General features: G+C 55.6%; 1 protein-coding gene across 3 annotated transcripts; it reads left to right on the top strand.

Annotated features, from left to right (window-relative positions):
• The first annotated feature begins 20,201 nt into the window (after window positions 1-20,201).
• LIMK1 (LIM domain kinase 1) lies at window positions 20,202-49,857 on the top strand. 3 transcript variants are annotated; one of them, XM_038376216.2, is made up of 16 exons: window positions 20,202-20,362; window positions 23,331-23,427; window positions 34,807-34,945; window positions 38,055-38,164; window positions 39,626-39,832; window positions 40,543-40,648; window positions 40,736-40,920; window positions 41,071-41,254; window positions 41,674-41,760; window positions 43,390-43,521; window positions 44,087-44,146; window positions 46,226-46,291; window positions 46,492-46,648; window positions 46,845-46,900; window positions 47,100-47,257; window positions 47,707-49,857. In XM_038376216.2, exons 1-16 carry the CDS (start codon window positions 20,305-20,307, stop codon window positions 47,867-47,869), a joined length of 1,965 nt encoding a protein of 654 aa, XP_038232144.1. In that variant the 5' UTR covers window positions 20,202-20,304; the 3' UTR covers window positions 47,870-49,857. The 3 variants fall into 3 exon arrangements, with proteins under 3 accessions (XP_038232144.1, XP_043355372.1, XP_038232145.2); XM_043499437.1 differs by lacking the exons at window positions 20,202-20,362; window positions 23,331-23,427 and adding an exon at window positions 32,996-33,355; XM_038376217.2 differs by lacking the exons at window positions 20,202-20,362; window positions 23,331-23,427; window positions 34,807-34,945 and adding an exon at window positions 35,361-35,492.
• The last annotated feature ends 20,170 nt before the right edge of the window (window positions 49,858-70,027 follow it).

Consider the following 70,027-nt stretch of genomic DNA (forward strand, 5'->3'; position numbering starts at 1 on the left):
GGGTCATCATCTGAGACCGCTATAACATGAAATATATGGCAGAATGTGGGTAAAACAGAGCAGGGGACATACCATTCAGTCATAAATTTAATTAACACGTTATTTTTTTAATGAGCATCATCAGCATGCAAGCATATCCTCTGGAATGGGGCTGAAGCATGAAGAGGCATATGAATGTTTAGCATAACTGGTACACAAATACCTTGCAATGACAGCTATAAAAGTGCAATGTGAACGCCTGTTCTCACTTTCAGGTGACATTGTAAACAAGAAGTGGGCAACATAAGCTCCTGCAAATGTAAACAAACTTGTTTGTCTTTGCGATTGGCTGAATGAGAAGTAGGACTGAGTGGACTTGTAGGCTCTAAAGTTTTACATTGTTTTGTTTTTGAATGCAGTTAGGTAACAAAAAAAATCTACTTTTCTAAATTGCACTTACACAAGAAAGTACTTGTATGAAGTGAACTGAAAAATACTGTTTCTCTTATTTGTCATTTTACAGTGCAAATATTTGTAATAAAAATAATAATATAAAGTGAGCACTGTACTCTTTGTATACTGTGTTGTAATTGAAATCAACATATTTGAAAAAGTAGAAAAAAATCCAAACATACTTAATAAATTGCAATTGATATGCTATTGTTTAACAGTGCAATTAAAACTGTGATTAATCACAATTAATTTTTTTTAGTTAATCACGTGAGTTAATTGACAGGCCTAATGACTACACAACTGTAGGGCCTTTCCATTTCCTAACAACAACTTCATAGTATTAGCCAGAATTCGTAAATTGTATGGACAGACCCTCCAAATTGCCACAGGGATATGTGCTCTTCCCAGGTAGAGGCCAACACCACATGGCTCGTCCTCAGAGGCTCTGCACCAGCACAACTCTCTGGAGCAGGCAGCTCCCTGCCTGGCCTGCACTCAGCAACTCTCTGCCACAGGGAGCTGGGCTGACCCAGGTCTTCTCAACTCTGCAGGGAACTTTGTCTTGCTGCAGGAGGTCTGGGCTCCCTTCTTCAACCTCCCCCCCTGGCTTTCAGCTGTTTTGCCTCTTCTCACTACTGGATTTACAATGGCACCTGGCCCACACTCAGAAGGGGCCCCGGTGCCCAGACTGTGGCCCTGCCCCCTGGCTCCATCTGCACTCTGCCTAATGCCCTGTCCTCACTCAGCCTGTTCCCCCCAAGACCCCACGCACTGCTTGCTCCTTTCCACCCCCACCCTCAAACTGGGCATCTCCCACTACCTCCCGGGGTGGGGAAGGGTTAAGTTTGCTTTGGGCCGGCACAGAAGACGTGCAGTGTGGGGGTCTCCTCACAGTCTGGGGCGCAATGGATGGGCCGCTAAGGAGCTGGCTGGAACCTGCCGGAAAGCGACTCCGTATCAGCATCCCAGAACATTCACACCCAGCAATCAGCCACCAGGAGGAAAGAGGTTTCCCTGCCAGTCACCTCTCAGCAGGGAAGCTGCACAGAGACTCCAGCAAGAGTGGGCGTCTGGAGAGGCTGGCTGCTCTGACTGCGAGTGTCAGAGAGGGACAGAGCTTAAGATGGAGTCACTCCTGCTTGGCTGTGGCCTGCTCTGGCTCGGCCAGCTGGAGGATGCTTTAAGCGTCATTTCTCCAGGCTAAGCTTGGGACTCTCTGCATGAGGTTCCAGCTGCCCGTTGAACCCAACTGCTTTGCAAACACTACCTGGCATGAGGGTTCCTGCGAACACTTGCTGCAGTGCGTTAATCCCTGCAGAGCATGGCAGTCTCTGACCAGGAGTCTATGGCCGTGGGACTCGCTGGGCAGAGCTCCCGGCATGAAGCGGGGGGGCTGGAGCCCAAAGGCTCAATCTAAATGAGACTATGGGGCCTGCCCTTTAGGAACAGTGGGACCATGTAAGGGGCTGGCACACTGACGGACTCCTCCAAGGAACTGTTTGACAACCCAGACACCGGGGATGTTTTACTCATCAATGGGCAGAACTTGAGTGATTTTGGTGAAAACTGGAAAAGCAGAAAAGCCTTTAACTGCTGCTCCCTGTTCTCCCTGCTGAGTTCTGCTTGACAGCAGTGGGGCAGAGGCTCAGCTGGGAGGTGTGGGGAGGACAGTGGGAGAAGAGAGCAAAGGAGGTTTCATTCCTCCCTCCCTCCTAGTGCGCTGTCTCCCCAGAGCTTGCGCCTTGGGGGAGTGAGAGATAGAGGGGGTCCCAGCCATAGGTTCCCCCTTCTCAGCAGGGGTGGGGTAAGCAAGGTACTGTGGAGGAGGGAGAAAAAGGGGAGCCACAGGAGCCACTGGTAAGCAGGGCAATGGGGCAGCCATTGCACAGATGGGGGCACAGAGGCCTGGTATGGGGGAGTTACAGGGGGTCCCTGAAATAGAGCTGATGGCAGAGGAGTCCCAGGGAGCCTGACAAGGGGTGGAGGGATGCAAGGTGCACCTGATACAGGCAATGAGCTTGGCCAACAGATGCAATGAAGCTTGTGATTCCCCTAGTTCAGCATTTTTCTGGTGGGGGCAGGTGTTTCTTGTGGCCACAGCCTCCTGGGTGGTGATTGGTGGGGAGGGGGGCAAAGCAGCGGCCCCTTCCCCAGGGCTGACAGCTCAGGTCCAGGCTCTGGCTGTGGGGCTTCAGGCTCCATCTCTGGGCTCCATCCCTGGGCCCCATCCCCAGGCATGGAGTCTTCGGCTCCGTCCCCCAACCATGCAGTGGTGGGCTCTGGCCCCGGGCTCACCCCCCTGCTATCACTTCTGGCCCCAGGCTTTGGCTGAGTGTGATAGCTGCAGGGCTTTGAGCTCAGGCCACAGGTTCCAGCTGCAAGGCTTCGGGCTAAGGCCCTGGAATGCAACAGTGATGCTTTGGGCTCGGGCCGTCCCCAGCCTCTGTCCTCCTATTGCTCCTGGCCTCCGCTGTCTCCCTACCCAGCTCCCCATCAAGGGTTTAATTTGTCCCTGAGCTTGCTGAGACTGAGGAAGTCTCCTGCTGTGAAAAGTGATACTCGTATGTTAATATCACTTGTCATTGCAAACTTACTAGCCAGCATGTCTAAAAAAAAAATTGTTAATGAGAGTAGAAAGCAGCTCCCTTTACCCTCTCTGGGCCATGGGGATAAGATCCAGTTCCCTGTTCCATCGCTGGACCAGCTCTCTCCAGCACACTGAGATGCCTTATACTGAGCCAAACTATCCTGAACTCTATCTACCTCCAATTTGCATCCGATGAAGTGAGCTGTAGCTCACGAAAGCTTATGCTCTAATAAATTTGTTAGTCTCTAAGGTGCCACGGGTACTCCTTTTCTTTTTGCGAATACAGACTAACACGGCTGCTACTCTGATACCTCCAATTTGTAACCCTCCAAATGTGTATCCTGCAGTACTACCAAGCTAGAAAGATTAGTGACAGCTTTCCATAATGCCCAACCAGCGGCTGCTTTTATAGCCTTTTTCTTTGGTTTTGGCTTCATGCACTTACAGAATGCTTCAAACACCTTAAAAGCAGAGTCAAGGGCATCCCTCCCCTGGAAGGAATCTTGTTCCCATGGGCATGGACCCCATTGTGCTAGCAAGGAGTGTGGGTTCCTCAACTAACCCCTACCCCTCCTGGTTCCTTTTCTTTATTCTCTCCTGAAGCTTCAGAGTGTTCATTCTGTCAAGCAGGTAGCAACCCTTTCTGCTGTTCTTACCTTTGTACGACTATTCACTATGTGAGGCGCAATTAATTCAGTCCAAACAATCTTAGGCTGCCCACATTCTCCACCAATTTGTTACCTGCACAAATTAGGGCACCCCACCTTTCCCCAGTGTGTAGGGCTCCAGGTGTAACCCAGTTAATTTAGGCACCTGCACCTTTTCCCAATTCGTAGGGCTCAGCGCCACCTGTACCCAATTCGTAGGGCTCAGGGTGTAACTAACGTGATCAATTTAAGCACCCACACCCTTTCCCAATACATAAGGCTCTGAGTGTATACTACTTCTGCAGGAGTGCAGGACCTTTTAACAGTGAAAGAGCCTTACACAGTAATATCCTGATCTTATTTATTAACAATGACCAAGCAGAATACACATTAAGCATACAATGCTCACGAATCCTGATCATGCAGGCGGACTTTCCCTGTTGGCCAGGCAAGATTGGTCTCGTCTGGGTCCAGTTGCTTCACGTCATGGTCATGCAGAGGATTCTTAACAGCTCTGATCTCAGGCTGAGTCTTGGGGGTGAGTTCTTCTTCCAGGTCTTTCTTTCTTCTTATTCTTCTATTTCCAGCAGGTCTCCTTCTCAGACCCCAGTTTATATAGTGAAACTTGAGTCCTGCTTAGCTATACCTTAACGAATCATTTTACTGAAATCTATCTAACCAATCCTAACATATTGTAACATAATTCTCTGACCAATTATATCCCACTACCCTAATTAACTTACACCTAGCAAAATTAATTATACAGCAGACAGAAACAATTAAAGAACCAGACAATGACCATACAGATAAACAATGGGGAAGTGGGGACCATAATGAAAGGAATGAGGATTTCACAACCACCACTATTGATAAGTGTTTTCTTGACAGACAGAATGTTATCAAACTAAGTTTTCTTTAACCATCTTAAGATCTGTTTCTTTATCTGGTGATAGTGGGGGCCATTAGGACAGGGTCTCCTTCTTAACATTGCTTTAATGCTTTAATTGCTTTAATGTAATTTAGATGGAATGTGCGGATGTGACTTCCTGCTTCTCAGCTGATGGCTGCTGCTTGGCTGCTCTTTTAATCTGGCTTCAGACAAAGGACTTGCCCTTACAGACCGGCTGGGCAGGACTAATGGGGCAGAATCCAGCTCTCTCTCCCATCACTGGGCCAGTCGGGCAGGGCTAGTGGGCAGAATGCAGCTCCCTCTCCCATCACTAGGTCAGCTGGGCAGGGCTCATGGGGGTAGAATCCAGCTCCCTCTGCCATTGCTGGGCTGGCCGGGTAGGGCTAATGGGATTGAAACCAGCTCCCTCTCTTGTTTATGGACCAGCTGGGGAGGGCTCATGGGGGTAATATCCATTTTCCTTGCCCAGTTGTGTACGGTTCACAGGCACAAACATAGTGTTAGGGTGGCCAGGTGCCCGGTTTTCAACCAGAAAGTCCGGTTGAAAAGGGGACTTGACAATGTCTGGTCACATCTTCTGACCAGAGACCGAATGTCTGGTTACTGTTGGGGAGGGAGGTGGGGTGGCATTGGATCATCACCAGCGCCAGCCCCTATTCAGCTGGGTATGCTACCAGCTCCGCTGGCAAGTCCCTCCCAACCCAGGCAGAGGGGTGCGGAGAGGAGGGCGACAGGAAGAGCAGCGAGCGATGCAGTGGGTAACTGGAGAAAACGTGGGGAAGAGGGGGGTTGGGGAAGGATCTCGGGGGGGAAAGAAGGCTCAAGGGGGGTTCCGCACTCCTGCTGGAGCGTCTGGTTTTTCAGTGTTACGAAGTTGGCAGCCCAACATCATGGCAATGTATTGGGGTCTCTAAGCCAAGGCCCTGTGGCTGTGACTAGAGTTCCTTGGGGAATCTGACTGCATAGAAATCGCACTGCTTCCCTAATTCATAGAATCATAGAATATCAGGGTTGGAAGGGACCTCAGGAGGTCATCTAGTCCAACCCCCTGCTCAAAGCAGGACCAACCCCAACTAAATCATCCCAGCCAGGGCTTTGTCAAGCCTGACCTTAAAAACTTCTAAGGAAGGAGATTCCACCACCTCCCTAGGTAACCCATTCCAGTGCTTCACCACTCTCCTAGTGAAATAGTGTTTCCTAATATCTAGCCTAAACCTCCCCCACTGCAACTTGAGACCATTACTCCTTGTTCTGTCATCTGCTACCACTGAGAACAGTCTAGATCCATCCTCTTTGGAACCCCCTTTCAGGTAGTTGAAAGCAGCTATCAAATCCCCCCTCATTCTTCTCTTCTGCAGACTAAACAATCCCAGTTCCCTCAGCCTCTCCTCATAAGTCATGTGCTCCAGCCCCTAATCATTTTGTTGCCCTCCGCTGGGTGCTTTCCAATTTTTCCACATCTTTCTTGTAGTGTGGGGCCCAAAACTGGATACAGTACTCCAGATGAGGCCTCACCAATGTCTAATAGAGGGGAATGATCACATCCCTCGATCTGCTGGCAATGCCCCTACTTATACAGCCCAAAATGCCGTTAGCCTTCTTGGCAACAAGGGCACACTGTTGACTCATATCCAGCGTCTCGTCCACTGTAACCCTTAGGTCCTTTTCTGCAGAACTTCTGCCTAGCTGTTCGGTCCCTAATCCGTAGCAGTGCATGGGATTCATCCATCCTAAGTGCAGGACTCTGCACTTGTCCTTGTTGAGCCTCATCAGATTTCTTTTGGCCCAATCCTCTAATTTGTCTAGGGTCCTCTGTATCCTATCCCTACCCTCCAGTGTATGTACAACTCCTGCCAGTTTAGTGTCATCTGCAAACTTGCTGAGGGTGCAATCCACACCATCCTCCAGATCATTAATGAAGATATTGAACAAAATCGGCCCCAGGCCCAACCCTTTGGGCACTCCACTTGATATCAGCTGCCAACTAGACATGGAGCCATTGATCACTACCAGTTGAGCCCGATGATCTAGCCAGCTTTCTATCCACCTATCTGGGATTGACTCCTCTGGATGGGATGGGGGCTGAGTCCAGAGCACCGTGTTGTTCTGGACACTCGTGCTGGAAGGTCAGGCACCGGATCCAGCAGGTCCCCATGCCGCACCACAGTCACTTGCACTAGGGAAGAAATCTCCTCTCTCACAAGGCTCCTTCACTAAGTGACTCTGCAGGGCCTTTGAGCTGTGTGCTGCTCATACTTGAGCTCTCTGACTGTGGTGGAGCTCCCAGAGAAGCCCCCAATGAACCTCACTGGGAGAGTCAGGTGGGGCAGGCAGGAGGCCTGGAGCTTGGGGGACCAGGGAATGGATTCCCAGTTCTCCCAGAACAGCGTACCCATGAGTCTTTTGCATGTGGAGGCCTGTGCTGTGCCTGCAGCGTCTGGACATGCTGTGTGACACCAAACCCCTCAATACAGCAGCTGGTGGTACACTGCCTACATAAATAGTGCCTAGGGCAGCTCTTTCATTTCCAGAGACAGCCAGAGCATTTGGGGCACTGTGCCACCTATGCCACCAAGACATGTTACCCACACCTGGGCCTGGTGCTCACTCCTCCATACACACAGTTGGCCTCTGCCTTCTGGGGGGCTCAGGAGGCTTATTCTGTGGGGCAACCCATCCTTCTCTGACTCATAAAGCAAGGCCTGGCATCTGTGGGGTTCTTGCCACAGCAGGGAGCCCAGCTGCTTATGCTGAGACCAGGCATCATTCCTGGCAGTGTTTCCAAGGGACAACGGCCCAGATCAGTCAGAGGGGGGCAGGCCTCAGAGCAGGTGCATGCACTTTCCATGCATCTGCTATTCAGTCACCACACCCCCTTTGTCTGATGATGTGCATGGGGCCCTGGGGGGAGTTGCTGGCAAAGATGGATTTAGAACAAAAGAAATGCCCAGAGCATGGGCCCTCCCTCACCCACTACGCTACCCAACCTGCTATGTGCAAGGTGTCCCTCCTTGCAGTGAGAGGCCAGTTTGGCAGCTCAGCAGAGGAGCTGGTTCAGCTGCAGGCAGCCCTGCCCTCCCCATCCCCACTCTCCCCCCTTTATTTATTAATATCATGTTGTCCTGTACCAGATACAGACAAGTCACAGACCCTGCTTATAACCACCAGCTGTGTTCATCACAAAATCCTTTAATGCTCCACCAAGCATGGCTGAGGTTAGCTTAAATAAGATATTTTACAGACAGTGCCTCCTAGACTAAGCAATATATTATAGTGCAGCATTACATGTCCCCCTCCAAGTTCTACATTCCTACCGTTTACACTATCACACTGTCTTTGAAGTTCAGTACTGATCAGTCTGTTAAGTGTCTCTGAATCATGCTAGTTTTCTAATTACATGACATGAACACATAACCACTTAGTCATCTGGCTGCTCATTGGCTGCAAAGACTGGCTGTAGCTGGTTCAGAAGTCTTGGATCTTCATCTTCTTGTTCTGCATCTTCCAGCTGAAGCGTTTGCTCTGCTCATTGTTCTTTCTGAGGAACCCGCTACCAATGTTGATGGTTTCAGTTGAACTCTTCACTGTTGGTCTCAATCACATATGATCTAAGGTCTGAATTCTTTTTCTTTATGACAGCTGGAGTTGTCCTTCCTTTGTCTCCATCTAATTTGATATGAACACAGCCACCAGGTTCTAGACCTGGCAATTCTCTAACTGATTGACGTCTGTTGTAAAAGTGTTCATAAGTTCTTTTAGCGCTCATCCTATCTGGCTACTCTCTTCACCTCTGGCTACTTTGGAGATACGTTTTTTTTTCAGAGTTGGAACCGTAGTTCTGTGTTGTCTTTTCACTAGAAGCTGTGTTGGACTATATCCATTAGCTGTTATTGTTATCTGTAACTCAAAGGAGCAAGGAATGGATCTTCCTGCTTGGCTGTCTGCACAGCTCTCTCAGCCTTTCCATTCACTTGTGGGTAATGTGAGCTGCTAGTAATATGATCAAAGTCATATTTCATTTGGAATTACTTAAATTCTGCTGCAGTGAACTGTGGCTTGTTGTCCATCACTAGTTGTTCTGGAATACAAAAGTGAACAAAAGTGCATTTCAATTTCTCAATAACATGTTATATATTTCAAGTACACTATTTCTATATACCTGGAAATATAGTCCACAATGACCTGGTAATGATGTCCTCTGAATCTGCATAAATCTGCAGCTAGTCTCTTCTAAGGCCTCTCTGATAAGGGTGTTTGTACACTGTAAGGTTTAGCATTGTCTCTTAAGTTGATCTGTACTAGAACTCCTTTAAAAAGTCCAATATCATCAAATCCTCCATCAAGTTCTTCCACTTTTCTCACTAGGCCCATCATGGCTGCCACGCTGTGACTGAGAAGGTTGTGGGTCTTCTGTCCTTTGATCACATAGACTCTGACTGCATAGCTTTTGTCTTTGTAAGTTTTTTCTGTGGTGAACTGGCCCATGCAGTTCAGAATATCTCCAGGACTAGTCAGTGCTGTGTCACATGACTTCAGCTCGGGGAGAGGTTGAAGTTAAGTCCCTTCTGAGATGCGTGTGACATCAGTTCCTGAGTCAATTTTAAAGCCATTAGTCTTTCCATGAATATTCAATCTCACTCTCCAGGCAGGCACTATGTCATCTCCAGTGATAGATCCCAGAAATAATGGCTCTTGACCATGTGTAACATAAATGACCTCCCTGATTGCTTTGGTGCAGCAAACAGCTGAAAAATGTCTATATTTCATGCATTTATTACACCATATGCCTCTGGCTGGGCATGCATCATCCCCTGGGATATGACTTTTTCCACACCTAGTGCATATAGGCTGGAATTTGTCCCTCTTAGCCTGGGAGTTCTCTCTCCTTGCCTCAGGGGTTTTATGTTAATGACTTTTAAAGCTCAAGTATCTGTTTATAATTTCTGAGCTGGTTTCAAGTTGTTCAAGTCTGTAAAGTTGCTCTAGATGATGATGTTTCACCAGTTCAGAAAGTTTTACTCTCTGTATCACTGTGGCTAGGTTTAAATATCTCTTCAATTGTAGCTATTGTGAAAGGTTTTTATCTCTTAATCCAATAACCAGCTTGCCTCTGATCTTTTCATGTTTTTGCATTCCCAAAATCACAGTTTTCAGCCAATGCATGCAGAGGTCTTATAAAATATTTAACATTTTCCCCTGGTCCTTGAATTCTCTGGTGAAAACATGCTCTTTCATAAACTACATTTCTCTGAGATATAAAGTCTGAATCAAACATAGCCAAAACCCCTTCACACTCATCTTTATTACCATCTTCCGTAAAGTCAAAGGGTTTAGAGGTATGCTCTGCCTGATCCCCATAGCATTCATTAAGGAAGATACCTGTATATCTCCAGTTTCTTTATAGAGCTTGGTAGCAATGCACAATCGTGCAAAATAGTGTTTCCAGACTGTCCATTCTGAAGATTTGTTGAAGCTAAAGTTCCTTCTGTCTGCCATTTTGTTGCTGTTTTTCTTCTGTTTCCGTTTTTATTTACTCCTGACACCATGTCATGTTGCCCTACCTGATATGGACTGGACACAGGTGTGTTCATTGTAAGATCCTTTAATGCTCTGCCAGGTATGGCTGAGGTTAGTTTAAATAAGGTATGTTCCATACAGGGCCCAGCTAGTTGCTGACCAGTATAATACAGTTACAGTATAATACAGTTCCATTACAGCCAGCTGCTGTGTGAGCCCCCAAACATAGAGCCAGCCATGCTCATGGTTCCCATGTACCCCAAAAGCATTGGCCTATGTGCATTCTGTGCCATATGCTCCCCCTGCAGCTGGAGAAGAAGGGAAGGGAGAGGAAAGTTTGGAAACCTGTCAGGGGCAAGGACCATTCCACATAGACACACGCATGGACCAGTTACAGGGGTGGTAAAGCTGAAGAGAAGGACAATGAATTTGGGAACTCTGTGAAAGGTGGCTGGGAGATTGCTGCTTCAAAAGGGTTAAAACAAACAGCCAAATAAAGAATAATACAATTAAATTATAAGATTAACATAATTCATCCAAATCACTGGAAAAAATATGTTGCTCCAGGAGTAAATCATTGAGCATGGTGAGGAGGGAATTGGTCAAACTTCTCACCATAGGAGAAATGACGCCTTCATACTGAATGCCAATGCACTCACGTGACGTCTGGTGGTATAATTAAACCTATGCTGAATAAAGTAACGTGCAGACAGTCAGAAGAGTGGGGGCATGGTATGTGATAATGCCAACCTATCTGTTCCTGAAACAACTCCTGTAGGAGCCTGCTGAGGAACTGAAAATGCTGTTCCACCCCATCAGAGTAGGATAAAAGCATCTGTAATCCTTGGACAGCTGTAACTTTATGGTGAATACAGAGGCAGTAAAGACTAAAGAAATCAACTCAGCTCTGGAAGGAAATATTATCCTTCTGCCAGGCTTTGGGTAGGGCTGGAAGATTTCTGTACCCAACCCAAGAATTTGTGCTTAAGGCACTATCCCGGGACCCACAGATCTAGAGTCAAGTCTTGAGTCTGCTACAGGCTGCTTGGATGACCTTTCACAAGCCACCTAGGCCAGATTCACTGATTTTGGGTGCCCAGCTTGATACACGAAGCTGCTGGGCAGCTAATATTTGAGACACACAAAAATTAATGGCCATGTTGGAAAATTTGTGGCCAAATTGTCCGTACCCATAGAATCATAAAATATTAGGGTTGGAAGAGACTTCAGGAGGTCATCTAGTCCAACCCCCTGCTCAAAGCAGAACCAACACCAACTAAATCATCCCAGCCAAGGCTTTGTCAAGCTGGGCCCAAAAACCTCTAAGAATGGAGATTCCATCAATTCCCTAGGTAACCCATTCCAGTGCTTCACCACCCTTCTAGTGAAATAGTGTTTCCGAATATCCAACCTAAACCTACCCCACTGCAACCTTGAGACCATTGCTTCTTGTACTGTCATCTGCTACCACTGAGAACAGCCGAGCTCCATCCTCTTTGGAACTCCCCTTCAGGTAGCTGACTGCTGCTATCAAATCCCCCCTCATTCTTCTCTTCTGCAGACTAAATAACCCCAGTTCCATCAGCCTCTCCTTGTAAGTCATCTCTCTGTGCTTCAGTTCCCCATCTGCAGAATGGGGATAATATTCCTTCCAACTTCACCAGGGTTCTGGGAGGAGAAAGTCATGAATGTGTGAAGGGCACTCAGATGGGGGCCATACAAGATAGAGGAGAGTCAGGGATACACTGGCAAGGGTGTTACCAGATTTGCCCGTTACTTTGGGGTATGCTCATTTATTAGGGTTACTCTTCTGTGGGGTTGGTTCTGTAATTCTATGAATGTACTGCTTGTGCCACTTGTGTTCTCATACGGAGCTCTACTTCTGCAAGAAGGATGTGGATAAATTGGAAAGAGTACAGCGAAGGGCAACAAAAATGATTAGGGGTCTAGAGCACATGACTTATGAGGAGAGGCTGAGGGAGCTGGGATTGTTTAGTCTGCAGAAGAGAAGAATGAGGGGGGATTTGATAGCTGCTTTCAACTACCTGAAAGGGGGTTTCAAAGAGGATGGCTCTAGACTGTTCTCAATGGTAGCAGATGACAGAACGAGGAGTAATGGTCTCAAGTTGCAATGGGGGAGGTTTAGATTGGATATTAGGAAAAACTTTTTCACTAAGAGGGTGGTGAAACACTGGAATGCGTTACCTAGGGAGGTGGTAGAATCTCCTTCCTTAGAGGTTTTTAAGGTCAGGCTTGACAAAGCCCTGGCTAGGATGATTTAACTGGGACTTGGTCCTGCTTTGAGCAGGGGGTTGGACTAGATGACCTTCTGGGGTCCCTTCCAACCCTGATATTCTATGATTCTATGATTCTAAGTTCCCTCCCAGTGGAGCTATCCTGCCAGGACCTAGGTTCCCCAGGGTGGGGTTCTTCCAGCCCCAGAATCAAATTAACACACACATTAACAGAGCATGTCTGAGAGGACTGGGTGTGACACAGCAGGGAGGGGGGAGCGTTGACCTGGGAATGTGGCAGGGGAATTTCACTCCCTGTGGATGGGATACCTGAGAGCCTGTTACCTGACCCAGGAGGGGGAGGGGGAGGAAACACCTCTTCCCTGGGAATGTGGACAAAAGACTGCAGGAGAGAGCCTGCTGGCGGGGGGGGGGGGGGAGGGAGGGTTAGTTTCAGTTTGGTGCTGGGTGGTGGAACGCAGGAAACCCCAGGGCTGGGGTCTAAGCTCCCTGCTCCACCAGAAGGACTTGACTGAGGGGTCCTGGTTGTACCCACAAGCTCTGTTTTAGACTGTGTTCCTATTGTCCAATAAACCTTCCATTTTACTGGCTGGCTGAGAGTCACAGGGAATCCCAGGAAGAGGGGTGCAGGCCCCGGACTCCCCCACACTCCGTGACAACTGGTGTCAGCGATGGGATCTACTGCACCCCGTGAATGGCGCTTCCTGCGGTAAGTGACTGGGGAACAGTAAAACGAAGGGGGATTGACGTGGAACAGGCATGCTGAAGATTCAGAGAGAGATGGTTTCAGGGGATGGTTAACCCCTGGGAGTGTGTGACCAGAGAGAAGGACTTTTGCAGTAACAGGGTCCTCCGGGCGATTGCAGCGAGTGGTCCCAGGGGCAGAGGAGTCTGCAGCTCGACCCTGAAAAAGAGGTGGTGACCTCAAGAAGGACTGGCACCCTAGGGGTTCTTCCTGGAAACCGTGGAAAGCTGCACAGGCCTGCGAGTGGCCAGCAGGGAGATGTTTGCTAAACGCCTTAAGAGCGACCTGGTGGAGCTGTGCAGGCAGAGGGGGCTGCGCACTGGGAGGTCCACCAAGGAACAGCTGATTGCCCAGTTGGAGGAGAGGGATCGCTTAGATGACCCGATCCCTGTCCCTGCGGGAAGCTGCTCGGTGGATGCAGCGTGGACCCTGGGGCCTGACCAGGCTGGGAGGGGTCAGAGTGCTGCTGAGGACATCCCGAGACCCTGCCTACCTATGCCTGGGGGAGGGGTTGGGGGAAACTTCCAGTGAATACCGAGGGCACCCTGACCCCGGCAGCCAGCAGGGGATCCTCCCAGCGGAACTCCCCATCCCTGGAGTGGAGGCGGCTGGAATGGGAGAGGGAGAGGGAGAAAATGAGGGAGCTGGAGGATCATGAAAAGCAGCATCAGCATGAGTGGGAGGAGAAGGAGAAACAGAGGCAGCATGAAGAGAAGCAGAGACAGCAAGAACTTGAACTGGCCAGGCTGAGGAGCAGTGGGGTCCCGGCTGCGGTGAGTGAGAGAGGACCCAAGACTGCAAGGAGAATTGATAAGTGCTTCCTGGCCCAGCGTAAGGAGGGGGAGGACATAGATAGCTTCCTGATGGCCTTTGAGAATGCCTGCGAGATGCACAGGGTTGACCCTCCAGACAGGCATCAGTTTCTCACCCGCTTACTGGACCCCAAAGCCGTGGAGGTGTACAGCCGAATGAAAGGGGCGGAGGCAGGGGACTACAAACTGTTCAAAAAGGCCCTGCTCTGTGAGTTTGGGCTGACCCCCGAGATGTACTGGAAAAGGTTCCGGAGTCAGCGTAAAACGCCTGAGGTCACATACCTACAACTGGTCAACCGAATGCAGGGATATGCCTGCAAGTGGACAGCTGGGGCCCAAGCTAAAGAGGACCTAATTGTACTGGAGCAACTGTATGAACAGTGCCCTTCCGACCGGAGGCTATGGTTGGTGGACAAAAAGCTAGAGACCCCACAGCATGCAGGGCAGCTGGCCAACGAGTTTGTGAACAGTCCATCAGGGGATAGCAGGGAGGAGTCCCAAAAGAACAGGTCCCCCATGATGCAGAGAGAGAGTCATCATGGGACCTCCCAGTGGGGAAATATGGAGAACCCCCTCCCAAGGGGAACGCCTGGTGTTGGGACCCTCCGACCAGCTAGAGGGGACCAACGTGACCTGAGCTGCTATCACCGTGGCCAGAGAGGCCACGTACGGACCTGGTGCCCCAGGCTCAGGGACAGACTGAGCAGACCCAACCTACCCAGGGTTAACTGGGTAGGGACCCAGCTAGACGAGGGGCAGATGACCCAGGCAAGGGGGGCTGCCAGCTTACCACCTGCTCAGGAGGGAAGAATACCCCCAGCCAGCTGCGCCAGAGGGCTGGTGGCTCTGGACTATGGGTTCTCGGTTTACAGGGTGGGCGCGGGGCTGTCCCTCCGGAACGAGTGCCTTGTTCCCCTGGAGGTGGATGAGAGGATGGATACTGGGATATGGGCGCGGAGGTGACGCTGGCCCAGCCCGAGGTGGTGGCCCCAGATCGGGTAGTGCCCAACACCTACCTGACCCTGATGGGGATGGGTGGGACCCCATTCAAGGTGCCCGTGGCAAGGGTACACCTGAAATGGGAGGCCAAGGAGGGCCCCAAGGACATGGGGGTGCACCACCATTTGCCCGCTGAGGTTTTGATGGGGGGGGACCTAGAGGACTGGCCAAGCAACCCTTAGACCGCCCTGGTTGTGACCCATAGTCAGAGCTGGTGAGGGGCAATGCGCCCTGACCTTGGGGAGGGTACCACACCGGAGGCACAGGACCCTACCCTCGTGGGGAGGGAGTGCCTAGAGGCACGGCTCAGAGAGGCTGTGGCCTCAGACTTGGCCAATGAGAGGGAACCGGTCCCCATCCCTTCCCCAGCTGCTGAGTTCCAGGCCGAGTTGCAGAAAGATCCCTCCTTGCGGAAGCTCAGGGACCTGGCCGACCACAGTTTGGTACGGACCATGAGGAGAGGTTGCCAGGAGAGGTTTCTGTGGGAGAATGGGTTCCTGTACCCAGAATGGGCTCCCCCAGAGGAAGTGGAGTCCTGTGGGGTCAGGAGGCAGCTGGTGGTCCCCCAGAAGGATCGCCGCAAGCTCCTGTACCTGGCCCATGACATCCCCCTCTCAGGGCACCAGGGAATCCGGCGCACCCGGCCGAGGCTGCTACAGAACTTTTACTGGTCTGGGGTCTTTACCACTGTCCGGCAGTATTGCTGATCCTGTGACCCCTGTCTGAGGGTGGGAAAGGCCCGGGACAAGGGGAAAGTGGCTTTGAGACCTTTGCCCATCATAGAGGAGCCATTCCAGAAGGTGGCAATGGACATAGTGGGACCTCTCAGCAAGACGACCGGGTCGGGGAAGAAATACATTCTGGTGGTGGTAGATTTTGCCACCCGCTACCCGGAGGCAGTGCTCTTAGCTTCCATTGAAGCAGACACCGTGGCAGATGTGCTCCTGACCATTTTCAGCCGAGTGGGGTTCCCCAAGGAAGTCTTGACAGACCAAGGATCCAACTTCATGTTGACCCTGCTCTAGTGCTTGTGGGAGAAATGTGGCGTCCGGCACAACTGGGCCTCAGCTTATCACCCCCAGTCCAATGGGCTGGTGGAGAGGTTCAATGGGACGCTAAAGATGATGCTGAAAACCTTTATGAACCAGCACCCGCAGGACTGGGACAAGTACTTACCTCACCTGCTGTCCGCGTACAGGGAGGTACCCCAGGAGTCTACCGGATTTTCACCTTTCGAACTGTTATGTGGAAGGAAGGTGAGGGGCCCCCAGGACCTGATGAGAGACGAATGGGAGGGGAAGGCCACTCCCAATGGAGAGTCAGTGGTGGAGTATGTCCTGATCTTCCGAGAGAGACTTGCTGAACTCATGGGCCTGGCCAGGGAGAATCTGGCCAGAGCCCAGAAAAAGCAGAAGGTCTGGTATGACCGCACGGCGCGGGCCCGCGCCTACGCCACCGGGGATCCGGTGATGGTTCTCATCCCCGTGAGAAAGAACAAACTACAGGCCGCCTGGGAGGGCCTGTTCAAGGTTGTCAAAAGCTAAATGAGGTAAACTATGTGGTGGAGCTGTCGAACCGGGCGCACCACCGCCGAGTGTACCTTGTGAATATGATGAAGCCATATTATGCCAGGGGGAATGCGGTGTTGGCCGTGTCTGGACATTGGAAGGTGCAGGGAGATGGCCCTTTAGTAGATCTATTCCCTGGGACCAGAGCTGGTTCACCCCTGGAAACAATTCCCCTCTCGGATCAGCTAACCCCTGCCCAGCAACCTGAGATCAGAGGGGTGCTGCATCCGTACCGACAGCTGTTTTCCAACCAGCCTGGGCACAGTAATCTGACTGTTCACCGGGTGCAGACAGAGTCGCACCCGCCGATAAGATGCTCCCCCTTCCGAGTCACAGGGAAAACTGCTCAGGACCTGGAAAGAGAGGTCCGGGACATGCTGCCTTTGCGGGTGATCCAGCCATCTGCCAGCCCTTGGGCCTCACCAGTGGTGCTGGTCCCCAAAAAGGATGGGTCGATCTGGTTCTGTATGGACTATCGGAAGCTCAGTGCCATCACTGTATTTGATGCCTACCCCATGCCCAGGCCTGATGAGCTCCTAGACAAATTGGGAGGAGCTCGATACCTTACCACCATGGAGCTTACAAAGGGCTACTGGCAAGTGCCGCTGCATGCAGATGCCCAGCTGAAATCGGCCTTTATCAGCCCTCTGAGGCTCTATAAATTCCTGACCCTGCCATTCAGCCTCAAGGGAGCGCCGGCCACCTTCCAGCGCCTGGTGGATCAGCTGCTGAGGGGGATGGAGAGTTTTGCGGTGGCATATATTGATGACATCTGTGTCTTTAGCCAGACCTGGGAGGATCATGTGTCCCAGGTTAGACAAGTGCTGGACCGACTCCAGGAGGTTGGGCTAACTGTAAAAGCGGAGAAGTGCAAGGTGGAGATGGCTGAAGGATCTTACCTGGGCCATTGGGTGGGGAGCGGCCACCTAAAGCCGGAACCAGCTAAGGTGGAAGTGATCAGAGACTGGCCCGCTTCCCCACACCAAAAAGCAGGTCCAAGCCTTTATTGGATTGGCAGGATACTATTGAAGGTTTGTGCCCTGCTTTAGTGCCATAGCCACCCCCATCACCGAGCTATGCAAGAAGGGGAAGCCAGACAAGGTGGTCTGGACTGAGCAGTGCCAGGAGGCTTTCCGGGTGCTGAAGGAGGCTCTGGCCAGTGACCCAGTTCTGGCAAACCCAGACTTTGACAAGCCCTTTATGGTGTTCACCAACGCCTCAGACACGGGACTGGGGGCAGTGTTAATGCAGGAGGATGAAAAGGGGGAGAGACACGCCATCGTGTACCTGAGCAAGAAGCTGCTACCCTGGGAGAAACACTACGTGGCCATCGAGAAGGAGTGCCTGGCCATGGTGTGGGCCCTCAAGAAACTAGAGCCATATCTCTTTGGGCGACACTTCACCGTGCACACCGACCACTGTCCCCTGACCTGGCTGCACCAGATGAAAGGAGCCAACGCCAAACTCCTGAGGTGGAGCCTGCTCCGGCAGGATTATGACATGGACGTGATCCATGTGAAGGGAAGTGCCAACATGATAGCGGATGCGTTGTCCCAGAGAGGGGGCCCTGAACTTCCCCAGGTCACTGGTCAGAGTGATCCCGCTCAGTTCAGTCTCGAAGGGGAGAGAGATGTGACGCAGCAGGGAGGGGGGAGCGTTGACCTGGGAATGTGGCAGGGGAGTTTCACTCCCTATGGATGGGATACCTGAGAGCCTGTAATCTGAGCCATGAGGGGGAGGTAACACCTCTGCCCTGGGAATGTGGACAAAAGGCTGCAGGAGAGAGCCTGCTGGGGCGGGGTCTGTTCTTTTGGGACTCCTCCCTGCTACCCCCGACCGACTGTTCACAAACTCATCGGCCAGCTGCCCTGCATGCTGTGGGTTCTCTAGCCTGCCTTTTGTCCCCCTCCCTCTCCCCTTCCCCCTCCTGGGTCAGGTTACAGGCTCTCAGGTATCCCATCCGCAATAATTGCCCTGTTGTGTCCATTCCCTCAGAAGCACCTGACATTAGCCACTGTTGGAAAACAGAAAAGGAGTACTTGTGGCACCTTAGAGACTAACAAATTTATTAGAGTATAAGCTTTCGTGAGCTACAGCTCACTTCATCGGATGCACGAAAGCTTATGCTCTAATAAATTGGTTAGTCTCTAAGGTGCCACAAGTACTCCTTTTCTTTTTGCGAATACAGACTAACACGGCTGCTACTCTGAAAAGAGAGGAAGGGTGGTCCATCGACCAAGGCCTGATCAGCAACCTGTGATCAATTCCCTACTCTGCTACCAACTCCCTGTGTTATCCTAGGCCATCGCTTAATCTTTCTGTCCCCAGCTCCCCATGAGATTGCAAGTTTGCTTGATGAAGGTAATAGTGTTGACATAATAGACTTCAGGCATTTCACTTGGTAAAACATGACATGTGAATAAAAATCTAGAACCATATAAAATTAACATGGCACACATTAAATGGATTAAAAACTGTTTCAAAATATAACTGTAATTGGGGAACTGTGATTGAGCGGGTGTGATTGCAGTGTGGTTCCATGGGAATCAGTTGTTGGCCCTATACTATTTAACATTTTTATCAATGACCTGGAAGAGAACATAAAATCATCACTGATAAAGTCTGCAGATGACACAAAATTTGGGGGAGTTGTAAATAACAAAGAGGAATGGTCAGTGATACAGAGCGATCTCGATCACATGGTAAGCTGGGCGCAAGAAAACAATGTGCTTTTTAATACTGCTAAATGTAAATGTACTATATCTCTATGAACAAAGAATGTCAGCCATACTTACAGGGTGGGGGGCTCCATCCTGGAAAGCAGGGACTCTGAAAAGGACTTGGGGGTCATGGTGGATAATCTGCTGAACATGAGCCCCCAGTGCTATGCCGTGGCCAAAAGAGCTAATGCAATCTTTGGATGTACAAACAGGGGAATCAGAAGTAGGAGCAGAGAGGTGATTTCACCTCTGTATTTGACACCGGTGTGACCACTGCTGGAATCCAGTGTCCAGTGCTGGTGTCCACAGGCCAAAAAAGAATGTTGATAAATGGAGGGGTTCAGAGATGAGCCATGAGAATGAGTAAAAGATTGGAAAACCTGCCTTACAGTGAGAGACTCAAGCAGCTTGATCTGTTTAACATAAGCTGCGACTTGATTGCAGTCTGTGAGCACCTACCTGGGGAACAAATATTTAATAATGAGCTCTTCAATAGAGCAGAGAAAGATGTAACACGATCCAAATTCAGACTGGAAATAAGGTGTAAATGTGTACCAGTGAGGGTAACCGACCAGTGCAACAACACACCAACGGTCACGCAGTCGGCGACAATGAGGGGAACCAGCCCCACGCTAGTCGGCCCTGCCCCGGTCTGCAGTGCTGGTGTAGCTGGTGGGTCCCGGGGTGTTGGAGATGAGGGAATATCTCTTACTGGACCAACCTCCGACCAGCTTTGCAGCCGCACAGGGCTCCTTCTCGGGTGCGAGTCCCTGCTCAGTATCACTGCGGCTGGGAGTGCCAGGAGCTGGGACTGGGCTGTCTAAGGCAGCTGCTCTGGGAGTCACAGGACTCTGCCCCGCCTGGCTCCCTGCTGCCCCCGCTCCTGCCCCACCTCCCCCGCCTGTAGGGCTGGGGCAGCGGCGGCGGCCCTCGCTCCCTGCCTCGCTCCTGCTTTCCCAGGGACGCTGTGCGGTCGGCCAACCCCGCTCTCCTGCGGAGCATCCATCGCAGCCCTGCCCCTTTCGCCGCCTGCGAGCCGGGCGCGCCCCGAGCCGGAGCAGGCGGCGGAGCCTGGCGCCGCGGGTCGTGCCCAGGGCCCGCCGGCGGCGTGGATGAGGTTGATGCTCCTCTGCTGCACCTGGAGGGACGAGCCTATGGGAGAGGACGAAGGTTCGTACCCCGGGCCGGGCTGGGGCCACTGCGCTGCAGATGCGGGAGCCCCGCCGGCCGGGAGCCTCTTCTCATCCCGCCGCCCGGGCTCCTCTCCCAGCCGCTGCCGCGCCCCCTGCGTGCCCTGCCCGGCCGGGGGCTGCAGGAGCCCCCAGCGCACCCCGCAGGGAGGAACCCCGGGCCCGCGCCTGGCGCAGGGGCTCCCGGGAGCCCGAACTCCTGGGTTCCGTTCGCAGCCCGCGGGGACTCGCTGTGACCTTGAGCAAATCGTTTCCCCGGCTGCAGGGGGTTTGGACGGGCTTGCAGCTCAGGGCTCGGACACATTGCTGGGCAGGTGTGGAGGGGGCTCCCTCGGGTACCGGGCCCCCGCTCCTGGCCAGGCGGGCCCTTTGTGCTACAGAGGAGGCCTCCGCCGCCTGGCCCACTGCAGGCAGGCAGCCCTCGGGGGGCAGTTGGTGGCCAGCTCTTAGCCCTGGGCTAGAGGTTGAAGAGCCCTTGGCCTCCTGCTGAGCCAGGAGGTGCCCCTCACCCTACCTCAGTCCTGCTCCCTTCAGGCCAGGGTCCCCAGAAGCTGCCCCCTCAGTCCTCCTGCAGCGAGGCACTTCCCCGTGATCTCTCCCTGGCTTGGGGTTCCCATCCCACTGCCTACATTTCTCCAGCACAGGGGATAGTAACCCTGGCACCTGAGCCCTCCTCCTTGCAAGGAGGCGCATGCTGGGCAGGAGCTTTCTACATCCCTGCTTCTATTCCCAGGGACATCAGCGGCCTTTTCTCTGGCCCTCTGGGGATCACCTAAATCCTCCCATCAAAGGTCCCCTGCTCCCAACTCCCCCAGCCACCACTCCCACTCTAGGCTGACCAGACAGCAAGTGTGAAAAATCAGGATGGGGTTGGGGAGTAATAGGCACCTATATAAGACAAAGCCCCAAATATCAGGACTGTCCCTATAAAATCAGGACATCTGGTCACCCTACTCCCAGCCCCTTGCAATGCCGTTTGCCAGCTGTTCCCTGGCCCTGCAGCCCGGCCCTGGCTGCTGGGGGTTCATCATTTCAGGGCGTGGCCCATCACAGCCCCTTGGCTCCTTTCCTACTGTGAACTGGGGGCCTGGCTCCCAAAGCAGAAGGGAGCAGACCTTAGCCTGGCCTAGATGATCCTGGTGGTTAACAGCTCCCTCTTGTCCTGGCCGCCCTGCCTCCCACACCAGCGTATGGCCCCTCTCCATGCCCACCTATCACCTTACTGCCGCCAGCAGCTCCGCTTTCAAGCCATTCTGTTTCCATCCCCCGCGGAGCCGGGCTCCGTGACTCAGTACTTGGGGCCTCCACTGCCCCCACGCCAAGGCCCTCTCTCCTGACAGCTGGGGAGCGGTTCCTGGCTTGTCTTGGGCAGAGGGGACCCCCTGCACCTGCTGACACCCTGCACACTTAGCCTGCTGAGGGGCCCTGACCTTCTTGCCACCCCACATCTCCTCCCCCATGCCTCATCCTATCCTCCCCTCACACTCCTCATCCCTGCACACCTCCCCCTTTCTTCCCCCTCATGCACTTTGTTCTTCCCCTCCACAGCGAGTCACCTGCCTGACAGCATCTTCCTCACAACCTTCCCTCACCCATTCATGCACCCCTCAGGGCCAGCAGGGCTCCCCACCCCTGCCTTTCCCAAACCAGCAGCCTCCACTGCTCTCTCCCCTGAGCTCTGGATTGGCCCCGGGGCCCTTGGGCTGAGTCTGCCCCGTACTCTCCCTATACCCCACTCCACTTTGTGCTTTCTGCCCCCACACCTGCCAGTCAGAGGAGACAGAGCGGCAGTCGTGGGCACTCAGGGCAGTGCTGGCACTGCCAGGGAGCCCCACTGCTCTCCAGGGCCCCAAGCTGGCCCAGGCCACACTCCTGACCCCTGCCAGACACCACACGCCCAGTGCCTGTCACCCTGCCCCTGCCTGAGCCCTGCCCGATATGACTCTGTCCCAGTCCTGCTCTGCCAGCATAGGTCACAGGCACTGGAGGGGGCAGCTCTGGCTGCGGCTGGGGGGGCCCCTGCCCCTGTTATAGAAACCAGCAGGGGATCAGTAAATATAGGCAAGGTGAGTGGGGAGTGCAAAGCAGCTACTGGGAGAGCACGGCTATGCCTGGTTTGTGCTGCGCCTCCCCTGGGCCAGAGGCCAGGCTTGGTCAAGGCCCAGAGATGGGGGGTCAGGGTCAGCATGGGTCCCAGTGGGGGATGGGGGGGTCAAGGCCAGTGTGGGTCTAGAGGACGGGGGTCAGGGTCAGTGCAGTTCCAGTGTGGGAGGGTGTCAGGGTTTGTAGGTGTTGCAGTGACAGGATGGTGGGGTGTGTGTGGTGGGGGTGAGTGTCAGTGCGCGTCCATGTGATGGGGGGATGAGGCTTAGAGTTATTGTGAATCCTGGTGATGGGCAGATGGGGGTGGGGGAGGGTCAGTGCAGGCCCTGTGGGGAAGGGGATGGGTCTTGGCGGCGGGCGGGCTGCGGGCTCTCAGGTGTGAGGGGGGATGTGCCCGGCCTAGTTGTTCTTGCTCTGTAGCGGTTTCGGTGCTCCTCGCACAGGGGTCTGTGGGACTAATCAAGTGCCCGTTTCTGGCGCCATCCCACCAAGGCTCGCCGTACCCTGCACACCTGCCAGAGCATGCTGCTGCATAGCCTGCCAGGCAGTCGCTACATCACATTCCCCTTTCACTGATGGGGAAACTGAGGCACAGAGCAGGTAGGAGATGTTCTATGTCCCCCCAAGTCAGGAGTCCTGCTGCCCTGTCCTGTCCCTTTACCACCAGCTCCCCCTGCTGCGCATGTCTCTCTCCATGGTTGCCTCAATGCAAGCAGGTGAGGTTAGGTGCTGGGCTTCCACGGGAGAAGGGCCCTCAGGGCTCCCCGAGCCAGATTGGCTCTGCCGAGGCTGGCTGTGCCCTCGCATGAGGGTGCAACAGCCTGTGCTTCTTCTGTGCCCTGCAGGAAGCGACCTGCCTGTATGTGCGAGCTGTGGCCACAGTATCTACGATGGGCAATACCTCCAGGCCCTGAACGCTGACTGGCATGCTGACTGCTTCAGGTAGGAGCCACACGGGACAGGCATGGAGGTCTCCGGCCTGGGCTCCCCAGCTAGAAGTCTAGGGACAGACACTGGTGTCACCTCCTGGTCAGGGCTGCAAGGTGGCAGCATGTGTACACACACACAAACACACAATATCCATGTCCTGCACAGATATACACTCATGCACTGTTTCACACACACACACACACACACACAATGTCCTGCACAAACACACACACATGCACACAACTCTGTGGGTTAAGGGCCCTGGTCCCAACTAGCCATTAGACTTGGGGTGGGCATTCCCAGGATGGGCTGCAGTTCTCCCCTGGATGGGCTCTGGGGCCCTGGCACACCCTGGCTGCCTGTGACCCTGGCAGTCTGCTTTGGTTTCTTGCTTGCTTCCCTGGGCTCCTCTCTCCCCTCAGCACCTGCTCTTCAGGCTTCTTCCCAGCCCTCAGCACTGGCCATGTCACCCAGACTGCCCAGTGGCCTGGCCACAGGAGGGAGCCCTGTGCGCTGAGTGGGGCTTGAAGCCTCTCCAGCACTCAGTCAGCGAGGGCTGTCCTCCGAGCCAGGCGCCCCAGGCATGCCAGGTGTTCTGACAGGCCAGCTGGGGCGAAGGGGCATTTGCTGCTGCAGCTGGATCCCAGATGGGGTGAAGCAGAGTGTGAGCATGGCGTTGCTGGGCCCCTGCACTCCCTGTCACAGGGAGCCTGCAGGCTACCAGCCACTCCTCTCAGAAGGCCTGCCCTTCAATGCCACACAAGTGTGCTGCCCCCTCACATCTGTGGTTGCAGCACAAATAAATGTCATTCCACAGGGAAGGCTCAGACACCAGGCACGCAGCATGGAGTGTGTCCCTAAGCTGGGGAATGGGAGTGCCCAGTCCCTGGCATCCTTGCTGCAGTCTGCCTTCAGCTCGACCCACCCAAACCTTACGGGGACCCTGTGTGCCAATGCTTGCTTCAAGGGACCTCCCTGCTATTCTACTGCAGTCCCAGCCTCTCCCAGCAGGGGCGCTGTAGGGAATGGAGCAGGAGTGCAGGCTGTGGGGGAGCTCCCAGCTATTTCTGCTCTGGCATCTCCCAGCAGGGGGCGCTGTGGAGCAGTGTGAGGGTGGCACCCTTCATTATTATTATTACTGTTTGTGTTACCGTAGCACCTAGCAGCCTGAGATGGCCCAGGACCCCATTGTGCTAGGTGCTGTACAAACACAGAACAAGCTGACCCCTTGGCCTGTCCCTGGGGCACAGTGGTGTCTGCAAGAAGCCTGTCTGGGAGTGACCCAGATTCCGTGGGAAGTTGGGCTGCTCTCTGCACTCCACAGCCCCATGTGCTACTGCAACTGGGCAGCCATTAATAGCAGCAGCAGCAGCTGGAGAGCATATGAACCGGGCCATCTGCTCCTCATTAGCCTGTGTGCCTGCTAAGCCTGAGCCAGGGAGGGGAGCGGTGGACTGTGCATCGCATCCTGTGCGCTGGAGTCCCCAGAGTGGGGGCAGTCTGTTAGGCTTTCTGGGGCCAGGACAGAGCCAAGCCCCTCTGCCCAGGCAAGGAGGTCAGCAGGTGTTTCTCCTTCAATCTGTTGAGGGGGCAGAGGGGTGGAAGTCGTGACGGTTCCCTCCTCATGCTGACAGTGTGATGGTGCCCCCTGTGAGCAGGGTTAGACAGCACAGTGGTTAATGCCGGCAGCTGCTCCGGAGCTTTGATGAGAGCAGCATAGCTAGCCACTGAATTGCTGCTAGCACCAGTGCAACCCTTCCCAGGGCTGGCAACACAGCAGGGCTCTTTGGAGCTGGGAAAACCCAGTTCCCTAGGGGTACACACACTGGTAGCTGCCCCAGGGCTCTCTGCACTTGGCAGGTATGCACCTGTGCATCTGCATCCCAGAGCGTGTGCATGCGACTGCAGGGATGCGCGAATGGAGTTGGGTTCGCTGGCAGGGACGCTGCGAGTTTGTGGGCAGGGGTGAGCTGCGATGTTGGAAGGCAGGGCACGTGCATGCACAGTGCTGTTGCAAATGGGGGCAGAGTTGTGGGAGGGTGTGTATGGGTGGCAACAGGGCCATGCCCATGTGGACAGTAAGCTGCACACCTCAGTGCTGATATTATGCATGGGTGCCAGGAGGGTTGGCTGGTGTTGCGTTTGCAGGCGTGTGCCTAGCGAGGGGAGGCCTGTGAGTCCCCATGAGGAGCCAGCCCAGGGGAGGCGCAATAATGGCTGATGCAGGGCAGGCTGCTGGCTGTCACTGAGGAAGAAGCCACGTCCCTCTATGATTACAGCTCGGACATGCCCTGGGCACTCACCATCACTGCTACCTCTGGCAGAGCTGCAAAGGTCTTCGCAAGGTTGAGAGAGCCCAAGCAGCATGGCGACAGGGTGCCGTGTTCAGTGACCCAGCCGCTGCACCCCTCCCAGGATCAGGGATCTCCCCCAAAGGTCTTTGAATTACTCATCTCTACCTATGGAACTTCCTGCAGGCTAGCAAGTGGGGTTCTCCCATTTAGGTCTCTACAATGCGGGTGTGCACTGGTGCCATATGTCTGAGTGCACACATGCACAGACACACATGTGTGCACTCAGACATATGGCACCAGTGCACACATGTGTGTCTGTGCATGCACGAGCCCGTCAGGGTCCGTGGTCCTAGTCAGGGTGCAGGGGGAACGCAGGGCACCCAGCAGGCTCCTGCACCAGGTCCAGCTGCGCAGGGTGCCGGCTGTACACCCTTCTGGCGGGCCCAGGGCCAGGCAGGGTGGCAGGCGCGTGGCCCCCCCGCAGGGTGCTACAGGGCTGGGGCGGCGCTGGGGCCGACAGCGACCCCCTGCAGAGAGCCGGACCGCTCCTGCGCAGGATACCGCCGCCGGGCTACGCCAGGACGCGCCTCCCCATTGGCCAGCGCCCACCCGGGAGACTTTGACTAAAGCAATCGGAGGGCGGCTTCCCCGCTAGGGTGACGTAATGGGGCTGCTGGGGAATGACATCATCGCTGATTGACATGCGACCCTCGTGCCGCAGAGAAAGGGGGAGGAGACAGGAGCGGGCTGCAGAGGCACAGCCCCGCCCCCACCGCGCCTCCCTCCGCATCCCCGCCCCGCCCTTCCCGGCCCCCTCCAGCCCCGCCCCCAGCGCGCCTCCCTCCGCGTCCCCGCCCCGCCCTTCCCGGCCCCCTCCAGCCCCGCCCCCAGCGCGCCTCCCTCCGCGTCCCCGCCCCGCCCTTCCCGGCCCCCTCCAGCCCCGCCCCCAGCGCGCCTCCCTCCGCGTCCCCGCCCCCTCCAGCCCCACTTGGACAGCCCCAGCCCTCCCGCCCCTCATTATCCATACCCCACCCCCTACTCCTGCCCCACATCAACACCCCACAACCTCTATCCCCACACTTTTCAGAGTAGCAGCCGTGTTAGTCTGTATTCGCAAAAAGAAAAGGAGTACTTGTGGCACCTTAGAGACTAACAAATTTATTAGAGCATAAGCTTTCCTGAGCTACAGCTCACTTCATCGGATGCATTTGGTGGAAAAGACAGAGGAGAGATTTATACACACACACACAGAGAACATGAAACAATGGGTTTATCATACACACTGTAAGGAGAGTGATCACTTAAGATAAGCCATCACCAGCAGCAGGGGGGGGAAGGAGGAAAACCTTTCATGGTGACAAGCAGGTAGGCTAATTCCAGCAGTTAACAAGAATATCAGAGGAACAGTGGGGGGTGGGGTGGGAGGGAGAAATACCATGGGGAAATAGTTTTACTTTGTGTAATGACTCATCCATTCCCAGTCTCTATTCAAGCCTAAGTTAATTGTATCCAGTTTGCAAATTAATTCCAATTCAGCAATCTCTCGTTGGAGTCTGTTTTTGAAGCTTTTTTGTTGAAGGATAGCCACCCTCAGGTCTGTAATCGAGTGACCAGAGAGATTGAAGTGTTCTCCGACTGGTTTTTGAATGTTATAATTCTTGACGTCTGATTTGTGTCCATTCATTCTTTTACGTAGAGACTGTCCAGTTTGGCCAATGTACATGGCAGAGGGGCATTGCTGGCACATGATGGCATATATCACATTGGTAGATGCGCAGGTGAAGGAGCCTCTGACAGTGTGGCTGATGTGATTAGGCCCTATGATGGTATCCCCTGAATAGATATGTGGACAGAGTTGGCAACGGGCTTTGTTGCAAGGATAGGTTCCTGGGTTAGTGGCTCTGTTGTGTGGTGTGTGGTTGCTGGTGAGTATTTGCTTCAGATTGGGGGGCTGTCTGTAAGCAAGGACTGGTCTGTCTCCCAAGATCTGAGAGAGCGATGGCTCGTCCTTCAGGATAGGTTGTAGATCCTTGATGATGCGTTGGAGGGGTTTTAGTTGGGGGCTGAAGGTGATGGCTAGTGGCGTTCTGTTGTTTTCTTTGTTGGGCCTGTCCTGTAGTAGGTGACTTCTGGGTACTCTTCTGGCTCTGTCAATCTGTTTCTTCACTTCAGCAGGTGGGTACTGTAGTTGTAGGAATGCATGATAGAGATCTTGTAGGTGTTTGTCTCTGTCTGAGGGGTTGGAGCAAATGCGGTTATATCGTAGCGCTTGGCTGTAGACAATGGATCGAGTGGTATGATCTGGATGAAAGCTAGAGGCATGTAGGTAGGAATAGCGGTCAGTAGGTTTCCGATATAGGGTGGTGTTTATGTGACCATCGCTTATTAGCACCGTAGTGTCCAGGAAGTGGATCTCTTGTGTGGACTGGTCCAGGCTGAGGTTGATGGTGGGATGGAAATTGTTGAAATCATGGTGGAATTTCTCAAGAGCTTCTTTTCCATGGGTCCAGATGATGAAGATGTCATCAATGTAGCGCAAGTAGAGTAGGGGCATTAGGGAACGAGAGCTGAGGAAGCGTTGTTCTAAGTCAGCCATAAAAATGTTGGCATACTGTGGGGCCATGCGGGTACCCATCGCAGTGCCGCTGATTTGAAGGTATACATTGTCACCAAATGTGAAATAGTTATGGGTCAGGACAAAGTCACAAAGTTCTGCCACCAGGTTAGCCGTGACAGTATCGGGGATACTGTTCCTGACGGCTTGTAGTCCATCTTTGTGTGGAATGTGAGTGTAGAGGGCTTCTACATCCATAGTGGCTAGGATGGTGTTTTTAGGAAGATCACCAATGGACTGTAGTTTCCTCAGGAAATCGGTGGTGTCTCGAAGATAGCTGGGAGTGCTGGTAACGAAGGGCCTGAGGAGGGAGTCTACATAGCCAGACAATCCTGCTGTCAGGGTGCCAATGCCTGAGATGATGGGGCGTCCAGGATTTCCAGGTTTATGGATCTTGGGTAGCAGATAGAATACCCCAGGTCCTGGCTCCAGGGGTGTGTCTGTGCGGATTTGTTCTTGTGCTTTTTCAGGGAGTTTCTTGAGCAAATGCTGTAGTTTCTTTTGGTAACTCTCAGTGGGATCAGAGGGTAATGGCTTATAGAAAGTGGTGTTGGAGAGCTGCCTAGTAGCCTCTTGTTCATACTCTGACCTATTCATGATGACGACAGCACCTCCACACTGACACCCTCAGCCCAATCTCTGACCCTACCCTCCATCCCCACACTGACAGCCCGACCCCCACCCCTCTCCATCTCCACACCCCCAAACGCCAGTCCCACACTGATACCCCCCACTTCAGCCCACAACCCCTCCCCCCCAGCCTCACACGGACACTCCCGTGCCACTACTCCAGCCCACCTCTCTCCATACCCCATGATCCTGACCCCACACTCCTCTCATGAACAGCCTGCATTCTCCCAGCCACATGCCCCTCACTTTTCTGCATGCCTCTTCCCTGCCAGGTATATAAAAGGTGATCTTCCCACGTGTGAGCTTCCCCACAGCAGTGTCCTGTGAGAGCCCAAGAGTTCCAGCAGCTTACATCTGGAGCTGTCGTGCATTGCACTGTTCATGCATACTGTTCAGTCCCCCTCCCCGCCTCGCTTTTGGGACTAGCTCTCCAGCAAGCCCAGCACCTGGCTCCTGGGGGTGGGGGGAGTAGAGAGCTGTGGACAGAGCACAGCAGCTGGGGCCTCCCCACTGGGACACAAGGGGTTCATGGGGAGCAGAGGGTTCTGCTTGCCCCCAGCAGCTGGAAACCATTGCGGCAAATGCAGCATGAGTCAGAGCCGCTGTGCCAGGCCTAAGGACACATTGCCAGTGGGGGCTGCACATCTGCAGGATGGCTTGCTCGCTGCCTTCTCGGGCTCCTGCCTGGTTGGCCGGCTGGGGCACGGCCCAGACAACGGGAAGGACAGTGCTGCTCATGTAACGCATTCTTTAATGCATCTCGTATGGCGCGATGGTATGTCTTGCTGAGCACAATCTGAACCAGGCAGATCTGTGCTGCAGTGTGAATGAGGATGATAAGAACCAGCCAGGGACTGTCTTTTTGTTCTCTTTGTACAGCACCTAGTGCAACGAGGCCTTGATCCCTGACTGGGGTCCTAGCTGCTACTGTGCCACAAATAGAGTATGGGTATGTCTACACCAGGGATCTCTAACTCAAATGACCACGAGGGCCACATGAGGACTAGTACATTGGCCTGAGGGCTGCATCACTGACACCCCGCCCCCACCACCCCTCCCACACTCAACCCCTTCCATGAGGCCCCGCCCCCGCCCCACCTCTTCCCACCCCTTCCCTGTCCCCATTCCAACTCCTTCCCCAAAATCCCCACCCCAACTCTGCGCCCTCCCTGCATCCAGGAAGGGTGTGGAGTGTGGCGGGGGCTCAGGGCAGGGAGATGAGGTGCTGGAGGGGTGTGCGGTGTAGGAGGGGGCTCGGGGTGCAGCAGGGGCTCCGGGCAGGGGGTTGGGGTGCGGGCTGTAGGAGGGGGTCAAGGTTAGGGGGTTTGGCTGCAGGAAGGGTTTGGGGGGTGGCCTCCGGCCCGGGGCACACCAGGGGCAGGGCAGGCTCCCTTCCTGCCATGCCCCCACGCCGCTCCGGGCCAGAGCCGCTCTAGGTAAACGTGGCGAGGGGCCTCAGGGAGCTGGCGGGCCGCAGAAAATAACCCTGCAGGCTGTGTGTTTGAGACCCCTGGTCTACACTTAAAACGCTACAGCAGTGCAGCTGCAGAGCTTCAGTGTAGACACTACCTATGCTGACAGGAGGGATTTTGCCGTAGGCGTAGATAATCCACCTCCCTGAGAGGCAGTAGCTAGGTCCATGGAAGAATTCGGCCGTCTACCTAACGCTGTCTATACTGGGCTCAGGTGGTATAACTGTGTCTCTCAGGGGTGTGGATATTTTCACGCCACTGTCAGACGGGTAGCTACACAGATGTAAATTCCTAGCGTAGCCCAGGCCTGAGATTCCAGGCCTGTTACCTGTCTGTGTGTTACTCTGAAGCCTGGAATGTCTGTGGAGTCAGCGTGAAGCCATGGAAACAGCTACAAGCATGATTGAAGGCTCTTTTTGTCCAAAAAGAAAAGGAGTACTTGTGTCACCTTAGAGACTAACAAATTTATTAGAGCATAAGCTTTCGTGAGCTACAGCTCACTTCATCGGATGCATTTGGTGGAAAAAACAGAGGAGAGGTTTATATACACACACACAGAGAACATGAAACAATGGGTTTATCATACACACTGTAAGGAGAGTGATCACTTAAGATAAGCCATCACCAGCAGCAGGGGGGGGAAGGAGGAAAACCTTTCATGGTGACAAGCAAGGTAGGCTAATTCCAGCAGTTAACAAGAATATCAGAGGAACAGTGGTGGGGTGGGGTGGGGGGGAGAAATACCATGGGGAAATAGTTTTACTTTGTGTAATGACTCATCCCACCAGGTTCAGTCACCCCTGAGATTCACAGTGTGTTACCATCCAGTTTACTGCCATTGGTACCTTACAAGTTCCATCCGTGCGACGCACAGCTACAGCAAGGCATGGCAAGGGCGTGTCTGCACTTAGAGTGCTGTAGCGGCTCAACTGTAGCACTTCAGTGAAGACACTACCTCTGTGGATAGAAGGAGTTCTCCCATCAGTGCAGGCATTCCACCGCCCGGAGAGACAGCGGCTAGGTTGACAGAAGAATTCTTCCGTCCAACAAGTGCTCTTTACCCCAGGGTTTCACTCGCACAGCTGTGTCTCTTGGGGTGGCTTCCTGGTCAACAGGGTCACAAGACTGCTACCCAGTTCCCTTCTCCTCCATCACCCACTCACTCCACTCCCATGACTCACACAGACACACATCTGTAGCTAACCCACGTACGTTCCTGGTCGAGACTACCCAAGAGTTGTGAGAGGTAACTCAACCATTCACCACCCTTACTCTGCAGCTAATTTGCACTAATTGGCTGTGGGAGATGGCACAGATGCGGATCACTTGGCCCAACTGCCAAATCTGTGCATCAGCCTGAGCTCCCAGCTCCATGTACAGCTAACACGAGAGCTGCTGTCGTGCTCTGGCCCCATTTCCCTCAGGGGCAGGTCCTGGGCTGTGGCTGGACAGCACATGATGTACACAAATCAATTGCTGCCTTGCGGCCCACATGCAAACAGGACATGACGCTGTGATACCGCTTCCTCTTCCCCCCACACCAGGGGAAACCAAGAGCAAGTAGGGAACCAAAAACAGCCAGTGCCTTCCCAGTGCCCCGCACCGTTACCACACTTGGGAACTTACCTCCGAGGCAGGGCTCCCTCAGCCATGGTTCCAGGCTGGAATTAGAGGGGCACCGGCAGGCAACATGGACAGGACACAATTAGAGGCCAGCAGTGGCTACCCGAGCTACTGAGCTGGGATGCAATTAGAGACCAGCACTGGTCACCCGAACTACAGAGCTCGGCCACAATTAGACACCAGGGGAGACTTGAACTCCAGACTGGACAGAATTAGAGATGGGTGGGGGTTGTCTCTGTGAGCCGGGCGGAGGGGTGGAATTAGAGATGGGGGTGTTGGTGTAAGCCGGGGGAAAGGGTGGAAAGAGATGGGGTTGTCTGTGTGAGCTGCGGGGAGGGGTGGAATTAGAGATGGGGGTGTCTGTTTGAGCTGGAGGGATGGGGTGGATTTAGAGATGGGGGTGTCAGTGGGAGCTGGGGGGAGGGGTGGCAATAGAGATGGGGTGTCTGTGGGAGATGGGGGAGGGGTGGAATTAGAGTGGGGGTGTCTGCATCAGTTGGGGGAGGAGTGGAATTAGAAATGGAGGTGTCTGTGTGAGCCCTGGGGGATGGGGTGGAATTAGAGATGGAGGAGTTTGTTTGATCCGGGGGCTGTGGTGAAATTAGAGATGGGACTGTCTGTGTGAGCCAGGGGGTGGGATGGAATTAGAGATGGGGGTGTCTGAGTTGGGGGTGTGGGGTGGAATTAAAGGTGGGGTGTCTGAATCAGATGGGGGGTGAGGTGGAATTAGAGATGTCTGTGTGAGCTGCGGGGAGGAGTGAAATTAGAGGTGGGGATGTCTGAGTGACCTGGGGTGAGGGGTAGAATTAGAGATGGGGTGTCTGTGTCAGCCGGGGGATGGGACAGACGTAGAGACTGCACGTGGCAAGGAATCCTGGGACTGGGACCTGAGATCTCACAGCCAGTTCATTCCCTAGGGTGAGCAGGGGATGGAGGAGAAGGAAACTGGAAGCCAGCATGACCTGGGCATCACTATATTGAGGACAGTCTGTGTGGGACCAGGCAGCTGGGAATCACCTAGCTACTGGTGCCTGGGCTGGCGAGCTCCTTGTCGGCTGGCTGGAGGGCGCACAGCGAGCAGGGCTCTCTCATCTCATCTCATCTCATCTCTCATCTCATCTCATGATGGGGATTGCCACATGCTGGAGCCCTCTGCAATAGCTATGATCAGAGACAGAAAATGGCCCGGGGTGGCTCATGGCCTGGCTGCTGCAGTCTCCTCCACACACAGGGCGCAGGATGGTGATGGCTTTTTCCGGAGCGGTAGGACCATGGCTCTCCCCAAGGCAGCAGGCTGCTGTGGTGCTGATAACCACCGGCCATCAAAGCCCAGTCTGCCAACCATTGCCATCCCCTGCGGAGCATAGTCCATGGAGCCTGCCAATTGACCCAGAGGTGCTAGGCTCTAGGAGAAGTGCTGGCAGCACAGAGTGACGTGCAGTGATTTTGATCACTCTGGGTATGTGTACACTGCAGTTAGACACCAGCAGCTGGTCCGCGCCTGACACGGGCGCGCAGGGCTCAGGCTAAGGGCCTGGGCTGTAGGACCCTGTGAGGTGGGAAGATCCCAGAGCCCAAGCTTGGACGTCTATACCAGAAGCAAACAGCCCTTTAGCCCAAGTCAGGGGGTGTCTAAATGCAGTGTAGACATACCCTGAGTGTGAACGTCTGCACTGAGAGCTGGAACGGCAGCTCACCCAGAAGCCCATGGGAGCCTGGCAGCCCCCTGCCAGATGAGCGACAGTCTCACTCTCTCTCCATTGGGATTCGGCACAGGGCACAGCTCAGAGGTGCCCACACAGGTGGGGTCAGGGTTCAAGAGCTTCCCAGTTGCGCAGATGCTGTCAGGTTGCAGCCCTAAAGTCGTGTCAGCTGGGGGTCACCCACATAATCTGTTCTTCCTCTGCACGGAGGCGGGGGGGCTAAGTGTCACCAGGATAGTTACATGATGGGGCAGCGGCTGAGCGTCACTTGAGGCAGTTATATGATGAGGGGTGGGGCTGAATGTAGCTGGGGCAGTTACACGATGGGGGAGGGGCTGAGCATAGCTGGGATATGACCAGGAATGGGGGGAGGGGCTTTGCACTAACTGTGCTGGGAGGGAGCTTGAGCCTCCTGTGTTGTCACTGTCGGCCCAGGGGAAGTGAGCAGGCCTGGGAGAGGCCAGCAGGATGCAGCCTGAGCTGGAGGGCAGGCAATACACACCTGGTGCAATTCCCCGGAGTCCCTGGGACAGCAGCAGGTCTGGGGATGGGCTGAGGCTGACGGGGGTGGGCTAGCGAGGAGGTGAGGAGCGAGGTCTGTAAGGTCACGGGCTGGGGTCTCTTGCCTGCAGGTGTGTGAGGGAGGGGAGCTTGGGCTGGGTGCAGGGTAGGTGACAAGGAGAAGACACCAGCAGGGCCAAACAGGAGGGATGGAGGGCAGCTCAGCGCGGAGGGCTGGGCACTAGCTGGGGCAGCCCCTATGCCCGAAGCACATCAGCTAGTCCTCTGCTGTGGGTCGCACAGCCAGGGGCTGGGGCTACAGATTCCGCTCACAGGCAGGATTTCCTCTGAAAGGGCCCAGAGCCCAGCCCTGCAGCCGTTTGGGAAGGTAGCGCCCGGCAGGAGCGACCCAGCCCCATGGTGCTGCGGCTTTCCTGTGGCCAGGCGGCAGGGAGGGGCAGGCCCGCATGGTGCCCTTGTTCGGATCCCGATGGGTCATGGGCAGGCTCTCCAAAGGGCTTTGCCGTCCATGAGCCGCCCTCTTGCTGCTGCAGGTGCTGCGAGTGCGGGGCCCTGCTGTCCCACCAGTACTATGAGAAGGATGGGCGCCTCTACTGCAAGAAGGACTACTGGGCCAGATTCGGGGAGCTGTGCCACGGCTGCTCGGAGCAGATCACCAAGGGGCTGGTCATGGTAAGTACCATTTGCCAAAGCAGAGGCATCTGCCCCCTGCAAGCATGAATGTGGGTGCACCTAAGCAATAGCTTAAAGTGAGGGGCACAGGGCTCTGTGTGGCCAGCCCAACCTGGGTGCGAGGCCTGACCGTGTGCAGTCATTTACCCCTGTGCCCAGTGGCTGAGGAGGTGAGGAGCACTGCCCAGCCAGACTGGAACTGGGATCAATGCTAGTGTAGGCTAGCAGAGACTCAGACCCAGGGCTCCTTGGGTGCTGGGGATTCCCACTAACCCAGTGGTCTTGTGGCTAACGGTGACTGGACATTTCCAACCCAGCTTCTCCGCGGGGCAGCCTGGGACATGACCTGGGGCTCAAGCTGAAGATGTGGGCGGTGCTAGCTGGTGTCATCTGGAGATGAGGTCATTGGAGAGGGAGTAGTTTCCAGCAGTGGGCGAGTAAATAAGTCACACACACAGCAGGAAGCCTGTTACACTTACCCAGCACCATGGTAGGAGAAGCCAGGCTCATGCACCAACAGGGGGATTGGTACAGCACCATGCTACAGGTAAGGGCCAGACCGGGAGCTCCGGCCACTGCCCACGAAGGGGAGGGCCAGGAGGGACGCTGCTTTCCAGCAACCGGGGCCCCTCGACCATTGGAGCCGGGACTGGGGGGCTTGTTGCTATCACTAATGTCATTGGATTTTGGATGGAAACTTGTAACCTCTTGTCTGAGGCAGATAAGTGGCAATTAGTCAGGAAGCTGGGAGAATAGCCAGGGTGAACCAAGGTAGTCGAGAGCCATATCCACCCTCTTTGCAGACAAGGGGTCAGTAGTGATACCCATAGGTGCTGGAACTACGGGTGCTGGGGGAGGCTGCTGCACCCCCTGGCTGGAAGTAGTAATAACAACCGAAATACGTGGTTTCAGCACCCCTGGCGGGACCCCACTAAGATGGTAGTGGAGTCGCCTGGTGAGAGTGGTTCCAGCCCCAGGAGTTAATGGGACACTGACAGGACACATCAAAAGCGACTCAAACCTCCTGTCCTCTATTCCTGGGGAGCCCCACGCTGACAGCGCCGGCAGTCTCACCTCCCTGTCAGTGACTCATTCTGTATCTCAATCAGCATGGGCAATATGGAACGGCTGATACCTCTCGCTTCTGTTTGTCTGGTGTGCGCTCTGTGGGGAGTGATTTGGCACAGGTTTTATTGGCAAACTCCCAACCTTCCCTGTGCGAGCAGCTGTGCTAGTCAGTGCCGTGCTGGGGCTGCAGCACCTGCTTGGCATGCAGGGTTTGGGCTGCAGGGGATGTTTACATCCGAAAGTCACCACCTGCCAATCGATTGCCTTTCAGTTCATGAATGCCGTCCTGCTGGGGTTATACAGTTTCTCCCCAGCACATGCGGACAGGGCCTCTGAGGCTGAGCCCAAGGGTTCCCACAGGGACGGGGCCTCTGAGGCTGAGCCCGGGGTTCCCCCATGGCAGCTCACCTCTATGCTTGAGTCTCTTTCCGAACCCCAGGGCTTAGCCTGTACCCATCTTGCATGCCACCCAGGAGAGCCCGTCCCCACACAGGAAGTCACCCCAGAAGAGCTGTGTTCAGAGGTCTGGTCCAGCCAGCCAGGGAGCTGAGCCAGCAAGTGCCTTCCGGGCAGCCCTGCCTCTGCATTTCCCGTCTCCCGCCCTGGGTGCTTCAATCAAGTGTTGTCATTGCCACAGCGGGGAAAGGCCAGTCTGGGGAGGCCAGCCATGTGACTGTGCAGCAGCGCAGGGCACTTCCCCTTGTTTACAAGCACAGGGCAGAGAGGGGCTCTTTGCCACCCCAGCCACGGGACATAGTACTCTGTCCATGGGAACAGCCCCTGGGATCCCATCCAGGCTGTCCCCACTGGGCAGGGCCACTCCCGGGGCGTTGTCCAGCCAGGGGTGAAGTGCTCTCACCCTCAGCAGCCTTGACCTGGCCATCAGGCCGTGTTTTCCTTGACTACATCTAATCCTGTGATTCCTGAGGAGCCCTGGCCAAGTAGCTGCCCTCCCTGCCGGGACTCTGCAGGGTCTTAGCGCTGTCCCTGTCCCCTATTTGCCCCTTGGCCAGCTCTCTGAATCTCCTCTCTCTGTGGGCTCCCTCCAGCCCAGAGCCTGTCTGGCTTTTCTCTCTGTGAGGCACCCAGAGCAGAGCCTGGTGATCCTGGCTCTGGCTCCCCAAGCAGGAGAGAAGGGCCGGGCCCCTCCCTGCTAGGGCATGAGGCCATCACTCCATGCTGCCTCAGACAGATCCCTGCCTGGCAGGCTCCCCTCACTCCACCTCCCTCCCCCTCACCGCCTGGCTGCGGGTGAGCTCCCAGCGCACAGCCAGTGAGAGGCAGACTCCTGCAGCAGGGAGCAGGGATCCAGGCCCTGAAGGCAGGACCCCTGGTGCAACCCCTTAGGAGGGAAGGAGTTACGGTAATCCTGCTTCAGAGCCTGGCCCAGGGCTGCCAGGGGGCCCAGGGCTGCCATCCCTTGTGCCCCAAATGCAATTGAGGGATAGCGGGGCAAAGCACTGCCTTGGCCAGACCTGCTCCAGCTATTGTAGCACCCCAGGTGCTGGGGTTCCTGTAGAGGAGGAACAAAACTGGCAGAGCTAGTTCCTGTCCTGTCGGAGGGCCCCTACATGGGGGAGTTTCCCAGGGGGCCTTACTGCTGTGTTGTACAGTATGCTGGTGCCAAGGAGCCATCTGGCACCAGTGAATGGGACCCTGTGTCCATGGGCAGAGCTCACGGGCAGAGGACCAGAGAGGAGGAATGGGCTATAGCACAGGGCAGCAGGGAAGTGGATCTTGCCAGTGGCACCATGAAGGGCCCAAGCTCGGGCTGCTGGGGTTCAGAGCAGGGATACAGGATGTGACTCCTGCCTCACGCCATCATTGGCCTAGCCCCACCGTGAGCCAGTCCCATGCACCTGTCCAGCCATGGGGCCAGCAGTCTGTGGGGCTCAGGCCCAGCTGCAGGAGGCTCTTCCAGTCACAGCAGAGGAGTGAAATGGGCAGGATGCTTGGCCCAGTGCTCGTCCGGCTGCTCCCTGAGCGGTGGGGGGCGCAAGCAGGTTGGCGTATCGGCCCTCGCTCTGTATCTCCTGCACAGGTGGCTGGGGAGCAGAAATACCACCCAGAGTGCTTCAGCTGCCTCAGCTGCCAGGCGTTCATCGGTGACGGCGACACCTATGCGCTTGTGGAGCGCTCCAAGCTCTACTGGTATGTGGGGCTGGGGTCACACCCCTCCCCCCCAGGGCCACACCCCTCCTCCCCATGGTCGGGTCATGTCCCCTCCACCAGGGTCATGACCCTCCCCCCAGCACCCCTCCCCCCCAGGGCTGGGGTCATGCCCCTCCCCACCCCCCATAGTCGGGTCACATCCCCTCCCACCCCAGGGCCAGGGTCATGTCCTTCCCTCGTCCCCCATCCCTCCTACCCGGGCCAGCATCATGCCCCCTACAGGGGCAGACACCCACAGGGGCGCACCGGAATCAGAGCAGTGGCAATGGTTCCAGCAGGTACTGGACTAGTGGCCAATGGGCTGATCCATTCCAGTGGGCTGGGGGGGGTACTGGACTAGTGGCCAATGGGCTGATCCATTCCAGTGGGCTGGGGGGGGTACTGGACTAGTGGCCAATGGGCTGATCCATTCCAGTGGGCTGGGGGGGTACTGGACTAGTGGCCAATGGGCTGATCCATTCCAGTGGGCTGGGGGGGGTACTGGACTAGTGGCCAATGGGCTGATCCATTCCAGTGGGCTGGGGGGGGTACTGGACTAGGGGCCAATGGGCTGATCCATTCCAGTGGGCTGGGGGGGGGGTATTGGACTAGTGGCCAATGGGCTGATCCATTCCAGTGGGCTGGGGGGGGTACTGGACTAGGGGCCAATGGGCTGATCCATTCCAGTGGGCTGGGGGGGGTACTGGACTAGTGGCCAATGGGCTGATCCATTCCAGTGGGCTGGGGGGGGGTACTGGACTAGTGGCCAATGGGCTGATCCATTCCAGTGGGCTGGGGGGGTACTGGACTAGTGGCTAATGGGCTGATCCATTCCAGTGGGCTGGGGAGGTACTGGACTAGGGGCCAATGGGCTGATCCATTCCAGTGGGCTGGGGGGGGGTACTGGACTAGTGGCCAATGGGCTGATCCATTCCAGTGGGCTGGGGGGGGTACTGGACTAGGGGCCAATGGGCTGATCCATTCCAGTGGGCTGGGGGGGGGTACTGGACTAGGGGCCAATGGGCTGATTTGGGCCATCCTGTGTTGTCACCCTATGGGTCTGCTATGGCCGCACTGTGCTCCTATTCCTGGGCCCCCATCCCAGTGCAGCCTTGTGGACACACTGGTGAGAGTGGGGCAGAATATAGCCCAGCTGTGGCACTCTGCAGAGTGGGTGCTCAGCCAGTCCCCCTCACACCGCTTGGGACAGGTCTAGTCTGTGGGTTCCAGGCTGGGAGTCCCTCTTGGGACATGCCACAGACTGAAATGCACTGTTAGGGAGCACGGGGTGAGCCCCAGCCCGCTGCTCACTGCCTCTCCTGGGCAGGGCTATTCCCCTCCCTGGGTCCCCCTTGCCCTGAGCCCAGCTGCAAAGGAAAACTGCTGACAAACTGGTCCTGGCTTCTCTCCTGTCTCCCCGCGCTGGGTCTGACCCACTGCCCTCCTCCCCACCCCTCCCAGTGGGCACTGCTATTACCAGATGGTGGTGACCCCGGTGATAGAGCAGATCCTGCCGGACTCCCCGGGCACCCGGATCCCGCACACTGTCACGCTGGTGTCCATCCCGGCCTGCAGCGACGGGAAGCGAGGGTTCTCTGTGTCCATCGACCAGCACTGCAGCTCCCAGGGCTGTGGCTCAGAACACTCCCACACGGTCCGGGTCCGAGAGTATGTATCCGCCCCAGGGGAGGAGGCCGATGCTCTAGCACCAGCGGCGGGGGGGAGGGGGAGGCACTCACAGGCAGCAGGCTTGGGGTTAGTGGGCACAGATCTCCCTGGTGCAGTGGGAGCCCCTCTGCCAGTTCTCATGGCTCTGTGCATGGGGAGGAGGCCAAAGAGCCCTGCAGATTGAATCCAGCCCCACCACCCCACGCACACACCCTGCTTCACCCTTCTAAGGGGTGGGAGGTCACATCCAGTCTAGTGCCAGCAAGCAGGGGCCCAAGCAGAGCCACTTGTAATGGGAGCTGTGTGTGCAGCACAAAAACTCGCCCCAGTCCCTTTGGCTGAGGGGCCACTGAGCAGCCAAGAACAGGGAAAAATCCCCCCGCCCGAGAACAGGGGAGAATTCCCCCACCCCAAGTGGGGTGGAGGACACAGGAGCCGCTGGGGATGGTGGTGCCTGGGCCAGTCTCCTGCAGGGGTGGCAGGGGCATGAGGCTGTGGTGCTGAGGGTGACCAGGTGTCATTTTGTATGCAGGGGGCTGGGGGGGCGAGGGGGCACTGTTGGGTGAGACCTGAAAGCCTTTTTGCTGTGTGGGGTGAGGATGCCTGGGATCCTGGAACTCCAGCCAGGGGGCTGGACGTAGGGCCTGTGTGAGCCTTTCCCCGTGCAGGTGTGGCGGGAGCTCACAGCACTGTGTGTGCCCTGCCCCCAGAGTGGACCCTGACTGCATCAGCCCTGACATGAAGAACTCCATCCACATTGGGGACCGTATCCTGGAGATCAACGGCACCCCCATCAGGCATGTTCCGCTGGATGAGGTACGCCCCCTTCCCATGCTCCCCCAGCCGGCCGGCAGGGCCCAGGCAGCTGCCCAGGGACCTGAGTCCCTCACTCTGTGCCTGCAGATTGACCTGCTGATCCAGGAGACCAGCCGCCTCCTCCAGCTGACCATAGAACACGACCCCCACGAGGTGGAGGTCCGAGAGTCGGCGCTGGAGAGCAGCCCCATGGCCAACCTGCACAGCCCCCAGCGGTCACCTGCCTGCACGCCTGGTGGTGAGGCTAGTGCCATGAGCCAGAGGACAGTCATGTAAGGACAGAGCTTTTACAAGCGTGCCCAGCCCGCTGCTGGGTGGGCTGAGGGAAGGGTTGGGGGGGTGAGAGCACCAGTGGGATAGAGCCTGGGGCCCCTGCAGCCATGGCCCAGCTGATTTGCTGCATGCTTTGACTGGCTCTGCAGGAGGAGCTGCAGCATCGACAAGTCCCCATGCTCCAGCTCCTTGGGCTCCCCTGCCTCCCAGCGCAAGGACATCAGCCGCTCTGAGTCGCTCCGCGTCGTCTCCCACATGCACCGCATTTTCCGTCCCTCAGACTTGATCCACGGCGAGGTGCTGGGGAAGGGCTGCTTTGGACAGGCCATCAAGGTACCACCCATCCGGCTCGGGCCTTTGCTGCCCCCATATCCACCCATCCGGTCACCCAGTCCCCTCCCACGCCCCCTGCTCCCTGGGGACCCCTCCCCAAACTCTCAACTGAGAGCCCAGGAGAGCAGGGGCCAGGCCCCTCAGTCCACTGTCAGGGCTCGCATTGGAGATAGATCCCTGTCCCTTCTCCCAGTGTCACCCATGTGATGGGCTCAGCTCCTTTGTCCCTCCATTATCCTGTACCTCTCCCCCCACATGGGGAGGTGGGTCTCCCAGCGGTTGCCATAGAGAGGGGAGAGAGGGGACAGCTGTGCCCCACTCCAGCATTCATTGCAGCCCCACCCTGCTGAGAAATGCTCCTTGCAGCAGGGAGCTGCGGGGTGTGGCTGCTCCCGCAATGCTCTGCCCCTCTCTGCTAGGTGACACACCGGGAGACGGGCGAGGTGATGGTCATGAAGGAACTGATCCGCTTTGATGAGGAGACCCAGAGGGCATTCCTCAAAGAGGTGAGTCCACCCTACTTGCTATCCCTGGGCCCTGATCTCACTCCAGCCATACCCTGTCCCATCCCAGTCTCTGTCCTTCAACCCTGATCCTGACCCAACCTGGTGTCTGTCTCTCTCCTACTCCTCAAGGCTGTAGGAAGGCTTTTCATACTGTCTCAACAGACCTTCTCATGAGCAGACTAGGGACACATAGCCTAGATGGGCCTACTGTAAGGTGGGTGCACAACTGGCTGGAAAACCGCACTCAGAGAGTAGTTATCAGTGGTTCACAGTCAATCTGGAAGGGCATAATGAGTGGGGTCCCGCAGGGATCTGTTCTGGGTCCAGTTCTATTCAATATTTTCATCAGTGATTTAGATAATGGCATAGAGAGTACACTTATAAAATATGTGGATGATACTGAGCTGGGAGGGGTTGCAAGTGCTTTGGAGGATAGGATGATCTGGACAAACTGTAGAAATGGTCTAGAGTAAATAGGATGAAATTCAATAAGGACAAATGCAAAGTTCTCCACTTAGGAAGGAACAATCAGTTGCACATGTACAAAATGGGAAATGACTGCCTAGGAAGGAGTACTGCAAAAAGGGATCTGGGGGTCATAGTGGATCACAAGCTAAATATGAGTCAACAGTGTAGTACTATTGCAAAAAATGATTGTGAGCTGTATCAACAGGAGTGTCGTAAGCAAGACACGAGAAGTAATTCTTCCGCTCCACTCAGCACTGATACTCAGCTGGAGTATTGTGTCCAGTTCTGAGTGCCATACTTTGGGAAAGATGTGGAAAAAAAGACTTGGGGGAGTGGTAAATAATGAAGAGGATTGATCACTGTTTCAGAGAGATCTGGATCACTTGGTAAACTGGGCACAAGCCAACAATGTTTTTAATACAGCTAAATGTAAATGTCTATGGAACAAAGAGTGTCAGCCACACTGCCTGGGGAAGCAGGGACTCCTGAAAAGGATGTGGGGGTCATGGTGGAGAATCAGCTGAACAGGAGCTCCTGGTGTGACACTGTGGCCAAAAGGGCTAATGCCATCCTGGAATGCTTAAACGGGAGAATCTCGAGTAGGAGCAGGGAGGTGATTTTTCCTCTGTATCTGGCACTGGTACGACCACTGCTACAATCCTGTGTCCAGTGCTGGTGCACACATTTCATGAAGGATGTTGGTAAATTGGAGAAAGTTCAGAGAAAAGCCACAAGAATGATTAGAGGATTAGAAACCTGCCTGATCGTGATTGACTCAAGCAGCTCAATCTGTTTAACCTAAGAAAGAAGGTGAAGGGGTGACCTGATCTCAGTCTGGAAGTACCTACTTGGGGAACAGAAATTTGGCTCTTCAGTCTAGCAGACAAAGTTCTAACAAGATCCAGCAGCTGGAAGCTGAAGCTGGACAGGGGTAGGTTAGAAAAAGGTGAATTTTTTTAACAGTGAGAGTAATTAACCCTTGGAACAACTGACAAGGATTGTGATGGAGTCTATTTTAAATCAAGATGGGCCATTGCTCCAGGAATAACTGTGGGACATGTCTCCTGCCTGTGCTCTACAGGGGTCAGACTAGATGGTCACAGTGACCCTGTTGGCCTTGGGATCCATGAAACGATGACCATAGTGCTTTGGCTCCCGTAGGTGAAAGTGATGCGGTGCCTAGAGCACCCAAACGTGCTGAAGTTTATCGGGGTGCTGTACAAGGACAAGAGGTTGAATTTCATCACAGAATACATCAAGGGGGGGACCCTACGAGGCATCATAAAGAGCATGGTGAGCAGGGGAGTGCCCTGGCCTGGAGCCCCGGACACAAGTCAGGGGTGGGACATGAGCAATCTTAGACGTTATGTCACTGTTGGTAGAACATGGGTCATTGAGGTGGCTGAGGCGTGTCCATGCGGACTACGGCCAGGGCTCTCCTGGGGCAGGGGTGGCTGGCGCCATGCCCATGTGGACTATGGCCAGGGCTCTCTCCCGGGGCAGGGGTGGCTGGCACTGTGCCCATACGGACTATGGCCAGGGCTGTCTCGGGGCAGGGGTGGCTGTGCTGGGCCCATGTGGACTATGCCCAGGGCTGTCCCGGGGCACGGGTGGCTGGCACTGTGCCCATACGGACTATGGCCCGGGCTGGCCCGGGGCAGGGGTGGCTGAGCTGGGCCCATAAGGGCTATGGCCAGGGCTCTCCTGGGGCAGGAGTGGCTGGACCGTGTCCATGCAAGCCATTGCTGAGTACTCCTGGGCAGGGTGTGAGCCATGGCCCAGGGACTGCTCCAGGCCTGGGAATGCAGGCATGCACCCCTTCCCTCTCCTGTCACTAATGGAACCCTCCCACCCGCAGGACAGCCAGTACCCATGGAGCCAGCGTGTGAGCTTTGCCAAGGACATTGCGTCTGGGATGGTGAGTGTGGGGTCTCAGCAGAAGTGGTGCCAGGGGCTGGGCACTCTACCCATGGGTGGGTTTGCTGTGCACATACACACCTGGCTTACAGGTTGGGGCGATGAGACACTCCATACAAAGGTACAAGAGAGAATGCATGCAGGGGAACCAGTGCTGCAGGTACGGTGGTACGGTTCGGTACGCCATACCAGTAAAATATTTGTAGCTGGTACGGCATACTGGAAAGACAGCGGAGGACCCCGCCTGCAGACCTTCCACGCAGCTGTATATCTGGAGTCCTCCTGCCTGGAGTCTGTAGAGCAGAAGTTCTCCCCCGCAGGTAACATGGGATGGATGTGGATCATGGGGAGTGGACGTGGAGAGTGTGGGGAGCCCCAGGCTGGGGGCGGCGTGGGGAGAAGTCATGTGGGGAGGTCACGTGCCCCCCCTTTGTGTCCCTCCCATGAATGCAGCGTACTGGCAAGAAATGATTCTACTTGCACCACTCAGGGGAACAGTGGGTAGCTCTGTGACAGTGAGTCTACAGAGGCTGTACATGTACAGGCAGGCAGGGTACGGGTTTTTATGGGGTGTTGCTGTGCACATACAGGTGGGGGTGTTGTCTGGATGCTTATGGGGGTGTTCCTGTGCATGTACAGGTGGGGCACTGTGCTGGTGTTTATGGGGGTGTTGCTGTCCCTGTACAGGAAGGGGGTGGTGTGCAGGTGTTTATGGGTGTGTTGCTGTCCATGTACAGACAGGGGGTGGTGTGCAGGTGTTTATGGGGGCGTTGCTGTGCATGTAGAGGCAGGGGGTGGTAAGCGGGTGTTTATGAGGGCATTGCAGGGTATGTAGAGGTAGGGGTTGGTATGCGGCTGTTTATGGGGTGGTTGCTGTGTGTATATATAGGCAGGGGGTGGTGTGTGGGTGTTTATGGGTGGGTTGCTGTGTATGTAGAGGCAGGGGTTGGTGTGTGGGTGTTTATGGGGGGGTTGCTGTGTGTCTATATGCAGGGGATGGTGTGCGGGTGTTTATGAGGGGGTTGCTGTGTATGTAGAGGCATGGGGTGGTGTGCGGGTGTTTATGGGGGCCTTGCTGTGTATATAGAGGTGAGGGCGCTGTGTTGGTGTTTATGGGGGTGTTGCTGTGCATATACAGACAGGGGGTGGTGTGCGGGTGTTTATGGGGGCGTTGCTGTGCATGTAGACGTTGGGATTCTGTGCGGGTGTTTATGGGGGCATTGCAGGGTATGTAGAGGCGGTAGCGCTGTGCGGGTGTTTATGGGGGCATTGCTGTACATGTACAGATGGGTGTGGTGTGAGGATATTTATGGTGATGTTGCTGTGTATGTACAGGTAGGTGGTGGTGTACGGGTGTTTTGGGGGGTGTTGCTGTGCATACACAGGCAGGGGGTGCTGTGCGGGTGTTTATGGGGGTGTTGCTGTGTATGTGCAGACAGGGGGTGCTGTGCGGGTGTTTATGGGGGCGTTGCTGTGTATGTAGAGGCAGTGGGTGCTGTGCGGGTGTTTATGGGGGTGTTGCTGTGCACATACAGACGGGGTGCTGTGCGGGTGTTTATAGGGGCGTTGTTGTGTATGTAGAGGCAGGGGGTGCTGTGCGGGTGTTTATGGGGACGTTGCTGTGCATATAGAGGCAGCAGGTGCTCTGCGGGTGATTATGGGGGCGTTGCTGTGTATATAGAGGCAGCGGGTGCTCTGCGGGTGTTTATGGGGGTGTTGCTGTGTATGTACAGACGGGGTGCTGTGCGGGTGTTTATGGGGGCGTTGCTGTGTATGTAGAGACAGCGGGTGCTGTGCGGGTGTTTATGGGGGCATTGCTGTGCACATACAGACAGGGGGTGCTGTGCGGGTGTTTATGGGGGCATTGCTGTGTATGTAGAGGCAGCGGGTGCTGTGCGGGTGTTTATGGGGGTGTTGTTGTGCACATACAGACGGGGAGCTGTGCGGGTGATTATGGGACCATTGCTGTGCACGTACAGGCAGGGGTACCATAAACATGGATTGAGTGCCAGGGTGCTGCTCCCATGCGGGAGGGTGCAGTGAGTTGTTGCCTTTCTGACCCTGGTCCTTGCTCCCCCAGGCCTATCTGCACTCGATGAACATCATCCATCGTGATCTCAACTCTCACAACTGCCTGGTGCGGGAGGTAAGTGCTCGCTCCGCACAGAGCCCTGGGCCTGGCTGGGAGCAGGGCAGCTGGCTGGCAGCTGTTGCTGAGAAGGCCCAGGCTGTTGTGCGGCGGGCGCTGACTCCAGCCTCAGCACTGCAAGGATCTCCTACCACGAGTGGCTGCAAGCAGCTGCTTTGGCCCACCCCCGGTGACCTGTGTCCGTCTCTCCTGCGCAGAACAGGAGGGTGGTGGTGGCCGACTTCGGGCTGGCCCGTCTCATGGTGGATGAAAAGAACCAGCCCGAGCAGCTCAAGAACCTAAAGAAGCCGGACCGGAAGAAGCGCTACACAGTGGTGGGGAACCCTTACTGGATGGCCCCAGAGATGATCAATGGTGAGAGGAGAGTTTGGGGAAAAGCTGGGAGCTCTAGGCCCAGGGCAGCCAGGTGATCGCGGGCACATGCAACGGGGGGCACATCCATGACCTGGCAGTGCTGGGCCTGTCTGTCCTCATGCCACTGGAGGGCAGTGTAAGGGGCAGAGGGAAGCAGGGTGTGGCGGGGGCTGACCTGTCTCCTCTCTCCCCACAGGCAGGAACTACGATGAGAAAGTCGACATCTTCTCGTTTGGCATCCTCTTGTGTGAGGCAAGTGTCTTCCCAGGAGCTCGGAGCTGCTGTTCATCCCCTCAGCTCTTCCCCCAGCCCCTTCTGCCCCTTGCCCAGCCTCCCGTTCCTGTGTCGGGGGGTCCCTGCAGCGCAAGGTGGCTGCATGCTGCCTGGATGGAGCTCTCCGTTGAGTTGTGCTGGGCCCCACTCCTAACTCCTGTGCTCCCCCCAATCCCAGATCATTGGCCAGGTCAGCGCCGACCCTGACTACCTGCCCAGGACTATGGACTTTGGCCTCAACGTGCGAGGGTTCCTGGAGCGGTACTGCCCCCCTGCCTGCCCCCCGAGCTTCTTCCCCATCGCCGTGCGCTGCTGCGATCTGGACCCCGAGAAGAGGTGATCAGGAGAGCCCTGGCCAGCCCCAGGCAGCAAGTGTGGGAAAGGGAAAGGGATCGCTCTCCCCAGAAACACCCACACAGTGCCCCCTTCCTGTACATGCACAGCAATGCCCCATTCACCCTGCTCCCTACTGACAGAATAAGAGACTGGGCTGGGAGGGAGGAGATGAACAGTGCCCTGCTCCCTGCAGAGGGCACTCTCCCCCTGGGGGCTATGGGATCTCTAACCCTCGTGCTGAGCTCAAACTGAATGAGGAGAGGTCTGACCCCTGTGCCCCAGGCTGCTGGGCAGGGGGAGGGTCTGACCCCTACACTCAGGGTGCTGGGAAGGAGGGATCTGACCCATGCAATCAGGGAACTGGGAGGGAGGGATTGTCCTCGTGCTCAGGGTGCTGGAGTGGGGGGTTCCCCTCACACTCAGGATCTAATCTGGCCTCTCTCCCCCAGGCCCTCCTTCCTCAGGCTGGCACAGTGGCTGGAAGCACTGCACATGCACCTGGAGATCCACTTGCCGCTGAGCTCGCAGCTGGAGCAGCTGGATCAGGCCTTCTGGGAGTCGTACCGGCGGGGCGAGGGCAGGCTGCCCCTGCACCCCGAGGTCCCTGACTGAGCGCCAGGCCATAGGCGTGGGGGGAGAGCTCTCACACGCCCCTCCCTCACTCTCACAGCGCATAGGGAGCACAGCCCAGGGGGCAAGCACTGCTCCCGCCTGCCACCGCCGTCCCACCCCCCCCCGGGCTGGATCTCTGGGGTGCCTCAGCAGCAGCCGGTGGCCGAGCCCTCTTGGCAAGGCCAGTTTGGTCGCTTCCCTTGCCGTGTATGCCGTTCAGTTCCCTTGGGGGAGCCAGCCCTCCCCACCCACTGCACTTTCCCCAGCTCCCTGCCTCCCTGCCCATCCTGACTGTACATAGCCCCTCCCCAAGTGGAGCCTGCAGCCGGAAAGGGGCCCCTCAGCATGCCTGGTGTGCGGCAGCCTGCAGCCCCGCTCCCCCCTCCTTGGTGAGCCGCCTGCCTGCACGGCCCTTTGCACACTCCTCAGAGTGCGGGGGGGCACTGACTCGCTCCGACACCGGGCTCAGCCCCCGCTGCTGTGGGGCACTGGGCCTCGCTCAGCACCTGCAGGGTGCCCCGGTCTTCCCCTGTGCAGCCGCTTGGCCTGTCAAAGTGGTGCCTTGGGTTTGTGAACTTGCACAGCAAAGCTAAAGGGTTCTCTGGGCCAGTGGGGCCCGCTGGGTGCTCACCGGCGCTCTGCAGGCAGTGGGTAGGCATGTGCATGTGTGTGATGGAGTGCATGTGCATGTCGGGCGTGTGTCTCTCTGATGGTGCAGGGGGTGGGGTGTTGCTTCGGGGCTGGGTGCCTCTGATCCCAGTGGATAACTGTTGCAATGCCCCCTCCATAGAGATGGCTGGGAGTCCCACAAACTCTTTCTTTTCCCTTTCGGGGTCCCTGTGTGTCACTCCCCCCTCACCCTCTCCTCCCTGGGCCCACAGCCCCCCTCCCTTTGCTAAGGTTTGGTTCAGTGCAGGAACACCTTGGTATGTGGCCAGCTGGATCCGAGAAAGGGACCTGGGCCCTCCAGCCAAGGGGAGCGCTCCCCAAAGGGAGTCTGATCCCAGGCCCATTCCTGCCCTGCTGGCATCTCCTCTGGCACATCTCCTCTCTCATTAAACGTCTCCCAGCTCTGCTCCATGGCCTCAGCCTCTCGTGCGCTGGTATTCTAGGAGCTAGCTCCCCTGACTCTGGGACTGCACTGCTCTGTGTATCTCCCGGGCCGTCAGTCCCTGCTTCCGTGTTCTCTCCGCGTCCCAGATGCAGAGCCCAAGCCTGAGGGACAGGAGCTCCCCCAGCAAAATTCCTCTTGAGCTGGAGCACGGCTCGCTGGGGCGAGGCACCCACCAGCGTGAGTGTTTTCGGCGGGTTGGCTGCATGTGTACGCTCCGTGTGTGTCTCTTGGAGCAGATGTGGTGGTGTCTTGCCTGTGTGTGTGTGCGAGAGAGAGTATGTGCTGTGAGTCCCTTAAAGGGGGCGCGACTCCCTGCACATATGGCTGGAGCGTCTCTTTTCCCATAACTGAACTGTGATGTGCATGTCTCTCTTGCAGCATATGTGACCCCTGCTCCCTGCACATGCCTGCTAATGCGTCCTGCCCCCTGCATCTCTGGATTTTCTGACCCAGGGGAGAGGGTGTGGGGGGACACAGCTGGTTTCATTTCCTTTCCATTAGGGGGCCTCTGACCCCTTGCCCAGCACCATGCGGGGTCTCTATGGGAAAGCACTGGCAGAGGGCTCTGGTCCTGAGGGTGCTCCCCACTGGTTTTTGCAGCGCGCTGCTGTTCATGCTACGTTTATTCAGGTTAATTTTCTGTAATATATTTAAAGAGAAGAGTTTGAATTATTTTTTTCATATGGCCGCCATGGCGATTTGCAGTTTGCCATTGTCACTCTGCCTCAGTTCTGCTTACAGGAAGCATTCAAACTGTGAAGCGTCTCTGCACACTTTTACCTGGAAGTAAAACCGATGTCCTCGGAGGCGGGAAGGAGAATTCTCAAACTGTGATATAACAAGTCATGACTCAATAAATCCAGTCCTTCCCCTCTGATTGCCTCACTCAGCACAGTGGGGCCCTGCCCTGCCATCTCCTCTGGTGTGCCCTCTGGAGGGGGTGGGGGGGTTCAGGCCACCACACAATGGCCCCGAGTCACTCCTTCATGGAGCCCTGTGCCCAAAGGCGGTGGTGGCTCATCCTCTCTCTCAAGCAGCATCAGCTTCTAGACTGTCCGAGTTTGCATGCACAGGAATCACTGGCAGAGCATCTGGGCTCCCTGGACAGTCCCGGGGGGTCACCCCATTCCTGACTGGGGCTCCACAGAGCCAATGCCTTGATCTTAAAGCAGGCGTCACTCTTACATGACTGCACAGCATTTGTGCTGTGCAGGTGCTGCGGGGCGGGAGCTGAATAGCAAAGCCTAAATCCTCTCTCCATTGTGACTGCCTGGGCCTGGTTCTGCCAGGGCTCTCTCCTTGCTGGCATAGGAGCCATGAAAGGAGAGGCCCAGATACCTGCTTCTACAGACCTGCAGCCAGAAAGCAAGAGCAGCTCTTCACCCGAGTTGGGAGAGCAACGGACAGCCCAGGGAAGGCAGAAGAGCTGGCTCTCTTGGGCCATGCTAGTTTTCAAGTCAGAGGAAGATGTGAGGATGTAGCAGTTAGTGGCAGAGGGGACATGGGGGCACTAGCTGGAAAAGCGCATGTGTATCAGATACATTCCCCACAATGCCTTCCAAATGCAAACATCCACCCAACAACTGTCCAGCAACTTGGTGTCTGCTTTTGCATGGGCAGGGTGGGGCCAGCCTCCCCACTCCTCACCCTGCCTTGATGCTGAACTGCAGGGCTAGAGCTAGGGTGGGAAGACTCTTCAGTCCTCTTTCTGTCTGCCAGTAGGGCCAGCTGCACCAGCTGCATCACACCCAACCTAGTGCACCCAGCTACTAAGCAACAAAAAGGGTTTTCCCCAGAGGAGGGCATCGTCATGGGCAGAGCTGGTAGCACTGTCTGTGGTGAAGGTTGCCCATCACTTATACCACCCTGGTTTCAGTGGATTATAACTTTGCCATGTTTTAACTGTTCAGGCTGAAATTCCCCATGTCAAGAGTTTCGAAGGTTTCTGCTAAAATGGTTCAGCCATTCCCAGGAACGAGTTCAAGGGACAATACGGTGCTTTGACCATGTTGAAACATGATTACAACCCTATCCTGGCCCATGTTTTGGAGGAAGGGCTTGGAATTTGGCAGGAGGGCTGCCATGATGTCAAGAGGGTGCTGTTTGCTGTCCCTGGAAAATTTCACTCCAGTTAGGTCATTATGAGCTTCTAAAAAATCTTGTGTGTCTCATCACCCTCTAAGAGTGTACAGCTTACTACTACTGGTTAATCCTTTGCTCAAATGGCAGAGCTCTGTGTAGTGGATCTAAAGGACCAGACACTGTTCCTAATCCAAGCTGTAGTCAACATAGTGCCACATGATGGAATTTTTGTTTGTTTTTAAATTAGGAAATTAAACAAAAAAAGCTATGTTCAAAGAAGGGCAAGGCCCTCCAAAGTTAGAAAATGCAGGAATTAAGGGTTCTTGTGCAACTTTAATTCAGCCTCCTTTTGCATCTGCATTATACCATCTTTAATTACATAAGCCCGTACTATTTTTTTCCACCAGATCTTTGTATCATTCAGTGCTCTGGACGGACACTGCTCTGAGAATGGACTCTGTAAGACCACTGCCTCATTTGTTGCAACTGTTGGAAAGTATATAGTGACTGAGGCGGGGACTGCAGGAAGAGAAAGGATGGTCTCATGGCTAAGAACATAAGAATGGCTATACTGCATCAGATCGATGGTCCATCTTGCCCGGTATCCTAGCTTCCGAGAGTGGCCAATGCCAGATGCTTGAGAGAATGAACATGGTGTCACGGACTTACAGGTCCACTCTTGGCCCCTTGTAGTCTGTGGGGGAACCCCCTTCAGTGTGACAGCCCTTCTCGGGGGTCCACTCTCTCTTGGGGGTTAAGCCTCTCCACCTGTCTGGGGAGTCAGGTCTGGTACACTCCCAGTCACTACACAGACTGCCCCCATGGCTACTCCCCAGCTCTCCAGGCACCCCAGGAGCCCCCTTGGGGTCTGGAGCCTGTTCCTCAGACTGGTCATTCTCTACAAGCTGAGCCATCAGCTGCTCCTTAGTGACCCTCCCCACGCTCAACCCTCTCTCCCTGCACAGATGTGCCAGGTTGCTCTTATGGAGCTGGTTCTATGCCATTTCCATGCTGGTTCCTTTCAATTCCCTCATTTTATCGCTGGCTACCACTCACCGCAAAGCGCCTGCGCTCACAGCCAACCATCTACAGGGTGCATCCGCCAACCATCCTCTGCTACCACATTGTCACAGACTTACAGGTCGTGCCACTATTGGCCCCATGCGGTCAGTGGGGGGAACCCCCGTCAGTGTGACAGCCCTTCTCGGGGGTCCACTCTCTCTTGGGGGTTAAGCCTCTCCACCTCCTGGAGCCGCACCTCTCTGAGCCTTAGCACACTTTTTTCTCGATGTGGACCCCCTCAGGGAGTCCACTAGCTCTAGACCCCCGGGGCCTCCACTCCCAGAGGGAATAATGCAACCCTGTTCTCCAGGTGACTCTCAGCCAGCATAAAACAGGAGGGTTAACTGAGCATTTGAACACAGCATAGGAAACTCTCAGGGCCCTCAGGTCTGGCCTCCCTCAGCACAGCACATCCCAGTCTCCCCTGCATCCAGGTGGGCTCTGTCTGCTCCCTCTCTCCAGCCCCGAGCCCCCCTGCTTTCCAGCTGGGCATCTGATATCACCGGCCCCAAGCCCCGCCTCTGTCCATTGTCTTCTATCCAGGTAAACAGGGTCACCTGGGCCCCCTCTCCTCTCTTCTGGCCCCCTCTGGCTGGAACCGGCTGGTCAGGTCACCAGGGTCCTCTCTTTACAGCCCATTGTCCTCCCGCTGGCCAAAACGGGCTGTGACTCCTAGGCCTCCCAGTCGCCAGGTCACCAGTCACTAGGGTCTCCATTCTCTCTGTAACAACAAACTCTCTCTCCCATCACCTCATTAAACCAATAACACCAGGGAAACTGAGTCCCACCCCCTCTGCATGCCAACCATTGGAAAAAACAAGAACATCCCCCACTTCATCACATCTCTCCCCCCTTCGAGTCTGAACTGAGTAGGGTCACTTAGCCAGTGACCTGGGGAAGTTCAAGGCCCCTGCCCCATGAGAAAGCATCAGCTGTAACGTTGGCACTGCCCCTCACATGGACCAGCTCCATGTCATAACCCTGGAGGAGCAGGCTCCATCTCAGCAGCTTGGCATTAACCCCTTTCATCTGGTGCAGCCACGTCAGGAGTTAATGTTCAGTGTACACTGTGAAGTGCTGCCCAAATAGATACAGCTGCAGTTTTTTAAGGGCCCATGCCATGGCCAGGCATTCCTTCTCTATGGCCACATAGTGCTGCTCCCAAGGCAGCAGCTTCTTGCGCAGGTACACAATGGGGTGTCTCTCCCCTTTAGCATCAGTTTGCATCAGCACTGAACCCAGCCCCATGTCTGAGTCGGTGAACGCCAGGAAGGTTTTGTTAAAATCTGAGTTTATCAGCACCGGGCTTTGGATAAGTGCCCCCCTTCAGCACACAGAGAGCCTCTGACACTGTTCAATCCAGACCACCTTGTCCAGCTTTCCCTTCCTACAAAGTTCTGTGAGAGGAGCTGCCAGGGAGCTAAAGTGGTAGTATCCTGCTATCCCAATGAAAGCCTGGACCTGCTTCTTATTCTGGGCCAGTCCTTGATTGCCTGCACTTTGCCGGCTCCAGCTTCAGATGGCCACTCCCCACCTTGTGGCCCAGGTTTGACACCTCTGCCATCCCCACCTTGCACTTTTCAGCTTTTATGGTCAGTCCTTCATCGTGGAGGCAACCCAGCACCCTCTTCACCTGGGACACATGGTCTTCCCAGGTCTGGCTAAAGACACAGATATTGTCAATGTACGCCCAAGCAAAGCCTTCCACCCCCCGTGAACAACTGACCCACCAGGCGCTGGAGGGTGGCAGGTGCCCCCTTGAGGCCAAAAGGCAGGACCAGGAACTTGAAGAGCCCTATTGGGGTGGTGAAGGCAGACTTCGCCATGGCCTCTGGGTCCAAAGGCACCTGCCAGTAGCCTTTGATAAGATCCATGGTAGTGAGGTACTGGGCGCCCCCCCCAACTTGTCTAGGATCTCATCGGTCCTAAGTGTGGGGTAGGCCTCAGACACGGTGTTGGCATTGAACTTCCGATAGTCCACACAGAACCAGATCCACCCGTCCTTCTTGGGGACCAGCACCACGGGCGAGTCCCAGGGGCTGAAGGATGGCTGGATCACCCCTAAAGCCAGCATGTCCCCGACCTCTCTCTCCAGGTTCTGGGATGTTTTCCCAGTGACCCTGAATGAGGAACACCTGATGGGAGGCTCGGCTCCTGTCTCCACCCGGTGGACAGCCAGGTTAGTGAGCCCAAGCTGGTTGGAGAACAGCTGCCGGTATGAAGGCAGCACCTCTCTGATATCAGCCTGCTGGGCAGGGGTGAGCTGGTCTGAGAGGGGAATTGACTCCAGTGAGGGGTCAGCCCCTGCCTCAGGGAGGAATCCCACCAGAGGATCCCTCCCCCTGCCCCCACACAGCCAGCACCAACTTCTTCCAGTCCCAATACGGTTTCATCATGTTGACATGATACACCCGGTGGCTGTGAGCCTGGTTGGACAGTTCCACTACATATTTCACCTCGTTTACCTGTCTGATGACCTTGAAGGGGCCATCCTAGGCAGCTTGCAGCTTCTTCCTCCTCATGGGGATGAGGAGCATCCCCTGGTCCCCGGTAGCATAGGAGCAAGCACGTGCTGAGCGGTACCAGACCTTCTGCTTCCTCTGCACCCTGGCTAGGTTTCCCCTGGCCCAGCCCATGAGCTCCACGAGCTTTTCCTGGAAGGTCAGGACATGATCCACCACTGATTCTCCATCAGGAGAGGCCTTCCCCTCCCACTCGGCCCTCATCAAGTCCACGGATCCCCTCACACTACTCCCATACAGCAACTCGAACGGGGAAAACCCTGTGGACTCCTGGGGCACTTCCATGTAGGCGAACAGCAGGTGGGTAAATACTTGTCCCAATCCTGTGGGTGCTGGTCCATAAAGGTTCTCAGTATCATCTTTTGGGTCCCATTGAACCTCTCCACCAGACTGTTGCACTGAGGGTGGTACACCAAGGCCCAGGTGTGTCAGACCCCACGCTTCTCCCTCAAGCACTGGAGCAGGGTTGACATGAAGTTAGACCCCTGGTCTGTAAGGATCACCTTGGGGAACCCCAACCTGCTGAAAATGGTCAGCAGCACGTCTGCCACGGTGTCTGCCTCAACAGAGGACAGGACCACTGCCTTGGTGTAGCACTTAGCGAAATCTACCACCACCAGAATGTATTTCTTCCATGACCGGGTCACCCTGCTGAGGGGCCTCACTATGTCCATGGCCCCCTTCTGGAAAGGCTCCTCTATGATGGGCAGAGGTCTCAGAGATGCTTTACACGTATCCTGGGCTTTCCCCACCCTCTGGAAGGAGTCACAGGATCTGCAATACTGCTGGATGGTGTCCAAGACCCTGGGCCAGTAAAAGTTCTGCAGCAGCCTCTGCCTGGTGCGCCTGATGCCCCGCAAGGGGGATATCGTGGGCCAAGTACAACCGTCTGCGGCAGTACCTCTGGGGAACCACCAACTGCCTCCTGGCTTCCCAAGGTTCAGTTTGCCTTGAACCAGCCCATTCCCGGTACAGGAATCCCTTCTCCCACAGGAATCTCTCCCGGCAGTCCTCCCACTGGGATCCGGCACCCAGCTAGGGCCCTCAGCTTCTCCGAGGAGGGATCCTCCTGCAGCTTCATCTAGAATTCAGCTGCTGGGTTTGAGGATACAGCCCTGGTTGGCAGCGCCTCAGTTTCCCCACCTTGGGACAGAGACTCCTGCCCAGCCCTGTATAACAATGCTGGTTCTGGCGGGACCCAAATGAGAGTGCCAATTCTGGACAAACTGCTTAAGGCAGGACAGTTACAGCCCAAGGCTAGGGTTTCTATGCACACCAAGGCAAACCGAACCAGACAGAGAGGACTTTGGTTTTACCCCACTGGCTAACCACAAGTCACACAAGCAATTCCCTTAGCACTCCAGTTTCCCAGTATCATCACCAGTGCCACTCATTATGGGGACAAATGGTTATGAAAACCAATACCCCAGTAAAAGAAAAAAGGTTCTCTCGATCCCAAAGGACCGAGCCCCAGACCCAGGTCAATTTACAAATCAGATCTTACCACAAATCATGCTGTTGCCAGTTTTTTAGAATCTAAAATCTAAAGGTTTATTCATAAAAGGAAAAAGGTATAGATGAGAGCTATAACTGGTTAAATTGAATCAATTACATACAGTAATGGCAAAGTTCTTGGTTCAGGCTTGCAGCAGTGATAGAATAAACTGCAGGTTCAAATCAAGTCTCTGGAGAACATCCACAGCTGGGATGGGTCTTTCAGTCCTTCATTCAAAGCTTCAGTGTAGCAAAGTCCCTCCAGAGGTAAGAAACAGGATTGAAGACAAGATGGAGGAGTTGCAGCAGCTTTTTGCAGTCTCTTGCCATGTGGTCTTTCTTTCTTTGTCCCGAAGACCAGCTGTCCATCACATGGCCTGGAAACACCTCAGAGTTCTGTCTGGGTCCCAACGCATGTCTGCCTTCTCTCAGTGGGTCAATTGTATAGCTGATGGTCTTTAATGGGCCATCAAGCAGTCTAGGCAGAGCGGACACCAACTTTCCAGCGTGTCACCCAGAAGCATAGCACAAGTTTGAAATACACACAGCATAAAGCCAATACTTATAACTTTAAATACAAAAATGATACATGCAAACAGATAGCATAATCATAACCAGCCAACCATAACCTTGTCTTAGACACCTCATTTGACCCCTTTTATACAAGATTTGGTGCCACTACAGGACCTTGGTTGCAACAATGATCAATACGGTCACGGATTATGTCAGTAATGTCACACCCTTTCGAGCCCTACCCTCGATGCTTCGGTTCCTGCCTTTGGGAGATCCCACATCCCTCGCTGGCTCTGGCTAAGGACCAGGGCTCTCTGAGTGCCATCTGCCCAGTTCTCCAAGTCATTACCTATTAGCACTTCAGTAGGCAGGTGATCATGCACCCCAACCTCTTTGGGTCCCTCCTTAGCCCCCATTTCAGGTGTATCCTCACTACAGGCACCTTGACCGGGGGGCCCGAAAACTCCCTGCTGGGTCATGTAGACATCAGGCACTAGCTGGTCTGGACCCACCATCTTGGACCATGCCAGTGTCTGCGCCCATGTCCTGGAATCCCTGGACACTCCTTCCCCCCACCTCAATGGGGATGATGTGGCGATCGTCCCCCGGGGCCTGTCCCATGCTCCTCCAGTGGATTGAGTACGGGTGCTCTGGACCTGGGACCCCGCCTTCCTCTGTTGGCCTGGCCTCGCAGTCCCTTCCCGTTGGCACAGCCCTATCGACTGCAGCCCCCTGGACCAGCAGTGCCCTGTCTTGGTGGGCTTCCACCCAGTTGACACCCCCTGGGTTCTGCTTGGCTGCCATTTCTTTCATCTTCAGGCATTGTGCCACCTTGTGTCCCTTCGGCCACGGTAATTACATTTCAGCTCCCACATTGGGGGTTGGCCTGCCTCGGCACTCACAGGCACCCCTGAGTTGGGCTTCCTGGAGTCCCACCTTTGAGAGGTCTTTGGGTGACTCCCCTTCTGAGTCCCAGATGTGGGTCTCCCTTCTGCCCCCGATCTGCTATCCACAAACTCATCTGCCAGTGCACCTGCACTGTGCTGATCTTTGGGCTTCCTGTCCACTAACCACATCTTCAGGTCTGGAGGGCAAATGTCCTACAGCTGCTCCAACCCCACCAGGTGATACACGTCCTCTGGGGTAGTCCTCTGCAGTGGCCCCTGCGCCCTTCCCCCACTTGCAGAGATATTCTCCCAGCAGGTTGGCGACTTCCTTGTAAGTGACACCTGGGGTCTTCAGTACACCCCGGAATCGTTTCCCATATGCCTCGGGGGTCAGTTCAAACTTCAGCAGGAAAGCCTGTTTGAACAGGTCATAGTCCCCCGTCTCAATACCATCCATTTGGCTGAACGCCTCTCTGGCCTTGGGACCCAGCAGGGGGTCAGACAGTGAAGCCTGTCTGCGAGGTCAGTCTGGTTCAGATCACAAGCCTTCTCAAAGGCTGTGAGGTAGGCATCAGTATCCCCCCCCAGGGACAGCAGTTTGCTGACTAGATTCCCCACCCCCACAAAACTGGCACCCTGGAGCCCTTCCCCACTTACCCCCCAGCAGGCCCTCTTGGCCCACTACTCCTCCAACTCCAACTCATGCTACTGCTGTTCTGCACAGTCTCCCAGCCTCCACTCCTTCAGTTTCTTCGCTTTCAGCTCCAGCTCCAGTATCTGCAGCTCTTCCAGGGAGGAACCTGTCTGGGGAGTCAGGTCTGGTACACTCCCAGTCACTACACAGACTGCCCCCATGGCTACTCCCCAGCTCTCCAGGCACCCCAGGAGCCCCCTTGGGGTCTGGAGCCTGTTCCTCAGACTGGTCATTCTCTACAAGCTGAGCCATCAGCTGCTCCTTAGTGACCCTCCCCACGCTCAACCCTCTCTCCCTGCACAGATGTGCCAGGTTGCTCTTATGGAGCTGGTTCTATGCCATTTCCATGCTGGTTCCTTTCAATTCCCTCATTTTATCGCTGGCTACCACTCACCGCAAAGCGCCTGCGCTCACAGCCAACCATCTACAGGGTGCATCCGCCAACCATCCTCTGCTACCACATTGTCACAGACTTACAGGTCGTGCCACTATTGGCCCCATGCGGTCAGTGGGGGGAACCCCCGTCAGTGTGACAGCCCTTCTCGGGGGTCCACTCTCTCTTGGGGGTTAAGCCTCTCCACCTCCTGGAGCTGCACCTCTCCGAGCCTTAGCACACCTGTTTCTCAACGTGGGCCCCCTCAGGGAGTCCACTTGCTCTGGACCCCCAGGGCCTCCACTCCCAGAGGGAATAATGCAACCCTGTTCTCTAGACCGGAGTGACTCTCAGTCAGCGTAAAACAGGAGGGTTTATTGAGCGTTTGAACACAGCATAGGAAACTCTCAGGGCCCTCAGGCCTGGCCTCCCTCAGCACAGCACATCCCAGTCTCCCCTGCATCCATGTGGGCTCTGTCTGCTCCCTCTCTCCAGTCCCGAGCCCCCCCGCTTCCAGATGGGCATCTGATATCACCGGCCCCAAGCCCCACCTCTGTCCATTGTCTTCTATCCAGATAAACAGGGTTGCCTGGGCCCCCTCTCCTCTCTTCTGTCGTCTGGCCCCCTCTGGCTGGAACCAGCTCATTAGGTCACCGGTGTCCTCTATTTACAGCCCATTGTCCTCCCACTAGCCGAGACTCAATACAGGAGTAACTGGATGAAAGGAATGCCTGTATGATCCAGGAGGGCAGACTAGATGAGCTGATGATTCCTTCTAGCCTTAAACTCCATGAAACTCCAGGAGGCCAGAGGCCTGTGATAGTGAGGAGAATTGTGATGGGGTGTATAGGCACTGAAAGGGTCAATGTGGATCTGAGAGGCCAGTTCTGTTATCTGGCTGCACCTGGAGCATGGGCAACGCTTAATGCTGAAGCTGAGCTGGGTGGTAACTAGACATCAAGAAAGCCCAGATTAAAAGGAGGCTTGCAGGGAAAAACTCTGCAGTCACTCTGGGGATAGATGGTCGAGTGACCATGTCAAGGCTGGGGATAGACAGTGGAGTGACCGTGTCAAGGTTGATTCCCCTCTCTGGCACTTTGAGTGCAGAAGGTGGGGGTCCAAAAGGATTCCAAAAATTAATACTGGCCACTCCAGGCTTGTATTAAACTCTCAAGGTTACAACTTTTCTCTGACCTTGGATGGGTAGATGCTGCCACCACCCAAAAGCAAAAACCCCTTTGAGAGCCCAGGAAGGCGCACTTGGGAATTCCTCCCTGTGGGGTACCCTCAAGCCCTTTCACCCCCGTTACAGGGAAGAGCTGAGAAAGAAAACAAAGGAAATCAGTTGTTGCCACCAGCTAATTAAACAACATGTTCACAAACCTCTTAGGACACAAAATCCAATCCTGTTCTTCAAAAAGGTAAAGTTTATTAAAAACGAAAAGAAAGAAAATACATTTGAAAACTCAGGCTATTGCTAGATTTCAAAAACCCACTTACAAAAATTAAGCATCAAGAATAATCTTGAGGTCCAGCTTAAAGCAAGCAAGCAAAGCAAAAGTGTTTGGGTTTAGCACAGAGGAGTCCACAGGCCATAAAGAAATAAAACAAAATAAACCTAATTGTGTCTTCCTAGACATTTCCTGTCATATCTGGGGGTTTCAAGTGAGCAGTTTCTAGGTTTTATTCAGATGATTTTTTCATACCTGGCCCCAAGCTTCTTACAGCATACTTCCATCCCTGCCTCTGCTTCTCTCCAAGAACAACAACAGACAGACAAAAGGGGAGTCTTGTTTCAATTTTTAAAAAGTCTCTCCTTCCCATTGGCTCTTTTGGCCAGGTGCCCACTCACTTCCTTTTACCTATGCATAGCAGTGAGACTTTTTAACCCTTTACAAGTAAAGCAAGTAGAGAACAGCTACTAAGAGGGATTTTATAGCTAACTGCCTGGCTGGGTGTCCATAACAGGGAGATACACCGCCCTCCCCTTCATTTATCATACACAAACCAAATCACAAATGGTGTTGGCCAGCCTTGTTTAGGTTGAGTCCACTCCAGCTGGGATTTCTTCCTGGAGGTTTAGGAAACAGAGTTAATAAGATACATACACCTTGTGACGGGGCAAGGCTAGATGGATATAGTAAAGTAATCTTATTGGGATCCGGGAAGTGGGCGGGCGAAGCCCGTCCACCGCTAAAGGATCCCCCCCACCTAAAAGGGGGACCTACAGGACCTAGATAACCAAAAAATTCCGAGGGACAACTAATAAAATAACAGGGACAGGAATGCGGTCAAAGGGTCAAACGAAGGGAACCGGATGGGGACACCGAGCAGAGGACCCCGGTGATGGTGGTCCAGGCAGGCAGAAAGGACTCCTCTCAGGTGGTAGTGGTGGTGTCCACAACAGCAGTGGCTGAGGTCCCTCACTCCTCCTCTCTGGGGAGTAGGCTATCAGCCCCCTGCCCCGGGGCTGCAGTTGCAGCAGTAGCAGCACCCGAGAGTGGGGGGTCCAGCAACCAGGTAGCAGAGAACGGGGGGGGGGGGGTGTCTGGCCCAGCCAGGGGAGCAGCTGGAGCAGCAGGGAGAGCTTAGGGCCCACCAGCAGCAGGAGTAGCAGCTTCCCACCTCCCTCCAAGCTAGAAGGCTATGGAAGAGTAGTCTTATTGGGATCCGGGAAGTGGGCGGGCGAAGCCCGTTCACAGCTAAAGGATCCCCCCCAGCCTAAAAGGGGGATCCACAGGATCTAGATACCCAAAACATTCCGGGGGACAACTAATAAAACAACAGGGACAGGAGTGCAGTCAAAGGGTCAAACGAAGGGAACCAGATGGGGACACCGAGCAGAGAACCCCGGACAGCGCCCACTGCTCCTCAAAGACATCAAGGGAGTCAGAGGACGCCACCCAGAGGAACTCTGCCCGGATACGTGAACGGACCAAGGATCGGAAATAGGCCCCACAATCACAGGAGACTCCATCGGCCAACCTTCTCACTCTGGTTTTGTAGATGGCCATTTTAGCTAGGGCCAGGAGGAGGTTGACCTGGAGATCCCGTGACTTTGTGGGGCCACGGATAGGGAGTGCATAAATGAGAAGGTGAGGGGAGAAGTGCAACCAAAAACGTAATAAAATATTGGTGAGGAGCTGGAATAGGGGCTGCAGCCTCGCACACTCCAGGTAGACATGTGCCAGGGTATCCCTCACGCCGCAAAAGGGGCAGGTGTCTGGGATTGAAGTGAACCGCGCCAAGTACACGCCCGTGCTCATGGCTCCGTGAAGGAGCCACCAACTGACATCCCCGGAGGGCCTTGGGACTAAGGTGGAATATAGGCTGGCCCACCGGGGCTCCTCACCCTCCGAAGGTGGCAGGAGGTCCCGCCATTTTGTATCGGGGCGGGACACGAGGGTGCGGGCGTGAAGGGTGTGGAGCACGAGCGTGTAGAGATGTTTTCTTGGTGCGGTTTGAAAGCAGACCGGCTGCATCTCGTGCAGCCGGCTTCTAGTGAAGGGGTGAAGGGATCGGTTGGGTCCACGGGGCAGGGGTCCAATTAAAAGGTCCGGCGGGCCTGGGGTAGTGGGTGGGCGGGGCGTGCCCTCGTGCAGGACCCGGTCGAGATAAACCCGAGCAGCGGGCGGCAAAGCGGCCTTCACCTCCTGAAGTATGCGCCGGGGAGTACAAGGTCTGGAAAGCCCCATGCGCTGAGCGAAGGTTAGGGGATCCAGCCAGTCTCCCTGCTCATAGTCCAGGAGGTCTCCGACTCTTGTGACCTCTGCCAGGACCAAACTCTGGCGCACCGAGCGGGACTCCGCCACCTGCAAACGGAGCTGGGGGTTGTGTAGCAGGGGCTCCGCGAGGAGATCTGCCCCCTCGGTGGCCGCCACGGACCTGCTCGTTGTAAAGAGTTTCCAGGTCCGGAGGAGGTCCTGGTAGAAGACCGGCAGCCCGGAGAGGTCTCGCGGAAGACCTCTCGGATGGAGATAAAGGAGCTGCCGGTCGTATCGGAGCCCTCGGAAGCGGCGCAGGAAGGCGTGCGCCAGTATGCTCCACGCCGGACTACCTGCACCATAAAGGAGCCTCTGCAGGGTCTGGAGGCGGAAGACATGGACCTGAGTAAGCAGACATTTTAGGCCCTGCCCTCCCTCCTCCAGAGGTAGATGGAGAACCCCTGCAGGGACCCAGTGCAGTCCTGACCAAAAGAACTCCAGAATCGATGTCCGCAGGTTGGTCAGGAAAGCCGGGGCCGGGACCAGGGTGTTGAGCCGGTACCAGAGCATGGACAGGACTAGTTGATTAAGCACTAACGCTCTCCCTCGAAGGGAGAGGCACCGGAGTAGTCCTGTACATTTCCGGAGCCGCTCTATCACCCCGCCCTCTAAATTCTGCCAGTTCTCCGGCGGAGAGGGATGCGTGGCAGAAAGGTAAACGCCCAGATAGAGCAGCGGACCCGTGCTCCACCGGATGGCCTGAAGCGCGGGTGGGAGGGAGCTCGCCTGCCGCCAGTCCCCTACCACCAAGCCAGAGCTCTTGACCCAGTTGACCCGTGCAAAGGAGGCTGCTGAATAGATGGCCTGGCAAGCCTCCACCCGCACCAAGTCGCCCGGGTCCTGGACCACGAGGAGCACGTCATCAGCGTACGCCGACAGGACCAGCCGCAGCTCCGGCTCCCTCAGCACCAACCCTGTCAACCTTTTTCGGAGGAGACAGAGGAAGGGCTCGATCACCAGAGCGTACAGCTGGCCTGAGAGGGGGCAACCCTGCCGTACTCCTCGCCCGAAGCTGACCGGTTCGGTCAGGGTCCAGTGGAGCCTTACCAGACACTCTGCGGAAGCGTACAGCACCCGGAGAAAATTCACATACCTGGGTCCGAATCCAAATGCCTGCAGAGTGCTCAGGAGATACCCGTGATCCATCCTGTCGAACGCCTTCTCCTGATCTAAGGACAGGAGGGCGAACGACAGACCATCCCTACACCCAAGTTCCAATAGGTCCCGGACCAGATATAGGTTGTCGAAGATGCTGCGGCCCGGGACGGTGTAGGTCTGGTCTGGGTGGACCACGTCCGCCAGCACGGACCCTAGCCTCAGGGAGATGGCTTTTGCCACGATTTTGTAGTCCGTGCTGAGGAGCGAGACGGGACGCCAATTTCGTAAATCGCGGAGGTCCCCCTTCTTCGGCAATAAGGCCAGCACGGCTCGCCTGCACGAAAGAGGGAGGACCCCGCTCTGCAAAGACTCGGCCCAGACGGTGACTAGGTCTGGGCCCAGGACGTCCCAGAACACGCGGTAGAACTCCACGGTCAGCCCGTCCATGCCCAGAGATTTATTGGTGGGCATGCGACGGAGGGCTTCCGAGAACTCGGCCAGAGTGAGGGGCAGCTCTAGCCGGTCTCGGTCGCCCACGCTGACCGTCGGAGCTCCTCCCACAGCACTCTGCAAGTGTTAGGATCGGTTGGATCCAGGGAGAATAGGCTTGCGTAGAAGGCTCTCGCCCTCTCGCACATCTCCACCGGATCCGTGAGGGGGGTGCCATCTTCTGCCAGTAGGCAGATGATATGTTTCTTAGCCCCCCTCTTTTTCTCCAGGGCGTAGAAGAAGTGGGAGCCGCAATCCATCTCCCGAAGGAGACGGATGCGGGATCGAACAAAGGCACCCCAGGCACGATGGTCCTCGAGGGTCCGGAGCTCCTCCCGCTTCTGCCGGCACGCTCCGCAGAGGGGTGGATCCTCGGGGCTGGCGGCCAGACGCCTCTCCAGCTCTAAGACCTCCCGTTCCAACTGCTCTATCGCTGCATCCCTCCGTCGGCTGGTGCCCCGGGTGTAGTCACGGCAGAAGAGCCGGGCGCGCACCTTCCCTACGTCCCACCACCGCCGTGCCGAGGGAAAGGCACACCGCTGCCCTCGCCAGGCCAGCCAGAACTCCCGGAAGGACGCATCCTCCAGCAAGCTGTTGTTAAAATGCCAATAGGCCGGCCCCGGCCTCTCCGCGCAGAGGGAAGCTGTCACGGTGGCTATGTGATGGTCAGAAAATGGGGCCGGCCGGATGCTGGAGGAGTGGGCTCGTGAAAGATGAAAGCGTGATAAATAAATGCGGTCCAACCGGGAGTGGCGCGACCGATGGGCCTCCACCCGGACAAAGGTGAACGTGGAAGTGTCATCCGGGTGGTGGTCGCGCCAGACGTCTACCAGGGAGTGGTGTTCGACTATCTCCTGGAGGACGGCGACGGCGGCCGGGCTCTTCTCGGTCCCCGAGCGGTCCCGTTCCTCAAGGGTGATGTTAAAGTCCCCTCCCAGGACCAGGCACTCCTGAGGATCCAAGGTGCCGAGGAAGGCGGATGCCTGCTGATAGAATTGCAGCCGCTCCGGGCTCGCTGCTGGGGCATAGATGTTGACGAGGTTGACTACGAGCCCCTCCATGCGGACCCGGAGGTGCAGCAGGCGACCCGGCACAGCCTCGGCGACCCCCAGCATCTCAGGCCGTAGGTCGGGGGAGAACAGGGTCGCCACTCCACCCGTATGAACTGTGAGGTGGCTAAAGTAGACCCTGTCCCCCCAATCCAGCCGCCAGCTGTCTTCGGCGGTCGGATCCGTATGGGTCTCCTGCAGGAAAACCACAGAGTACCTCCCCTCTCGAAGGAAGGACAGCACCTGGGACCTGCGGAGACCCATCTTACAGCCACGGGTGTTCAATGTTGCAATGGTAAAGGGTGCCATGAGGAGGGCTGGGGGGGATCCTCGCCGGCAGGGATGCTCGTGCCTCCCGGCGGGCCGCGTAGCAGTCCGTGACCCACCCCGTAGGTGAGTAAGGAGTCACGGAAGTGGCGGACCCGCTGGTAGGCCGCGGCGCCCTGTCTCCCGGTCCTTTTCCCCTCCCCCATGAGGGCCCTTGCGGCCCGGAGGATTTGATTAAAGTCCCCCCATCGCTGGAGGGCAAGCTGGACTTTGTTGCGGGAGCCACGGACGTCTTCTAGGAACTCCCGCAACTCCTCTCGCAGCGCATGGGGGGCTGGGGTTATGGTCTGGTTGCTTCCCGATGGGGCCCTTGGTACAGCCCCCTGGCCCAGCGAGACGGGCAGACAGGGTGCGGACCCCCGACGGGGCTCTTGATGGGTTGACCTGAATGCTGGGGCGATAGGGGGCGGCGGAGGGAGGATAGCAGCCCCTGGTGGGTCGGGACGGGCAAACACAAAGGCCATTCCCTGGGAGTCATCTGTTGGAAAGGGGAAGGAGACAGTCCCAGGGGTGGCAATAATATCTCGGGAGGTGGGCGGGATAAGGGCAGGGGCAGGGGTAGAGGTGAGAGTCTGGGTCGGGGAGAGGGCTCTCACTGATGCCGGGCACAAGCTCTCTGGTGGATTTGGCAGCCACGGCATCAGGAGATGGACTTTCTTCTGTAGGGTCCTCTCCCGGGAAGGAGGTCGAATGCTCCTCACCAGCGAGGGATGCCCCTGGTGGCTCAGGTTCCAGCCGCGTGGCACTGGCCGTCGCCTCAACTGGCTCGGCGGCTCTCAGCGGGGTGCCCTCTGCAGCCGGGTTGATGGAGGAGTCCAGGGGCTCCTCGGAGGTGGGAGCAGAAGCAACGGTTAGGGGGAGGGAGTATGGGGAAAGGGGGGCTGGAATGAAGTCGCCCAGATCGAGGCCCGCTGGCATAGGATCGTCCTCCCCCTGGGTGACCGGGGTCAGACCCAGGGCCTCGATCTCCTCATATATAGAGGGGAAATTATTTTCTGCTACCCCGGGATTCTCCCCGCCAGCACCTGACGCGACGGTTGCTTCGGGGCACACTGGGGTTTCAGATGGTGCCTCGGGGGTCTTGGAGGGGAGGGACTCCCGTGCAGGGGAGATACCCCCTTCCAGTGCTGCCACGTCTTCCCCAGCCGGCTCTGGTGGGTGGAACACACCCGTGGGTAGAGCGGAAGGCTCGGCATCGGTGCCCCCCTTCCTGGTCTTTCGGGGGGCCTCCGCGTCAGATGGGAGGAGCGGAGCTCGAGCCTTCCGCTTGCTCCGCTTCCCCTGGACTAGGGCCCAGCCCTCCATGGCATCATCCGGGGGCTGGCTAGCAGGGGTTGTGTCAGGGGGCAGAGGCGATGGCTCAGGGACTCGAGGGGGTAACGGTGGGGCAGCACAAGGGAGGGAAGATTCCCCTTGGGGTGGGCCCTCTCCCATACTTGGCGCTGTCCCTGCCGCACCCTCCTCCACAGGCCCCGCCAGATTGCAAACAGCGGGGGCGGGGTTCTCCCGCTTGTTTGGGCATAGTGGGGGAGGTACCCCTTGGGCCCGAGCGGGAGCAATGGTGGACTGGGAAGGAGGAGGGGCGGTTTCGGGTGCCGGGCAGCCAGGGGCGTCGGCGATGACGAGGCCGGTGTCCTGCCGGAGCTCGGGTGTCCTGGATGCCCCTCCTTCCCGGGCCAGGGGGCAGTCCCTCCGGACGTGCCCCATCGCCCGGCATAGGTAGCACCGGGCCTCCCCCGTGGAATAATGCACCCTGTAAGGGGTCCCCTGGTAGGGGACTAGGAAGGACCCCTCCAGTGCCTCTCCGTTGCGCGCCGCCGGCGGCAGTTGAAGCTGTATCAATGGAGTGGTACACCTGTTCTGTCTGTCCTGGAGTGGCTGAAAACATTGGCGTGAAGCTGGTGCACAGCTCCTGGATTTGCTGTCGCTGCTTACACCCAAGAGTTGTGGAAAGGCTCGCCTCTTCTATGCCACCATTGCTTTTTCCTTCTTGGTAGACTCCATTAGGCCACTCAGCATAGTCTCTTTCCTGGGTTGTAAACTGGAGAACCTTGATTTCTTGGAAATAAAAGGGCTTTAGAGAGTTAACATGGTATACTTTAGGTTTTAGGGTAGGGTCTGGGAATGTTATGAGGTAATTAACAGCTCCCAGGCACTCTCGGATCAGTAGTGGCCCCTCCCACAATACTCCCATCTTATTGGCCTGAGCGCTTTCAGGACCATGACTTGGTCACCTACTCTGAAGGTTCAGAGGGGTAGCTGTGTTAGTCTGGATCTGTAAAAGCGGCAAAGAGTCCTTTGGCACCTTATAGACTGACAGACGTATTGGAGCATGAGGTTTCGTGGGTGAATACCCACTTCGCGTGCATCCGATGAAGTGGGTATTCACCCACAAAAGCTCATGCTCCAATATGTCTGTTAATCTATAAGGTGCCACAGGACTCTTTGCCACTTCTACTATGAAGGAACGCTCTCTGGCATGTTTATCATACCAGGCCTTTTGCTTTTGTTGAGCATCCTGTAGGTTTTATTGAGCAAGGGCTAGAGAGTCTTTGAGAGTGTTTTTCAGGTTGGTTACAAAGTCCAAAATGCTAGTTCCTGGAAAAGATGTAACCCCTGGAAAAGATGTAACTGTAATAGCCCCCTTAACTTCATGGCCATAAATGAGTTCAAAGGGTGGATATCCCAAATTGGGATGTGGTACAGCCCTGTAGGCAAAGAGCAACTGCTGCAACACTAGGTCCCAATCATTGGAGTGCTCATTCATGAATTTACATATCATGGCCCCCAAAGCCCCATTAAACTTCTCCACTAGGCCATTTGTTTGATGGTGGTAAGGGGTGGCAACCAAGTGGTTCACCCCATGAGCTTCCCAAAGACATTTCATAGTCCCTGCCAGAAAGTTAGTTCCCAACCTACTCTGGCAAAAATGTCTGCCAATGTCTGGCTCACGCTTTTAGCCCTAGTGTTGCTTAGAGCTACTGCTTCCAGACAGCAAAATCCATGAAGGTCAGTAAGCATAGCTTTCCTCTGGGTGTTTTCTTAGGGAAAGGACCCAGCATATCCCCACCTACATGCTGAAATGGAACCTCAATGATGGGGAGTAGCTGGAGAGGAGCCTTGACCTTGTCTTGGGGCTTTCCCACCCTCTGGCATACCTCACAAGACCGGACATAGGTAGAAACATCCTTGCCCATTCCTTCCCAGTGGAATGACTTCCCCAAACTGTCCTTGGTCCTGTTCACTCCAGCATGGCCACTAGGGTGATTGTGGGCTAAACTTAATTGCTTTTCCCTATACTTAATTGGAACTACCAACTTCTCTGAGGATGCCAGTCCTCCTTGTGCCCACCAGAAAGGGTTTTCTTGTATAAGAGTCCTCCTTCTACAGCAAACCTGGACCCTTTGGAAGAGCTGAGAGGCGGTGGGTCACTTCGTGCCACTGTCCAAGCTCCCTTAAGGCTTTCATCCACTTTCTACTCTGCCTGGAACTACTCCTTTGATGCTGGAGACATTACTTCCTCGCTGGGTTGTGGACTTGGGCTTGGTCCCACTGAAAGCAGGTGATGGGGTGCAGGTGATGGGGTCGACTGTGAACCGCTCTCCACTGGTGCACTAGGTTGTATTTCAGGTTCTGCTTGAACTTCTTGCACCAGTTTAGCTGCTGCTGCAGGTGCAGGCTCTGTGGCTCCCTTTGGTGCTGACTTCACTGACTCTCGTGGGGTTGCAAGCATGGGCTTTGGTGCTGACTGCTCCACCAGTTCTGATCCTTGGGCTGGTTTTGATTGGGTCCCAGGAATTGGATTTACAAACTCTGCTATTGACTCTGGTCTGGAGTATGGTCTCACCACCTCTGGCTGGGTCCTCAGAACTGTGTATTAGTGGACACAGACTGGGCCCTTGTAACAGGCTCAGGAATGGAGTGAGGTGTGGAGGCCTGTTTAGCCTGGCTGTGGGTGACCATCCCCACCCTTTTTGTTAGCCTCGCATGGTTGGCTAAGTCTTCTCCCAGCAGCATGGGCATGGGATAATTGTCACAGACTGCAAAAGTCCATATTCCTGACCAGCCCTTGTACTGGACAGGCAACCTGGCTGTAAGCAAGTTAAAAGAGTTGGCCTTAAAGGGTTGCACTGTCACTTGGGCCTCTGGGTTGATGAATTTGGGGTCCACCAGGGATTAGTGGATGGCTGAGACCTATTGACACCTCCAGTGTCTCTCCATACAGTAATCTTCCTCCCGCCTACACTCACAGTTTCCTTTCGTTCTGGGAGTATTTGCGAGGCATCTGGGCCTGAAGGCTCTCAGTGAGACTCCGGGATTATGAGTTGCAGTCAGCTGGTGTTCTTGGGGCAGTTGGCCTTCATATGTCCCAGCTCATTACATTTAAGCATTGCCCAGCTGACTATGGGTTGGGGCAAGATGGGTCGTTGGAGAGTAGGGTGGTGGGACGAGAGGGCATCTGGGGTCTCTCTGGCTGTGTGGAGGGCTCCTCCTTGTGAGGTGGGGTTTTGGTTGACCCCGATGGTAGGCTGTCGTTTCACATTGCCCCTTCTGATATTCGCCCCTTCTGATATTCACCCCAACTGCTACTAGTTTTTTTCTTTTCTGCCACTTCCACCGATTTGGCTCCGATCTCCCCCACCTCAATTACAGTTTTGGGCTTCCCATCGAGGAAGTACCATTCTATTTC

Source organism: Dermochelys coriacea, chromosome 17, assembly GCF_009764565.3.
Source record: "Dermochelys coriacea isolate rDerCor1 chromosome 17, rDerCor1.pri.v4, whole genome shotgun sequence".
NCBI lineage: Eukaryota > Metazoa > Chordata > Testudines > Dermochelyidae > Dermochelys > Dermochelys coriacea.

Bases quoted from the DNA above. Each gene is read 5' to 3' on its own strand.
- LIMK1 (XM_038376216.2), top strand. From the start codon at position 20,305: ATGAGGTTGATGCTCCTCTGCTGCACCTGGAGGGACGAGCCTATGGGA. The intron at 40,649-40,735 runs GTACGCCCCCTT...CTGTGCCTGCAG, and splicing joins GGCATGTTCCGCTGGATGAG to ATTGACCTGCTGATCCAGGA. The intron at 47,258-47,706 runs GTGATCAGGAGA...TCTCTCCCCCAG, and splicing joins GATCTGGACCCCGAGAAGAG to GCCCTCCTTCCTCAGGCTGG.